The 72089-nt window shown below is 40.9% G+C and overlaps 1 protein-coding gene across 2 annotated transcripts; it reads left to right on the top strand.

Moving 5' to 3' along the window:
• Nucleotides 1-13660: 13660 nt before the first annotated feature.
• JMY (junction mediating and regulatory protein, p53 cofactor) lies at nucleotides 13661-68992 on the top strand. 2 transcript variants are annotated; one of them, XM_080925093.1, is made up of 11 exons: nucleotides 13661-15038; nucleotides 34086-34259; nucleotides 39551-39701; nucleotides 43223-43392; nucleotides 50224-50389; nucleotides 50759-50946; nucleotides 51444-51530; nucleotides 57868-57960; nucleotides 58812-59415; nucleotides 60482-60792; nucleotides 63755-68992. In XM_080925093.1, exons 1-10 carry the CDS (start codon nucleotides 14046-14048, stop codon nucleotides 60787-60789), a joined length of 2934 nt encoding a protein of 977 aa, XP_080781219.1. In that variant the 5' UTR covers nucleotides 13661-14045; the 3' UTR covers nucleotides 60790-60792; nucleotides 63755-68992. The 2 variants fall into 2 exon arrangements, with proteins under 2 accessions (XP_080781219.1, XP_080781218.1); XM_080925092.1 differs by having other exon boundaries at nucleotides 57865-57960.
• Nucleotides 68993-72089: the final 3097 nt, after the last annotated feature.

Genomic DNA, 72089 nt, shown 5'->3' with positions numbered 1-72089 from the left:
TGGGTTAGTAAAGTGCTTGATGTGTAAGCCTAAGGCTCCGGATTAGAATTCCAGATGCTGCAAGGTGTGCTAGCATCCCAGCACTGGGGAGGCAGGGACAGATCTCTGGGTCTTTCTGGCTGGCCAGCCTGCCTGAATCAATAATGTCCAGGTTCAGTTAGAGATCCTATGTCCTATATGTTGCAGAGAACAATCTATGATAGCAATATTTTTCATTTGGGCGAATGAATATATAACGAAACATTATCAAACCACAAGCTCAAAACTCCAGCAGAAACTGAGTGGGGAAACCCCATAGAGACACTCGGCTGGAATTCCCCAGCTAGTCCCAGGAGTGTACCTTGGGTGAGGCCCCCAAGTAAAAGAACAGATAGGAGAGGCAGAGATGATATCGTCAAATTGGACTCTCCTAACATCCAGCAGAAGCCAAGTGGGGAGACTGTCAGCTGGTATTCCTGATGAGCTTTCCTACCTCTCTTCCCACTGGAGACACATTTATATCATAGAATAAATAATAGTAACCTGTGCTGGAAATGTTCACTCTCCAGCTGTTCTTAAGAATACAATGTTGTCACTCTTGGTCAGAGAGTTAGGGGGAGCAGCCCATCTCCATATAAGGGGGGAAGCTTGACATGAACATAAACATGCTTGGAGTTGATGCCATACGGTGACTCTGTTCCCATATCCATCTTCTCAATGAATTCAAAGAGCAGGTGACAATTTGCTAATGTAATGATCATTACACTTTGTCACACACACACACACACACACACACACACACACACACACACAAACAGAGGTAAATAGCTAGGTATGGTGGCACACCCCTTTAATCCCAGTACACTGGAGACAGACACAGACAGAACTGTTAGTTCAAGGCCATCGTGGTCTGCATAGTGAGTTCTCAGCCAGTCAAGGTTATCATGGTGAGACCCTGCCGATGATGATGATGATGATGATGATATGTGACTGAGGCTTCCACACACACGTGTACACACATGAGCATGCACAATCATGCATAAGAACACATCAGGTCGGTCGTTAGCAAGCACAAGGTTGGGAAGTTTGTATTACTTTAGAAGATTCAGAGAAAAGAGCTGATAGGGGGCAGTGCAGTGGCTCGTAGAGAAAAGGAAATATGAACAAGGAAGCTGAGACAAGAGAGAGATGTAGTGGGCAGACTGCAGACCTGACCAGCTTCTGAAGACCTGCTGAATGTAACCCGCGCCATCCAGAATGAGGCTCCTGCATGCAAGAGAAGCCGGAGGAAGGGTTAGACCAAGCGCAGCAGACCATCTGTTCGGGAGGTTAGAGGGCACTTTCTCTTAACTTTTTTTTTCCTCACAGTGAGAATTCATCTTAACTAGACAAAAAGAGGTTTTTAAGGCAAAACCGGGAGATGGGAGCAGGGTGGGCAAAGGGGATTTCAAACGTAAATACAGAGAGTATTTAATGAAAAAAAAAAAAAAAGGCAAAACCAAAGCCAAGTGTAAGAGTACAGGCTTTTCATGCCAGCTCGTGGGAGGCAGAGGTAGGTGGATCTCTGAGTTCCAGACTGATCTGGTCTACATAGTGAGTGTCAAGGTAGCTCCAGGGATACATAATAGAGGCACCCTGTCTTTAAAAATTAAAAAGTAAAAGCAAATAATAACTGGGAGAATTTTGAATTGTGTAACATAAAAAAGGACAGTTGAACTTTGGCACCCAGGTGGACTCAGAACTCGCCATTGTCACTGCCCGAGTCTCACAAGTGACAGTACTATAAGCATGTGCCACTATTCTTGTCTTAGATAGAAAATCTGAGGCAGCCTAGGCTCCTTGAGATTCTACCTAAAAAAGTCAAATAAAATAAAACTAAATGAGTAAACGAGTGAAAAATGTTAAATTTTGAAATAATTTGCCATAGGAAACTAACACATAACTGTTCATGTTTCCCTGCATACCTTTAGTCCCAGTACTTTGCAGGTGGATCTCTGCATTTGAGGCCAACCTGGTCTACAGAATGAGGACAGACATGGTTACACAGAGAAACCCTGTCTTGAAGAAACAAAAGAAAGGAAGGAAAGAACATAGAAGGAAAGAAAGAATGAAAGAAAACAACAACATTGTGGTGGTTTGTATATGCTTGGCCAAGGGAGTGGCACTATTTGAAGGTGTGGCCCTGTTGGAACAGGTGTGGCCTTGTTGAAGTAGGTTTGGCCTTGTTGGAGTAGGTGTGTCACTGTGGTCGTGGGCTTTAAGACCTTCATCCTAGCTGCCTGGAAGCCAGTATTCTGCTAGCAGCCTTCAGATGAAGATGTAGAACTCTCAGCTCCTCTTGCGCCATGCCTGCCTGGATGCTGCCATGTTCCTGCCTTGATCACAATGGACTGAACCTCTGACCCTGTAAACCAGCCCCAATTAAATATCGTCCTTTATAAGAATTGCCTTGGTCATGATGTCTGTTCACAGCAGTAAAACTCTAACTAAGACAAACATATAAAACATATACATACACATATAAAAAATATATATGCATATACATATAAAATAAGAAGATTGGGCTGGAAAGATGCTCAATGCTTAAGAGCATTTCTTGCTTTTGAGGAGGACCCAGGTTCGGTTCTCAGTACTCACACAGTGACTCACAACTGTCCATAATGCTAGTTCTAGGAGACTCCTTCTGGCTCACAGGCAATCGGCACAAATGTGGTTCACATATGTACAGGCAAGCAAAATGCTAATACACACAAAATGAAGTAAATAATTAAGAACAATTTTTTGAGACTGAGGCATTGGGGGAAAAGTTAATGTCAACCCAGGCTGCATAATGAGATCTTTGTGAAAAATAATTAATCAATATATTATATTTTGATACAGTGTATCTTGTCACTCAGTCCTAACCTAGAAATTTCTGTGTTACCAAGTATTTGGTTTTGGACCCAGGGACCTGGGACTGAAGTGCATATTTTACATGTCAAAGCAGCAGACCTGGCCTCAGGGTTCTCCCAGAATCCTTCAGTCTCTACCTGGCAGACCCTGTCTCAAAGCCCGAACTTTCTGGCCCAAGAACTGGGCTGCCCTTCCCCCACTCTCTTCTCTCTCTGTGCACACCTTTCTCTTTCTCCCCCTTCCTTCCCCCCCTCCCCATGGCGACTTCCTGGCGTCCTTCTTTGGGGCAGGTGAACTTGCCCACCTGCTCAGTAAACCTGCCTTGAATATGTTATAATTTGGCTTGAATGAGATCATTTCACCTTAAATTCCTAACCCTTTTGTCTGTATCTCCCAAGTTTCCAGATTTCGAGCATGTACCACCATGCTGGGCTCAAAACATGCTTTTCAAATAAGGCTTATTATGACGGGAAAACAAAGAAAATTTGTACTTCGAGATGCATTTCCTTTCTCAAAGACATTTTGTAAAAAAAAAAAATGTAGCTATTGTGTTATAGTCCAACTTTTATTAATATTTGACTTTACTACACCACAAATTAGTATAGCAAATTCTATGCAATGAGAAACAAAAAAACCAAACCCATTTTGTAGTTTTCCTAGAATCTCCTCGCGACGCCCCCCCCCCATCCCGCCCTCAAATCGTTGCAAATGTTAACAAGGAACCTATATGTTGGCAATTGACTTTGGGATAGTCTGAAGTTGGGTCCATTTCTAATTTCTGAGAATTATGTCCCGGTAATCCATTAATGGCGTTGAGGACTAGGCTGTGAGCACCTCACGCCTGCTCACAGTGTGTCCCCGATGTGTCCCGAATCAATGAACGAGTCGTAGAACGCCTTTCCAAGCACAGATGGCGTTCATGGCAGCCATGAGAAAGGGCCTCGCATTGCGGAGCGTAAGCAACAGATGCCCAGGCAGCTGCTCTGGGATCTGCCACCCTTCCCCTAAGCTCCCAGCCAGTGGTGGAGTAAGGCAAGGGGACAGACCTGCTCCTGTGAGACATGGGGAGAGTTGGAAGGATCCCTACAGCACGTACTTAGCCACATTCTTCTCTGGGAAGCTTTCTACGCCTTCCTTTCCTCGCTTTCCTTCCCAGCCTTCGGGCAGACACCTCAGCCTTCCCATTCTCCCTCTCCGTCTGCACCCTTCTTTTCCCTCCTAGACGCTTCCCTTTCAAATCTCTTGCACCTCTGATCCCACCCGATGTTTAGTACTTAGAGGATTTTTAAGTACCTGGTTCAATGTCTGAGTTTCAGAGAAGGCCCTAGAAGAAGAAGAGGCACCGTTAAAGATGGACTCGAGGACGTAAGTGGTAGCAATTCAAATGTTGTCCTATCCTGGGTGTGGTCCGAACACACATACATTCACTGAAAGTCCTTACATAGCTACTATTATGTACATTTGTACATTGGAATTCTTCTTGGATTTTTGTTTCTTTTGCTTTTGGACTGGGATCACTAGCCTCTAAATTGCAGTCTCTCTGCTTCTGCCTCACCAGTCCTGAGATTACAGGTATATACTTTCACATATAGCTTGGAGTTCTTTTAAAAAATAATATGAAAGCCTTTTAAAGACATGTTAGGTGAGACAAGTCGCTTACAGTGGGATCTCATTTTTGTGTAAATAAATGGAGAGACATAACAAGATATACACCAAGAGCTTTTTTGTTTGTTTTGTTTTAATGGTGTTGAGGTTTTGTGCATCCTGGGCTAGCATTCTAACAGCAAAGGTATGTCCTCGCTTCTGCCGCAGACAGTTTAAAGCAGTTGTCTCTAAGTAGCATTTACATTTACTTTTTTTTTTTTTTAGTCCAGGTATCATGGGGCATGCCTTTAATCCCAGCATTCATTCAAGGCCGTCTTGGTCTACAGAGTGAGTGAGTCTCAGGACAGTCAGGGCTACACAGAGAAACCCTGTTATCTTAGTCAGGGTTTCTATTCCTGCACAAACATCATGACCAAGAAGCAAGTTGGGGAGGAAAGGGTTTATTCAGCTTACACTTCCACATTGCTGTTCATCACCAAAGGAAGTCAGGACTGGAACCCAAGCAGGTCAGGAAGCAGGAGCTGATGCAGAGGCCATGGAGGGATGTCACTTACTGGCTTGCTTCCCCTGGCTTGCTCAGCCTGCTTTCTTATAGAACCCAGGTCTACCAGCCCAGGGATGGCTCCACCCACAATGGGCTGGGCCAGGGATGGCTCCACCCACAATGGGCTGGGCCCTTCCCACTTAATCACTAGTTGAGAAAATGCCTTACAGCTGGGTCTCATGGAGGCATTTCCTCAACTGAGGCTCCTTTCTCTGTGATAACTCCAGACTGTGTCAAGATGACACAAAACCCAGCTAGTACTCCTGTTTTGAAAAAAAAAATCCCCCTTGCTTTGATGAGGCTAGAGAGATGCCTCAGCAGTTAAGAGCGTTGCTATTCTTGTAAAGAACCCACAAGTTTGAGTTATGTATATCCGAATGGTAAGCATATATAACATACATGCAGACAAAACACACAATAAATAAAAAATAAAATAAATAGAGCAAACTGTTTGGGAGCTGGAGACATGATCAGTGCTAAAATGATAGAGTGTGACCTTTTTTCTTTTCTCCTCCCCCTTTCTTTTTCTCCCTTCCCCCACCCCCAGACATAGTCTCACTGTATAGTCCTGGCTATCCTGCAACTTACTATGTAGACGAGGTTAGCCTTGAACTTAAAGCAATCACCTGCCTCTACCTCCCAAGTATTGGGATTAAATGCATGCACCACCATACTTGGTGTATACTGTCCTTTCAAGGAGGACCTGAGTTCAGTTCTTAGAACCTAATTCAGGTAGTTTTTCAACTTATAACTGCTGCTCCAGGAGATCCAATGCCCTTTCCTGGACTCATCCAGCACTGGTGCTCTCATGTGTAAATACCCACACATAGCATACACATACACACAATTTAAAATGGTACAAAATCTTGGTTGACTTGTGGGTGTGAGTGCTTTTAATCCCAGGACTTGGGAGGCAGAGGGAGGTTGCTCTCTGTGAGTTCAAGGCTAGCCTTGTCTACATAAGGAATTATAGGAGAGCCAGGACCATGTCGACTGGTGGGGGGGGGCAGGATATCTATATATTGAAATCCTTAAAAATAAATAAAACTGGGCTGGAGAGAGATGATTTAGAGGTTAAGAGCACTGGCTGCTCTTCCAGAAGTTCTGAGTTCAATTCCCAGCAACCACATGGTGGCTCACAACCATCTGTAATGTAATGTCCTCTTCTGGTGTGTCTGAAGACAGCTACAGTGCACTCATATATATAAAATAAAATAAATAAGTCTTTAAAAGAATTAAAAATAAATGAAATTTTGTTTTAATGTGTCTGTAGTTTTAAACATATATGCATGGAACACACATTGCTTTTTTCAATGATCAATTTTCTTAAGCTTTAAAGGAACTATAAAGTCTGTGATCATGCAAGGTGCTCATAGGTTCTAAGCGTCATTCCCCTGCCGTCTAACCTTCCATGCTCCAATCTTCCTAATGGCATTGCCAGTGTCATCCCAGACTGCCCCACTCTTCCTGCCTCTCTCTACACAGGTTAATGGCTGCAGGCTTGGCTCCTGGAACCTCTCCGACATGAGGTCCCCTCATTCCCAGGCTGAGATCCTTCAGGGCACCAGCTCTGTCTTCCTCAAGGGCTGAATGCTGTAGCCTGGAGACGGGAGCTCCTCACAGAGTGAAACTTGACTTTGGCGAAATGAGATGTAGGAAAGAACCTGACAGACACATTTTCCATTCCTGCTTAATTCCGGTCAATTCCCTGAGGGTGATTTTTCATCCTCACAGTCTCCTGTGTGGAGCGTGGAGGAAGTCCTGAGTGTGTTAAGTCCTGAGTGGGTGTGTGTTGTTGACATGTGAGCTGGCCACGCCAAAGACCAATGTCTCAGCCCTATGGGAGTGTCAAACCTCACAGGGATGGCAAAGCCTTCCTTAGATGTGTTTGTGCTGACAGGGTGTGCTGAAAATGCTCACCATAGCTTTCTCCCGTGATGCACAGATTTTCCCCCCACCCTGGGATCTATAGCTGCTCCCTGGGATATTCACTACCTGAAGACTTCTCCCCTACAGAGACCCCCTCCCCCCCTTTCCATCTGACCCCGCCTTTCCCATCTGACCCCGCCTTTTTCATGTGATCCCTCCTTTTCCGTCTGACCTGCCTTTTCTGTGTTGGTATACCTGTGTGTTTGCCATTCGACTGTCACACCAGTCAGGTCAATCACAGGAGTCATGTAGCATGTGGCATCCCGACCCATGCCAGGGCCTTTGGGCATCTTGGAAGTTGTAAAATCAGGATATGATATAGAGCACCGTGAAAGGTGATCAAGGCACACGCAGACAAGCACTGTCTAGACTTAAGAAAGCAGAAACTGGTCTGAGATGATGGCTCAGGGATAAGCGCACTGACTGCTTGTGGTGGTTGAAATATGCTTGGCCTAGGGAGTGGCACTATTAGGAGGTGTGGCCTTGTTCGAGGAAGTGCATCACTGTGGACATTGGGTTTAAGACCTTCATCCTAGCTTCCTGGAAGCCAGTCTTCTCCTGTTTGCCTTTGGAACAAAGATGTAGAGCTCTCAGCTCCTCCTGCACTATGTCTGCTTGGATGCTGCCATGCTCCTGCCTTGATGATAATGGACTGAACCCCTGAACCTTTAAGCCAGCCCCAATTAAATATTGTCCTTATAAGAGTTGCTTTGGTCATGGTGTCTGTTTACAAAAGTAAACCCCAATTAAGACGCTGCTCTACCATATGTCCTGAGTTCAGTTCACAGTGACCACATGGTGGCTCACAACCATTTGTAACAGGATCTGATGCCCTCTTCTGGTATGTCTGAAGAGAGCTAAAGTGTATTCGTGTGTGTGTGTGTGTGTGTGTGTGTGTGTGTGTGTGTGTGTGTGAATGTATATATACATATAATAACTAAATAATTCTTTAAAAAAGAAAGAAAAACTTGCATGAAATAAGCAGGCACTTCAGAATTCCAGACTCATCTTCCTCCCTTCCTTCCTTCCTTCCTTCCTTCCTTCTTTTGATATAGAATTTTGCTATTTTGCCCAGATAACCTCAAACCCGAGGTTCTCTAGCCTCAGGCTCCTGTATCATGGATGGCCACCACCACAAACCAGCTTGCCTCAGCTTTTAGAACTCATATCCTTCTTAAGTGACCTTGGTCCGTGATAAATTGTGACAAAGGTTGCCAAGGTCACATTCTTCTTGATGTGGTTCCACAAAATGACCGAGCAAGGCTGACCAGCAGCTAGCCATTTCTGTCCAGCCTGCCTGTCCTTTAACAATCACTGCTGCAGGAGGGCCCCTGGTTTGACTTCTTGCTTTGAGGTCTGAGGATAGGCTGTTCAACTCGGTCTCCTTTGTTCTTTTACAGACGTTCATCTTTAAATGCCTGCATTCTTGACTCATTTGTGGCTTGTTTCCCAGAAAGCCTGCTGGCATGGGTGATACTAAAAGTTGTCCCCAAGAACAGGGAGGAAGTTAAGTTTGGAGACTGATCACCCCCGCTTCTGGTTGATTGTCACAAATACCCATTCTTTTTGTTTTGTTTTGTTATCTGAGGCAGGGTTACACTACATAGACTTGCATGACATGGAACTCATTATGTAGACCAGGCTAGCCTCAAACTCACAGAGCTCTGTTTGCCTTTGCCGCCCCAGGGCTGGGACGAAAGGCGTGCACTATCACACCTGGCCAAGTACCAAACTCTTAATGATAAATGGAACAGCAGCATTCATTTGTGTGTGTGTAGAATAGAGTTTATTCAGGGCATGAGGAGTCAGGGCAATCAGGAGTCAGAGAAAAGCAGAGAGAGGGAGAGAGAAGAGTAGGCAATGGTATAGACCAGTAGTTCTCAGCTGTGACTCCTTTGGGGGGCTGAACAACTCTTTCACAAGGGTTGCCTAAGACAACCTTGGGAAAAACACAGACACTTACATTACGATTCATGGCAGTAGTAAAATTAGTTATGAAGCAGCAATGAAAATATGATTGACAGTCAACACAACTGTGTTAAAGGGTCACAGCTTTAGGAAGGTTGAGAACCACTAGTATGAAAACTGAATTATAGACATTTATAAAGCGTTATGTTCCCAGTAGGAAAAATACACGAGTCTTAGAAACAATGGAAGAATGACCTCATTCCATACAATCTTGGAGACTCGGAGGAGGTCACCACAATTCTGAATTCTTCAGGGTTAGCGGTCTTGGGATTTATTTTGGCCTGGGACATAGCAAGGGACCTTTGAACTATAAGGCAACATCTTCCATAGGACATTTTGAGTTCTCTCAGCTAGGACAAGATAAAGGATCAGTGTCTCCTAAGAAGATCTCCTTGTCCCCCCGAGCGAAATGCACGTGGACTGGAGTGATGGGCGAGGCTGTCTACCCCTGGACTAGAGCGATGGGCGGGGCTATCTGCCCCTGGATTGGGGTGATGGGCGGGGCCGTCTGCCCTAGACTGGAGTGATTCGTGGGGCCGTCTGCCCCTGATAGGCTTTTCTTTTTTTTGAGATTTTTGTGAGACAGGGTCTCATGTAGCCTAGACCAACCTCAAATGCACTATGTAGTGTAGAGCCTTTTTAATCCAGCACCATGGCTACTTTGGCTGAAATATAGACACATACTTAGGACACACCTTTAATCCCAAACAATGAAGGTTCAGTTAGTTTGTAGAAGGAAGCATTCTTGTTTGAAAGTGATGTCTTGTTGAGAGGCACACGAAGGGACGAATCAGAGAAAATTTGACAGAATAAGATATGCCCAACTCTCACAAAAACAGAGAGGAAATGGGCTACTTAAGAGAAGTGCGCAGAGAGAGAGGAGACAGGGCCGTTTTCCCAACATAGTTGTACAGAGACAGGTTGCAGGGAAAGAACCAGCTAGATACAGGTGAAGACAGAATGAGCCAGAGAATGTGAAGGAGCCAGAAGATTAGAGTATATTGTCAAAACTAGTATGAGACTAGGCAGAGCAATTCAGTCAGAAGCTGAAAGAAGCCAATTCGAATCAGTTAGTATAGAGAGTTTTGAGCCAGAACAGCTGAGTTGACTAGCCAGCCAGAATTCAGAAATAGTGTATTATTCAGCCATAACTCTCAAAGGCTGAAAACATTTTAGACCTAGATAAGATTGTATGAAGGCTAGAAGCTTCCAGGACTAGGTCTAAGTTAGCAGACAGAGGCAGTAAGCCTCCGCCATGACAAAATCATCAGATGAATAGAAGTTACATTTATAATGTAGTTGAGGCCAAGCCGAAACTCTTGATCCCCCGGCTAAGTGCTAAGATTACAGGCTTATGCCACCGAGCCTGCTTAATTATAACGTGTTTGGTGAGGTCATGACAGTAATGATATACAAGCAAAATTACCATGATTCAGACCTCTCAAGAATGAGGATTTTGGACCTTGTAACCAGATGAGCAACTGATGCTAGCAGGGAGAATAGGGGACTTTGGGATGCAGAGTGGAGAAGATGTAAGTTAGGTATGTCCATGGATCAACTGGAGTCATAGAGATTATAGTTTGTCCCAACCTTTATGGAATAGCCATGTGGCTCACAGATATGAGATGTATGAATCAAGTCCTCCTTCAAGAAAGGCACATGATTCTTAGCTCAGCACTTGGGAGGCAGAGGCAGAGGCAGAGGCAGAGGCAGGTAAAGCTCTGTGAGTTAGAGGCTAGCCTGGTCTACACAGCCAGGCCAGGCTGGCCAGGATGACATAGTGAGATCCTGTCTCAAAATAAATAAGAACATACACAAATAGATAAATGGAAGGCTCACTTCCTCACAGCTACGGGAGGAAGACATGGTGGTTCCCTTCCATGATTTCAGGAGGTAGGAGAGTTCGAGTCCGGTCTCAGCTAAGTAGTAAGACTCTTCGAGTAAGACTCAAAGTTAACTATGCAACAAAAACAAGGGTCGACTCCAGCTGTAGGAAGTGACCAACTGAGTCACAGTACTCAGCAGTTAGGGTCTTCTTGAGCCAATTTCAAGTTTCATGTCATTCTTTTCTCAGGGTGGGCCTCCAATGGCCAAGCAAGGCTTCACTATGTCCATGACGGACCCCTGAAAGTCACACTTTGTCCTGTAGCTCAACAAGCCTCACCACATAAGGCCCTACATCCTACTTAGCTCTCTTTTACAGATCACACTTACCCTCAGCTCTGCCAAACCTTTAAGTCCCCAGTTTCTTTTTGGGGTCTGTTTCTGGGAAGATCTAGTGTGGCTGTCAACCTGCTCCCTGAACTGTCATCAATCCCCACCCCTACCCCCCTCGAGACTAATCCTGAGCATCAGGATGTCCTGTTTCCTCTCAAAGTTAAAGTTACTCACTCCTTTCATGCCTGTCTTGCATGGCATTGTGAGGAGAAACTGTGTAGGGAAATGCTATGCTTCTTGAAAATCACAGACTCTTAAGAGTTTCCATTAAAAGGTCTAATGTGTTCATGTAGCTCCCAGATTACCAAACAATCCTCGATAGTTTTTCAGCCTTTTCAAAGTTGCCATGGCGTGTGTACTTTTTCTGTAGCTTTCCCTATTCCCAGGGAGTAATTTACACACTCAACAATCAGAATCCTAGAGCACTACAGTAGCGAGTCATGGGAATTCGGTTTGTTTCTTTTCATTCCGAGGACAACAATGACTTAGATAAGGGACACTTGAAACATAGAGACTTCCCATTCGGAGAAGCACAGCAGCTAGAATGTTAGCAGGAAATACTTAACACCTGAGTAAACACGGTCCCATCCTCCTCCGTGGTTTGTGATAAGATGCAATTTTATAGCTGTAGATAAATATTACAATTAACAGGTGTACATCAAATGTTGTTCTGTTTTGTCTGAGGCAGACTAACCTTGTAGCTCAGCCCGGCTAGTGGAAGCATTCCTGCCCAACTTCCAATTGGTAGGATTGTAGGTATATCCACCAAGCCGGGCATCGATTTCTTTCAGACATATTTAGCATGCATTCAGTGGATCTGGCATGTACTGAACAAAGAGAGCTGGTGATTTATAACTCAATCAGAAAAAAAATCAAGCTGTTATCTTTTTTTATCAAAAGGACAATTTGTCTATAACATTACTGTTTGTATTGCTGAAGACTGCAATTTGCAGTGGGTTTCTTTCCTTCAGCATTTTATTTATTTTGTGTTGCTGGAGATTGAACTCAAGACTTCATGTGTGCTCTGTAAGCATCTCTAGACCTCTCTGAGTTTTCTTTTTCCGATTTTGCTGCCCCCCCCATCTAGCCTGGAGCTCTCAGTGTAGACCAGGCTGGCTGTGAACTCCCAGAGATCTGCCTGCCTCTCTAGACTGAGTTCTGGAATTAAAAGCGTGGGCCACAACACCCAGCTCGTCTGTTTTTGATTTGCATGGGAGAGCTGACACACATGTACAATTGCTTTGAAAATAGTTTACTAAAAGAATTCCAAAAGGTCGAAGTCATTTTAAACTTTTTTTCTGAATCTTGCTGTGAGGTTTGTTTGTGGTTTGTTTTGTTTTTTTAAATCCAACAGTAGGCATGGCTTTCAAAGCAGATGTTTAAGATGTTAAACCAAGAGAGAGATGGGTCAAAACTTTTGACTATCAATTTAGATGTCAGGCTAATACAAAACTGTGTGTAGCTGACAATATGAGGGTAACCCAGATCATTTTACACACGTTTTAGAAATGTGGCTTAAAGTAAAAGAACTAATTCCTATTATACATTACTGTGGCACACCTGCTTGATCACTTGGACAGTGACAGGAAGGATAGCATCAGTAATATAAAGGATTATAAATCTCCTAGACAATGTTAGGAATGTTTCAACATAGTTTAGTATGAATAATTAGATTCTTATGGCTAGTTTTTGAAACAAGGTCTTTTGTAGCTCCGGCTGGCCTTGAGTTTCCATATCTTGTTGCCTTTACTCATCAAGAGTTAGGATTATAGTCATGAACTGCCTTCCAGGCTGATAACAACTTTTTGTTTGTGCTTTCTGGGAACTCTGATAATTGAATACAACTTCAAAACTTTAGCACAGTGACTGCCCAAAGAGATTCTCAGAACAGTACCCAATGAGGAAAGCCGAAGCAATAAAAGATGGAGAAATTGAGATGAATGTTTACGGTCTTTAGGACACGACTGAATTTTCCTGCTGTCTCCGTATTCTACTGAGTTGTCTTCGGATACTTGTCTATCTTAAATTGTGTCTGAAGGATGTCAGGGGAGACTGGAACCCTTGGGCTTAGCCTTGTAAAGTGTAGCAGAGTTCTTGGGCTGTCTAGGGTACGTTCTGAGCACAGTTGTTCATCCAGAGTGAAGGAGAGCTACATAAGGGTCCCTGAACAAAGTCTCAGGTTCAAGGCCACTTGTGCAGCCAGGCATAGCCGCCTCTTCTCACGGAGAACAGCATCATCTCTCATCCGCAAACTCCGAGCCTGGGGGGGGGGGGGGGGGGGGGAGTAGGGGTGTGTGTGGGCGGGGCTAGGGCCAGGAGCGCGGTGGCGCGCAGGCGCTGCTGGGGGACGCGGAGAGGGGCGGGGCACCGCCGCGCGGGCGGGCGGGACGCGCGCCGCCGCCGCCGCCGCTGCCGCCGCGTCAGCAGCGTGCCGCACGTGCCCGTGTTTACGTCCCTCGTGGAGCCGCCGACGTCACACCCGAATGGCAACATTGTGGCGATGCTGAGACTGGAGGTTTAGGAGTCGGCTTTCTGGTTCCGGCTGGCTCGGCGCGGTCGGCGGGAGGCACAGAGGGAGAGGCGGCAGGGAGGTCGGCCCCGGCGAGCGGCGGACGCGCGCCTCAGCGCTTCAGCAGGCAGCCCGGCGGCCTCGCGCAGGCCGGCCCGGCGGCCCAGGGCCCGGCGCTGCCGCAGCGAGCGGCTTGTAAACAGATCCGGCCGCACGTGACCATGTGAACTACCTGCTCCGAGCCGCGTATTGTCTCTTCGGAGAGTCGAGCCACAAAGGAGCGGGTGGGTGAGCGGCCGGTGCGCTAAGATGGCTGAAAGCGCCTGGCAAGGGTGAGCTGGGGGCGCGGCCACCGCGGAGACTCGGCCGGGCGGCCCCCCTCGGCCGGACACCGGAGCTACCATGTCGTTCGCGCTGGAGGAGACGCTCGAGTCCGACTGGGTGGCGGTGCGGCCCCACGTATTCGACGAGCGCGAGAAGCACAAGTTTGTGTTCATTGTGGCCTGGAACGAGATCGAAGGCAAGTTTGCTATAACCTGTCACAACCGGACGGCCCAGAGACAGAGGAGCGGTTCCCGGGAACAGGCGGGCACGCCGGCGTCTGATGGGAGCCGCGGGCCCGGTAGCCCTGCGGCCAGGGGTCGGCCTGAGGCCGCCGCCTCTTCTACAGCGCTCCGGAGCCCGGGGCCACGAAAGAGCCAGGCCTGGACTGAGGGCGGCTCTCCGCGCAGCGCGCGCAGCCTCAGGGGGGATCCCCTTCGGGGTCCGGCCGGCAAAGGACCGGAGAGTCCTCTCCGTAGCCCCGCGCGGGCCAAGGCCAGCCCGCTCCGCAGAGGCGCCGAATCCCGAGACGCGACCGCCGGTGCCACGCCAGCCCCGCCGGCGCCCCCGGTGTCGTCGGTGCGGGTGGTGAGTGCCTCCGGGGCGGTCTCCGAGGAGATCGAGGTCCTGGAAATCGTGAAGGAGGACGAGACGCCACAGCCGCTCCCCGACTCGGAGCAGCCGCCGTCCGCCGGGGAGCTGGAGTCTCCGGCCGAAGAATGCAGCTGGGCCGGGCTTTTCTCCTTCCAGGATCTGCGGGCAGTGCATCAGCAGCTGTGCTCAGTAAACTCGCAGCTGGAGCCGTGTCTGCCGGTGTTCCCCGAAGAGCCGTCCGGCATGTGGACCGTGCTGTTTGGGGGCGCCCCCGAGATGACCGAGCAGGAGATCGACGCTCTGTGTTACCAACTCCAGGTCTACCTGGGCCACGGCCTGGACACGTGTGGCTGGAAGATCCTTTCCCAGGTGCTCTTCACCGAGACGGATGATCCGGAGGAGTATTACGAAAGCCTCAGCGAGCTGCGGCAGAAGGGCTACGAAGAAGTGCTTCAGCGGGCCAGGAGGCGCATCCAGCAGGTGAGTCCAGAGTTGCGGTCCTGGCTGGCTTTGATGTCTCACTGCCAAGGACTGGAACCTGGGTGTGGGGTCTGCGAAGTGTCTTGTATCCGCGGGAAAAGGAAGAAGGGGGGTGTGTGTGATCGGTTTTCTTTACTTATCTCAGCGAAGGATCTTTGGGAAGTCTTTTGGGTTTTCCCCACCCCCTCCAGTTTACTAAAAAGTACCCAGTTTACTTAAAAAAAAAATACAGGTAGAAATGAAAGCATTTAGAGAAACAGGTATTCTGTAAACTTAAACCAAATGAATGTTACTCTGCCCCTAAGGTAACTTACCCAGACTCTTGTTTCAGGGTGTCATGTTTATGTACTGAAAATAGTTGTCTTATGGAACAAAGTTGATCTGCTTTTGTTTGCCTTGTGTGCTCTGGTAACATAGGAAGGTACGAAATTTTACTTTTCAGAGTTTGGTGGTGTTGTAAGTGTACCACTGAACTACACCCCAACCCTAAATTCATTTTTTAAAAAGTTGTTGACTTGCCCAAATGAAAATTGACATAAATAAAATTTTAGACCATGAAGTCTTTACAGATGGCTTAAGTTTCACTCCTGTTTTAGGGAGAAGGAAGGTCAAGGGCATGAATGCTTTATGCTTTTATTTGCAATGTGAAAACTTTAACATATTCTTGGATTCTTTAAATAACAGGAAATTACGGCTATACAGATGGAGCGCTGCAGTGTGTTTATAAAGTCATGCCTCCTAACCAGCTTCTTTAGAAACGTACTGAAAAGTATAATCTAACAAGGCTACTTCTAATGGACAGTATCTAGCTTTTCAAAGCAGTTTACTGCCTTAATGTCACTATTCCATGCTTGCAGTTGGGCTGAAGAAAAGCTCCTTTTCATGGGGATTTTTATTCCTGACGGTGTTGTTTGTTTAACTGGTGTTAGGCAGGTACCTGGAATGTTCTTAGTCTTTTCTTAGACTATTTGGTGTTTGTCTTTGCTAGATTATTTCTCTCATATGCCATACTAGAGCACATTTGCAACTTCCTGTATCAAGACTCTTCACTTGGGACATGTGGATCTGAGTTCAAGGCCAGCCTGGTCTGAATAGGGAGTCCCAGGTCAGCCAGAATGGAGTGGTGACAGACTGTCTTGAAGGAAAGATTCTTCAGATTCTGCATTCCTTCCTGTATGTAAACATCACCTGCAGTGCTTCCTAGAGTCAAGGGATCTGTCTACATTTCCCCTTTACTAGCTCACTTTCTGGGGACAGCTACCTTGATATCTTTTTTGGAAAGAGGTGACAGATATGTTCTTTCTAGTGTTCGTATTAACCTGTATTTCTTTTTCACTTTTAAAGGAGTGTTTTATTATTCAGTGGTATGTATGTATATATATATATGTGCTCATTTCTCAAACTAGAAATCATAGCTAGTGTTTTCCAAACTAGAGGCTTGTTATCTCTAATTTAGAAATGTTTGGTTTCAACCTTATTGATACTTAATAAAAAATAGTTATCTTTCTTTTAAAATGAGCTTCCAAAAACTTAGTTTTCTAGAACTCAATTTTGAGCGTTAGTTTTTTTCTAAAACACATTTTCTTAGTTAAAATTGTATTAACTAGATGTTTTATTCTCTTTAAGGTGTTTTATTTTTTGGTTGTGAGCCTAGCCTTTAACGGCTGAGCCATCTCTCCAGCCTGTGTTTTATTTTTTAAATAAAAGAAGTTAAAAATTAAACTAAGGTCTCATTCTGTAGCCTGAGTAGCTTGGAAAATAATAGGTATCCAAGTTGGCCCCAAACTCTTGGTTCTACTGCTTCAGTCTCTTGAGTGCTAGAATTACAGGTGGGAGCCACTACTCCCGGACTGTTTTATTCTCTTTAGCAGAGGAAAAAAACTAAAACAAAGTAAATTTTAAAGAATCCTCTGTCTTAGAAACAAAAGTTTACTATAAATTCATTAACAATTAATACATAATCTTTTAGTTCTTTATGAAGTTGAGTAGTATTTTGAGACTAGCTCTCAATGATAACAAGTTTGTAATACCTACCCTGAATTACACTGGAAGATTAAGTTCAGTGTGGAGATTAATTAGTGATCTCTTCCATGTGCATAGTGATGGCAGTGTATCAAGAACCTTTCAAAGGAACTTTAGGTTTATGTGCTCTTCTACTGCTTACATTCTTCTCTATATTAGTGGTTTGCTTTTTGTGTCAGGATGTATGGGGTGGCTTGCAGTATGCTAAGTGATCTGCCCATGAGCTACAAGTACCCCATCCCTTGGCAGTAGCATTGGTTGGTGAAACAGGACTCTGTAAGACTTGAACAGCCCAGGTTTCCCTTGAGAACAACATGTCACATCAGCCTCTCTAGAACTGAAATGATAGGCCTGCACCATAGCTACTTTTTTTTTAGGGTAAAATCTATTTTATAGCAATTTTATGTCACTTGTATTAGTTCTGCTGAGTTTTTTTTCTACTTGGCTTAGTGTTTTAGTTGATATCTCAACATACCTTGTGGAATTGGACAAAATTATTAGATGTGTTTGGTAAATCACAGATTTAATAGTTAATGATACTTTTAGAATGAAGTTCTTGTTTATATTTTTCCTTCTTCAATTTTCTTGAATTTGCTACCTACCCTCATAGAATGACTTTTTTGTCTATAAATTCCATATTTGTTTCTGTTCAAGATCAGTGAATTGCTTAAGGGAGGTTGTATCTCCAGTTAGGGTATTCAAACAAAAGTTCTTGTACATAGCAGGCAGGCAGATCCTTCTACCACTGAGCTACAGTTCCAACCCTCCCATTTAAAAGAAGTGTAGATCAACCCTTGACAGGGTAGATTGAATTCCCAGCTTTGCCACCACTAATTCAGAGCATTCAACATTAGTGGCTAAGGCATGTCTTTTTAATGCAAAGTTGTAGGTAAATAAAGTTTTCATAAATTGATAAATGTATATTCTTCAAGGAAGATGCTTTTAAAAACTAGATTAAAATTTTCTTAAAATTGTTACTTTTTAGATTTTGAGACAGAATTCCCTTATGTAGCCCAGACTGGCCTCTCGGATTTATGATCCTCTTCCCTTAGCCTTCTGACTGGGATAATGTGGGTGTCCCAACTCTTAGCTTGTTACACTTTTACACAGCAACAGGTGGGGAGGGGCTGGAAGACTGGTTTATGAGTGTTTGCTGTACATTGAAGCCCTGGTTTCAATTTACAGCACTGTGTAAGCCTCCTGCAGTATCCCACACTGTAGTTTCAGCACTTGGGTGTGAGAGGTTGGTTGGGGTAGGGGGAGGATTAGAACTTGTGTTGCAAGTTGAAGCCAACCTGGGATAAGATATATGAGAACATGTCTCAAAAACAAAAAATCAACAACATTCAGAACAAAAACTGCTGTTGTAAATTATCTGTTCTCCTATGAAAGGCTGTGAAGCTTGAATTTGGAGTTAAATATTTGGAATAACCTTAAGGTTACCAGATCTGTAGTCTCAGCCACTCAGGTGGGACAATCACAGGTTTAAGACCTGGGGAGATAGGTCAGTGGTAGAACACTTCCCTATAGTGTATGAAACCCTAGGTTCAAAATTGGTATGGAAGAGCTTAAAAAGCCCTCCTGTGTCTGTTTCTTATTGAAAATTTTTATATGTACACCTTGTGACAAAATGACTGGAGATTATGGTTTATGAGGATTTACAAGTTATATAGTAATACAGTATTAATTATTTTTAGATGACAGACACATTCTAAGTTCATATACTAAAAGCCTGTCTAAATAAAAAGTACTATTTGTTATTTGTAGTTTTGTCTTGGACTTTTTAATGGATTTATTTTAGGGTCTTCTGTTATACAGCAGGAAGGCATTTTTTTTTCTGACTACAGTGCCATCAGAGCTGCTTTGGTCAGTATATTGGACAGTATAGCAATAGATCTTTGCTGCTGGTTCAAGCTAAGAGTTGTGTTACTGTGTGCATAGGTGGTTTAAAGCTTAACTTAGACCTAGACTTTGCAAGTAATTGTTTCTTGTCTAATCACAGTACTCTTTAAATGATTGATTGTGGTGTTTCAGCTCATAAGCCACAATTATGATAGAGGCTTTAAGATCTAAGATGTTTTACTTCGGAATTTATTATTTATATAAATATTTTGAGTTCCAAAATCTTTCCAGTTAAAACCAGTGAGAGTAGAAAATGCTGTCAGAAGAGGCACGGTGTACAATTTAATGGGGTTTGGACTCAGAACAGTCTGGATTTCGATTAGGACTCATTACACCTGATAGCATGCTTAGCTATTAAGTCAGAGAAATGACTTAATAGCATTAAGTCATTAATGACTTAATTAATTAATGAGAGGCAGAGAAATGACCAAAGGATGGATGTGTTACAAATTAGGACTGTATGAAATTGGTAACTACTTAGCATTTATAAAGGTAGCTTCCAATAAGTATGGGTTATTTTCTTCTTTATGTAATCAGAATGTTGTAGTTTTTCATTCCATCTTTTGAGGACTGTGACTTTTGCTTATTAGCACCAGTTAGATATTGAGCCCTAAATATTCCTGGTGGAACCCAGCTTGAATGCTAGACAGTACTCTACCATTGAGTTAAATTTCCAGTCTAAGTGAATGTCTAAAGTTGAGGCTAAAAGGGGGCATAGCTTTGGCTAGAGTTAAATTGTTAAGGAGTGACAAATTTAGTTGCAGACCTAGCCTTGTCCTGCTAACCTTGTGTTTTTTTCTGCCATAACTTGCTACCTGTTTTGTTTCTTTTTTCTTGTTTGCTTTCTTTTTCTTCTTGATAAAAAAATAAAATCACTAGGAAAAGGGTCTCAAGTAGCGCAGCCTGTCCTTGAATTCCTGATGCTCCTGCCTCTTGAATTCCTGATGCTCCTGCCTCTATTTTCCTGTGCTGTAATTACAGGGGTAGGCTGTCACTCCTGGTTCTTTTGGACTTCTTGATCTAAATCATTGTGGTTCTCACTCTACCTAATGCTGTGATTCTTTAATACAGTTCCTCATGTTGTGGTGACCCCCCCCCCCCAACCATAAGATTAATTTTATTGATACTTTATATGTAGCTTTAATTTTACTACAGTTGAATGGTAATGTAAGTAATCTGTTTTCTGATGGCCTTTAGGGGACAGCTGTGAAAGAGGGCCTTGACCCACAGGTTGAGAACTGCTGATCTAAATGCTTACACTCTTTCTTTGAAGCCTTTAGATAAGGGTTCAAGGTTGCATAGTGCCAGTCAAATTATTTCACAGATCAAATCTGTGATTCCTTCTTGCTAAAGTAGGACTAACTTGTACAGACTCCTTAGTAATAATGATGGTGTGTGTATTTGGAAGGTGTGGTTATAGTTTTCTTCATTTCTTAAATCTTCATTTATAACTTAATTAGTATTACTGTTCTTCATTATTACTTATTTGGCCTTTTGCTGGCTATAAAGTACTTTTGGTAGTGTGACTAGAAAAAAAATGTGGGCCGAGTGTTGTTCAAATATCTGTGTGCTTTTCTTGTAATGAGAAATTTCTTGTGGCTCTTTACTCTGTATAAGGCTAAGATATGGTTCCTCTGAATCTGCCTAGTTCTGTTATTGATAGCAGGGTTGATTTTTCAAGGTTAAGACTCAGTTTTTACTGTATTGCCATGAAGGATGCTTATTATAAACAACTTAAAAGGACATGTATTTGTCGGCTCATGGTTTCTGGTCATGGTTAAGAACTCTTGCTTTGAAACTGAGATAGGATCATCATGGAAGAGAGGGAGTGGCGGGGCTGACAGCCAGAGCTACACAGACAAACCCTGCCTTGGACGTGGTGGGGAGAAAAAAGAAAAAAACAAAAACCAGGTGTAGCCCCTAAGTTTTACTACATTATACTCTGTGTTAGGGTTTTACTGCTGTGAACAGGCACCATGACCAAGGCAATTCTTATAAGAACAACATTTTATCAGGTTCAGAGGTTCAGTCCAGTATCATCAAGGTGGGAGCATGGGAGCGTCCAGGCAGGCATGGTGCAGGAAGAGCTGAGAGTTCTACAGCTTCATCTGGAGACTGCTATCGGATTACTGGTTTCCAGACAGCTAGGATGAGGGTATTAAAGCCCATGCCCACAGTGACACACCTCCTCCAACAAGGCACACTTCCTAATAGTACCAGTCCCTGGGCCAAGAATGTACAAACTATCACACTTTTGGTTGTTTGTAGGATATTTACATCACATTTCGTAACAGCACCACATTTACAGTTATGAAGTAGCAACAAAAATAATTTTATGGTTGGAGCCACCACAGCATGAGGAACTGTTAAAGGGGCACAGTGCTAGGAAGGTGAGAAGCTTATACTCATCTGTTCATTAGTTATAATTTTTCTCCTTTCTACTAACAGTGCTGGCTGTTTTGATCAGTATTTTAGTACCTGCTCTTTCAAAATGTTGGGATTTTTTTTTTTTTTTTTTTTTCTTTTTAAATTGTACTTCCATATCTTTACCTCAGTCTTGGGTAGTCATTGATTGTTGAGTCAAGAGTTCAACTGCCACTGAAAATATTATCTTTGTGGAAGAATTCTTATGTGCCTTCAGAGTATGACATGTCTGATAGTTGAGAACTGCCTGTTGTAAAAGTTAGGTCATTTTCCCTCTCTCTATGCTCCCAGAAATAAGACTCAGATTCAAAATATATTTATAAACACCTTAGCCATATAGCTAGGCTCTTTTCTGACTAGAACTTAAAATAACCTATTTATTCTAATCTACATTGTACCATTTGGATGGTTACCTGCCTTCAGGTACCATGCCTCTGTTCTCATCCCATCTTCCCGGTTCTTTTGCTGGAAATCTCCCAGAATCCTTTCTGTCTCCTGGATGTCCCACCTCCTATTTCCTGCATTAGGCCATTAGATTTATTCTTGATGGGTGCCACATTCATACAGACACAATATTCTCTCTATAGCCTGTAATTGACTTCCTTCTATCTTTACTTTATTAATATGCTTTTCAAAAGAGTTGAGTTTTACTTTGTATAGATGCAGGATCTCATGTAGTTAGGAGGTAGCTTGACTTTGTAGCCAATGATGACCTTGAACTTCCGTCCTCTTGGCTCTATAGTACTGATAGTGTAGACCTGCTCCACCATGCACAGCCTAGTTTTATTACTTATTTAGTTAGTTTTCATTATATTTGTATGGGCTCGTGTGTATGTGTGTGCTTGCTTGTGGAGGTCAGAGGTCAGAGTTGGACGTCTTCCTCAGTTGATTTCCACCTTATTTTGACATTGGATCTGACTGTTCAGTTGTGGTTTACCCATTGAGCTTCAGGAATTTGTGTTTGCCTCTCCAGCATTGGGATCATAGGTGCATGCCACTGTGTACAAGCTTTTTATCTGGCTTTTTATAAGGGTGCTGGGTATCTGAACTCAAAGAGCATTTGCTGACTGAGCCATTTTCCTAGCATGCCAGGGTTTTGTTCTTAAGAAATATTCTACATGTCAATTTCTTTTAAAGGACTTATTCCTATTTGGGAAGGAGTGGAGTATTTATGTGGTATAAGTCAGTTTCATACAATATCCTTATATAAATATTATATATATAAGGATAATATAAAATTCTGGCACTGTATAGCTGAGCTGTAGGCTGCTGATTCTGAGTTATATGCCTGCATCACACATTACTGCATGGAGTGCAGTGGCAGTTGTAAGACAATGGGCATTTGTGTATCTGAACAGACGAGGCACTGTGAAAGCCTGTGTCCCTGTGAGTCAGTGATGAGTAGGAAGGCTTTGAGCATGATGGCCCTGGGACTGTGGCAGGCTATACATGGGACACTGTGGGGTTGTAGGGTTGTTACTGTCTGTGCCAGCTTGCTATCATAGTGACAAGGGTATCTCGTGTAGTTAGCTGATTCTAGCACCCATTTCAGAAGGAAAGTGGCACTTTTTTTCTTTTGCTATAGTTTTTAGGGGTCCTTGAAAACTTTTTTTCACGATAATTATGTTGTAGGACACTGAGTTTAGTGCATTTATATATTATGTATTTATTTAATCATGTTATCATGTCATACATTTAGTTCTTTCAAATTTTTGTTATTCTGGACTATATGAACAGTAATAACTATAATGACCTATGTAACAGAACCCCTAATTATTCTTCCATGACTTTGTACCCATTTAACAGTTTTTCCCTGTCCTCATTCTCCCCTTTACCCCTCCATTTAGTAACACATCCACTGTTCTGTTCACTAGGTCCGTGAGCTCAGCTGAAAAAGTAATTTGGTACTTATTAAGAAACTTTAAGAAGACTGTGTCCTTGTGTTAGAGGAGACATTTCATTAAGCAGATTTTTGTTTTAGATTTAAGGTAGTTAAGAACTCACTCTTACCAGTATTACCCTGAGATGGAAGCAGATAAAAAGGATGTGTAGCAGAGTCTGGTGCCAGCCTCTAATCCCACATACTTAGGAGGCTGAAATAGAGTGGCCAAGTTCAACCCCTGCTTGAGCTATGGGAGTTCAAGTAACTTAAAGACTTTGTGGCAGAACAAAAAGTGTGTGTGTGTGTGTGTGTGTGTGTGTGTGTGTGTGTGTATGTATGTACACATGTGGGGCTTGGGAAACAGACATGATGGTTCCCTGTTAATCCCAGCACTCTTGAGGAAGAGGCAGGAGGATCTGTCTAGTTAGCAAGTAACTCCAGGTTAGTCAGAGCTATAGTGAGACTCTGTCTAATAGTGGGAAAAGGAGCTAGCTAGGTGTCTCATTTGGCAGAATACCTACCTGTCTCCTATGCACAAAGCCCTGGGTTCAGAAGCCTAGCATTTGTAGAGACAGAAGGATGGGAAGAAGTTCAAAGTACTTAGTTCAAGGTGAGCCTGAGCTGTATGAGACTGTCTCAAGGAAAAAGAAAAAAGGGGTTAGAAATACATGTACAGGAGTATTTGCCTAGGTTGTATAAATAAGACCCTACATTGGGTCATCGGTCTCTTTCTCACACACATCTTTGTTTTACTTTATTAGGCTTAGGTAGTTATATGTAATGCTTAGTAAATCTTTACTTCATGTTTCTGTGTTTGCAAAATAATTCCCTAAAAGTGCAGAAGAGCTTTGTCAGAGTTTAATAAAACACACACACACACACACACACACACACACACACACACACACACACACCCTTTATTATATGTGTAGGTATTCAGCCTGTGTGTATGTCTGTATTCCATGTGTGTGCAGTGCCTGTGGAGGCCAGAAGAGAGTAAATCCTCTAGGACTGGAGTTATAGACATAGATAGTTTTGAACTGTGGCTGGTGCTGGGGGTCCTGGGAGAGTTGGCAGTGCTCTCCAGCAGTCTGTGTCAGATCTTGAAGCAGAAATAATACAGAGCCTTACTCCCACGTCTCTGCTTCTCCATGTATCCTTTTGTCACTGCTTATGCTGTGCTGATTGGTCTTGGGCCCTTGGCAGATACTTTGCAAGGTTGTTTTATATCCAGGTACATCTACGTCCTTGTGTCTCGGGGACTGCTCTCAGATTTGTCAAGCCTGCATCATTCTCATTTAGAGTCTTCTCACATTTTAAATGTGCTGTTCCTCTCAACAGCCTCATCCTAAACAATGTCATCCTTCCTTCCTACTCTTGTATTATTCATGGTACCCTGGACATTTCAGTTTATAACCGGTGAACGTCCAAAGCACAGTTTGTTTATTCTCTGAACTTTTTCAGAATAATGATTGTCTCTCTTCCCCTTTCTTTGGTCACCCTTCTCCATGCTAGGTAGATGGTGGCACACCCCTGTGCCAGTCCATATTGAATTTTGTTATCATGAATTACATACAGGAGACAATTTAAAGTTTGTTGAATAAATTGTAATTCAAGCATTTTTATTTTAAGATTATTTTCAGATTACTTGAATTGAAATAGAAGTATAATTGATGTTAAAAGTTATCATTGCTTTTAAAGTAATCTAGTGTTGGAAAACACGAAACTTTATAGCAAAGACAGATTAATAAATTAGTATTGTTAGGTGAGATGCCCTGCAATTCACTCTGCAAGAGTATTAAGTTCAGTTGCTGCATAGTTGAATACTGCTCTGTTAGAGAGTAAAAGGCATGTCGGAGATATTGGATAAGTATTTTACTATTTGAAAAACGTTTCTACCCTAGTACTTGCACATACCTGTGAAGCTTAGTATAAGTTAACCATGTAGTCACTTGATGTTTTTATTTCAGCAGAAAGTAGTATCTATAACTATTTGCACTGAGTTATCTTTAGTGTTCTTATCTTTCTGACTTTGAATTGCTGTACACCATTTGTGACTTCCCTTTGTTATGTAGAGATGTTGCTGTCATTCTTTTTTCACTAATTATTTTGCTGTTTTTGAAACTTTCAAGTAGAATTAAAGATAAGGTTCATATATATACTTTTTCTTGCAAGGATTTATTGCCTTTAAAAGGTATAAATGAAAAGCTTGTGATTAAAAATTTAGAACCCCCTGTCTGATTCTCCCTGTTTTAATTGTTTTTGATCTGTGTAGCGTACAGCATGCTTTAGGGTGGTAGGCCATATGGGGGGCGTCTTGCCTCCAGTTAGAACTCTGATGGCATCTGAGGGGGCTCAATGATGAGAAACTAATCAATCATTTCCATGGTAGGAGGTACTTCTTTCCAGTCTATACCTGATTTTGCCACTTTGGAACAGTCAGGACACCGGAAGAGAGGCATGTATCATTTTTAGACTATCATGGCCTCACCCCATGGGAAAAGTGTACATAGTTTGGGTTATTGTGAAGAGATCATTTAGTTACCGCTCCCCTCTTTTGGTAAATTAGAATTCCTTTGGGAAGTGGGGAAGGAATGTCTATAAGACCTTATTAAAAATCTATACAGTAGATATAGTAGTTTATACTTGTAATTCCAGAACCTGAGAAATCGAAACAGGAGGAGTTGAGTTCAAGCTTAGTCTAGGCTGCATAGTAGAACCCTGACTTAACAGGAAGCCACTCCCTGCCCCCACCCTCCCACATAAGTATTTGTTTAATGTCTGAATTTTAAAAAATATGAATAAAACAGCCATCCTCATTTCCCATCTCCCATTCTTTTTTTTAATTGAACAACTTTATTTTAAAAAACAAAGATAAATGTACAGATTTTAAGCATTTTTGCATAAAAGTATGAGAATATATTTTTGTCAGTACTTGTTTTTTTTTTTTTAAGGTTTGATAGTGTGCATTAAGATCTTACTAGTTACAATGAGCATAAAGTACATGTAAAACAAGATGTAACCTGGAATTAGTCAAGGTTTTCTTGGTGTGTAAAGATTAAGCATAATGGTTTTTCATTTTCTTTTTTTCTTTTTTTGGCTTTTGTTTTTTCTTGAACTTCATATAGTCTGTGAGTTGTTTCTGGGGTGTTCAGAGCTTTCTGTGGTTAGTATCCAATTATCAGTGACTGCATATTATGTCTGTTCTTTTGTGACTGACCTCCCATTCTTCTGTCTGTTCAGTTTCTTCTCTTGGAGGCAACCTCACAAGAGTCTCTTCAAATAGTGGCCAAGATCTTAGAGCCTCATTTATTCTATTCCATATATTTCTCCTATAACAAGCTATAGTTCTTTTAATAGCTATATAAGACTCCATTGAGTGGATTTGTTTTGATTTATCTATTAAAACAGTTTTGAGACAGGGTCTCATAGCTTAGCTTGACCTCCAACTCCATATGTAAGATGACATTGGACTGATTTCTTGACTCTACCTCCTGATTGTTAAAGGTTCTTGGCATGTGCAGCTATGCCTACTTTATGTGGTGCTGGGGACTCCTGCATGTTAAGCAAGTGCTCATCTTTTTTGTGTCTCTGTGTTAACATTTACAAGTAGAGTGTATCTGTAAGGTACAATATTGTACTTAAAATTGCTGGATCAAGGGAATATGCATTAAGTTGTTTTTACACTGCCCCAGGTCCTTTTTGTTTGTGTTGCACAAAGGAGCACAGAGCAAAGCCAGCAAAAGAAGGAACACACTCAGTGATTTATTTTTGTTAACGAGGATGTTTATGTATGTGCCAGCCCAAACTGGAGTAGCTAACTGATGTGGTTCTGATGGCTTCCCATCTTTTATCACTGACCTAGGTGTGATGACTGTCTCATCCCATTGCTGAGAGTTGGACTTCACAGTCTGATGTGGTTGGCCAACTGCCAAGGGGAAGAAGGGAGGTTCAGGAATTATGGGCCCTTGTCATGCTAACTACCTGCATCCTCTTTAACATTCATATTTTCAAAAGAACCTTCTGAACTTATCAGTAAAACATTTTTTTTAATGGTCATGCTTCTTACAGGTATTTTCTAAATTCTCACATTTTTTAAACAGGATCTCTAGTAGCCTTGGCTGTCCTAGAACTCACTATTAGATCAGGCTGACCTTGAACTCACAGATCTGCCTACTGCCAAGTGCTGGGTGGGATTAAGGGAGTGCACCAACACACCAAGCCCATGTTCCATTATTCTTTAGTTACTTATTTTTGTGGTGCTGGTTGTCAACTTTATGCTTTTGTGCAGGTATTTTAACAGGTTGTAGATGTCTGTGTACAGCTTATGTGCCTGGTGCTTGTAGAGGCCAGAAGGTGTTCCTAGTTTCCTGGAACTGGAATTAGAGAAGTCAGTGACCATGTAGTGCTGGGACCTGAAGCTCTGCAAGTGCTCTTAGTTACTGAGCAGCTTGCCAGCTCCTTAGGGACATGGAAGACTGGCTGCATTTCATTCTGTCATTCTTTATTTTGAGTCCTGTGTTTCCCCCCCCCCCACCCCCCTTTTTTTATTGTTCTTTTCTTCTTTGGCTTTGCTGGGTATCACATGTGCTAGTGAGCTACGTACCTCCAGGCCAGCACCCAGGTTTCTGATGGTTGTATTTTATACTATTGAGTTAAAATTCACTAGTGATCCCCCCCCCCCCCCCCCGTGTGGGACATAGCAAGACAGTTTCTGGATTTTTGAGTCAGGTTTAGTTCCCCCCCCCCCATGATATCATTTAAAACAAATGCAGACAAAAACAGAGGGGACCTTAGATGAAATGCCCAACAATAGGGAGAAGGAACTCCATCTCCAGTAGAAAGACAGGGAATCAAGTAGAGGGATGGGGTTGCCATTCCATAGTTAAAAACTGACCCAGAATTGCTCCTGTCTAAAAAAACTTCAGGGGCAAAAATGGTTTTCTTGTTTTTCTTCCTTTTTGATTTTATTAATACCCACTGACACAGCTAAACTCCTGTCTTCACTACCATTGATCTCTACCTAGAATTTGGGGGGTGGTGATATATCAATTACCACATTATTTTAGTGTCCATATATATGTTGTTTTCATAAATCTGAATTCATTGTTATACTCAGTGCCTAAAATAAAGTATGATAGCTGGTGTTTGCCCCAAGTAAACTTTAATTATTATTATTATTATTATTATTATTATTATTATTATTACAGTTAAGTCGATATCCCCATCCCTACCTCCTAATTCCCCCCTCCCCCGTTTCCAAGAGGATATTCCCATCCACCCCACCAGCCCTCCCGAGTTCCTGGAGCCTCAAGTCTCTTACCTAACAAGGGTTAGGTGCCTCTTCTCTCACTGAGGCCAGACTTGGGAGTCGTCTGCCTGATATATGTCAGGGCCTCAATTTAGTTAGTGTATGCTGCCTGGTTGGTGGCTCAGTGTCTGTGAGATCTCGGGGGCCCAGGTTAGTTGAAAATGAAGGTTTTCCTATGGGGTTTGCCTTTCTCCTTAGTTTAGCCTTTCCCTAATTCAACCACAGGGGCTCCCAGCTTCTGTCCACTGGTTGGGTTTTAAGTATCTGCATCTGACTCTTTCAGCAGCTTGTTGGGCCTTTCATAGGGCGACCGTGCTAGGCTCCTGTCTGGCAGCACACCATAGCATCAGTAATTGTATCAGGCCTTGGAGCCTCCCCTTGAGCTGGATCCCAAGTTGGGACAGTCACTAAATTTTCTTTCCCTCAGTCTCTTCCCCATTTTTGCCCCTGAAGTTCTTTTAGACAGGAGCAATTCTGGGTCAGTTTTTAACTATGGAATGGCAACCCCATCCCTCTACTTGATTCCCTGTCTTTCTACTGGAGATGGAGTTCCTTCTCCCTATTGTTGGGCATTTCATCTAAGGTCCCCTCCCTTTGAGTCTTGAGTGTCATTCATCTCCTAGGTCTCTGGAACATTTTAGAGGGTTCCCCACCTCTTACCTTCCAAGGTTACCTGTTTCCATTCTTTCTACTGGACCTCAGGGTTTCACTCCTGTCCCCCCAATACTTGGTCATGTTCCCCCATTTCCCTCCCTGTCCCCTCTCCCACCCAAATCCCTCCCTCCCTCTGCCCCCACCCCTATTGGGTTCTTCTCCCTCCCAAATGGGATTAAGGTATCCTTACTAGGGCTCTTAACCTTAACTGGCTTGTTAGCCTTCTTGATTGTAACCTGGGTACTCTGTTCTTTTGGCTAATATCCAGTTATAAGTGAGTACACACCATACATGTTCTTTTGGGTCTGAATTACCTCATTCAGGATGATATTTTTTAGTTCCATCCATTTGCTCTAAAAACTCACGATGTCCTAGTTCTTATTGGCTGAGTAGTAAGTATTCCATTTTGTAAATAAACCACATTTTCTGCATTCATTCTTCTGTCGTGGGACAACTGGGTTGTTTTCAGCTTCTGGCTATTATAAATAAGTCCACAATGAACATAGTGGAGCACGTGCCCGTGTGGCATGCCTGTCGGGGAGTCAGCCTGTCTCTGCTCTCACAAGGCCTACCCAAGGAACTGGATTAAAAGAGTTGCAGTATTTGGTTGAGAACTAATGCTCTAAAACATTACTGTCAGCATTTTTCATACAACTCTGTTAGATTGTTTCAGTTAGTCTTTCTGAGGGCACGAGGACTACCTTGAATATTTGTAACCCCTATAAGACTTACCTGTAATACAAGCAATTTAAGCTTATTCCCCCACTAGCTTACAAATAAATGAGACACAGACTATGGTTATTTTACTTGGTTTTGACAATTACTGGGGTGGGGAGTTGGAGGGTGGGGGAGTAACTCCTAATCTATTCTAACTGCTGGCCCGGCTACCTCCCCAGAAGTGTACCCCAATACTTGCTGTTTCTTCTGGCCACATGCTCATGATCCATCTCCCTTCATGGTTGCTTCTTCCTCTCTTCCCATTCTTCCTCCTTCTCCACCTGATTCTTTTTCACTCCTTTCTCTTCTCCATCCCTACCCAGGTAACTTAAAACCTACTTACCTCTAATTCCTCTCCAGTAATTAATTGGCTGTAGTCAATTTTATTTAGTCAGAGCTTTAAATCGAGGAGCAAGGTTTGTACAACAAAAGCTTATAAATGAGAATTTACTCATAGGCCTAGACATCCATTCCTTTAGGGTACAGAATTCAGCATTACAATATGTAGCAACAGACCAAACCTCAACATTTATCCTGCCATTTTGAAGCTTTGCCTTTGATCTGTGATTTACTCCTAAAAAAGCATTGCCATTTGTTCCAGGCTCAGTACACTTGAGAAACCTAGTAGTCAGAAACCTAGTAGTCATCCTGAATTCTCCTCATCCTCTTCTCTCCTCATTTTTGCTTGATAGAGGGTTTCTCTGTGTAGTCCTGGCTGTCCTGGAATTCACTGTGTAAATCAGGCTTGCTTCAAGCATAGACATCTCTGCCTTCCTTTGCCTGGTGAGTGCTGGGATTAAAAGGTGTGCACCACTACCACCTGGCTAAAAGTGATGCTACCTGTTCCTTCAGAAATCTAGTAGTTTTCCTTAATGCTAATAAATTAAATTTTATTGCTTTTTAAAAATGTATATGTGTGTTTTTTTTTTTTTTTTTATGCATGTTTGTGCACCACTTTTGTGTTTGATGCCCTGGATACCAGAAGAGGGTACCAGATCTTTTGGAACTGGTTACAGATGGTTCTGAGCTGCCATGGGGTAGTGGGAATTGAACTTTTCTTCTTTGGAAGAAGGAAGCCAGTGCTATTAATTGTTGAGTTATCTCTCCAGTTCCAAATTTATATCTAAAAATTTCTGACAGTTACTGACAACTTCATTGACAGATACATAGAGCCTGTGAACTCATCTGTCTCTTGCTATCTGATAAGATTGTTTTTAGGTCTTTGGTTGCTTTTGTTGTTGGTTTTTTTTTTTTTTTGTTTGTTTGTTTTTCTCTTTGCTTTTTTGATCTTAGTTTTTGTTTTGTTTTTTTGTATATTTGGCTGGGTAGCCCAGGCTAGCTTGGAACTCACTCTGTAGCCGGGATGCCCTTGAAGTACATCTGCCTTCCAAGTGCTGGGATTGTGGGTGTGATATACACCAAAGCTAAGGTGTGTGTGTGTGTGTGTGTATGTGTGTGTGTGTGTAAAAATCCTTGTTGATTCTTTGAAACCTGAGTATTTGAACTTACTTCCCTTTGTGCATAGAATTCCTGTGGCCTTCCTGGTGCATGAATCTACAAGTTTATTTGCAAGTGGTGAGCCTCTTTGACAGGGTGTTCACATTGCAATTGTAAGTTTTATCTGAGTTTGATTAGTGTATTTCTCCAGTAGACTTTAAGCAGGTTCATTGACAGAAGAAACTACATCCATATTGTGTCCCTTATAATCTAAGAAGTCTGTTGCAATGTAGTGTGGATGAAATATTTGTTGGAAAAGTAAGAAGGTATTCTCTGGTCAATTCTGAAAATGCTATAAATAGTAAACACTGTAGTCTTTTGTTGGAGACTTGAGTCTTAATTTTTATTCTATTGTATTCACACCTTCAAATTGTAGTATGTAACAATTCTGAGTCCTTCTCCTGGAGCAAGAAGAATACCAGAACTGTTCTTTAGTTGTTTGTGTAGCTGAAGCACTTAAGAATAACTTCATACTACCCATATAGATATTTACCCCCCAAATCTTCTCTTTTAATGTATTTCTGCTGTTCAGGATCAGGACCAATAAGGGATAAATCCTCTTTAATTTTTGATGTTAGTATTGTCTTTGTTAACCTTTTATTAACTCTTGTTAACAGTTTTATTTTCACAGAATCAACCCTTTGATTTTATTACCTTTTATTTAGTGATTTCTTTTTTTATTGATAACAGTTTTAAAATCACCTTTTAAATTTTAGACAAGGGTTTTTTATGTAGTTTTAGCTGGCCTGAACTCTGAAGAGTAGGTTGTCAACAGATTCTGCCTCTGTTACTGTGCCTGGCAGTTTTACTTTTAAATGTTTAGTGTGTGTGTGTGTGTGTGTGTGTTGGGGGTGGTGTTCTCTCCTTTCAGCAATTCCCTGGGGTTGCATGCCTACTCACTGAGCAGTTCATGAGCCCTCCTCTTTTTTCTCTTTGTTTCTATTTCTTCTGTTTACTGTAGGTTTAATTTGACCCTTTTCTGTTTTTAAAGTGGAAATTTATTGATTTTTATGTATTTTAAAATATTTATTTTCAGTGTTATACATTTCCCCTGTAAGTATTGCTTTTCTGTATGTCCAAAATTTTGATGTTATATTTTCATTTAATGTTTTTTTAAGGTTTTATTTCAATTATGAGAATTCATTTATGTCAGTGTATAAGTATGTAAATGTGAGAACGTGTGCAAAGGAGGTCAGAAGTTGGTTACCCTTTTATTCTGGGCAATTGTGAGGTATCCAACATGGGTACTGGGAAATGAATTTGGGTTCTTCTCACACTGCTTCTTCTTTTCTTGGTTTCTCCTTCAGAAAGCTCTCTGTACTGCCTGTCAGACAAAATGTTAGGGATAGTAGCCTGTGCTCTGATGAGCCTGAGAAGACTATTTTCAGCTTGTTGAATACTGAAAAGAACATAGTATATATTTTATATATAGTGAGAAATACAACGTATCAAAATGTTTCAATTTAGCATTAGAGTTTGAACCATTCTCATGAATACAATAAATAAAATAATCAGTTTAAAATATTTTCTACATTTCTGTGGTTATTTTGATATATCTCTAATTATGTCCTTTATTTTTTAGATTTTATAAAAGTTACTTTTAAAAATCTTGTATGTGTGGGTGTTTTCCTGAATGTATGATTGTGTACCATGTGTGAATACCTGGAGACCCTGGAGGCCAGAAGAGGCGTAGACGCTGGAGTTTAGCAGTTTTTGAACCACCATGTGGTTGCTGTGAATCAAAAGTGGGTCCTTTGAAAGTACAAATGTGCTGAGCCATTTCTTCAGAATCTTAGTTTTTTGAGAATTTTCTAGTTATAAATTTATTGTGGTAAAACAAAAAAGCATATGAAATATACTAGTTCTGTTCAGTTTTTAAGAGTTTGGTTTTTGTTTTTGTTTTTTTGTTTTTTGTTTTCTTCATTTTAAATGGCCTAGGATAGGTCTGTCTTGATGCTTGGGTGGTAGTGGGTTTTCCTCCCTCTCTCTCTGTCTCTCTCTCTCTCTCTCTCTCTCTCTCTCTCTCTCTCTCTCTCTCTCTGTGTGTGTGTGTGTGTGTGTGTCTGTCTGTCTGTCTGTCTGTCTGTCTGTCTCATGCTGGTGGTGTTAGGTAGCTTTTGAGATAGGATCTTGTATTGCTGAGGTTGCTTTCATATTTACTATATAGATGAGGATGTTACTAAACTTTTTTATAGCTTCTACTCAGCTACCTTATATAATCCAGGCTCATCTGTTCAGGAATGATAGCACCCCCAGTGGGCTGGGCCCTCCTGCATCAATTAGTAATCAAGAAAATGCCCCATAGAAATGCTCATAGGTTAGCCCGTGGAGGAGGCAGTCCTCAGTTGAGATTCCTTCTTCCCAGATGTATATAGATTTGTGTCAACAACTAACCAGCATAGTAATAGAGTATTCTTTGGCTTTGTTTCATCATGTGATTGGAGAACATTTACTAGACAACAGTTCAAAGGCAGGCAGGTAGTTTACTGTCTCTCTCTAATGAATCAGGTTGTGGTCTTGTACAGTGAGATACTTGAATGAGGATGATGTACAAACTGCTTACTTCATGATTCTGCAGGTACAGTATTATCAGCCACTGTATTTAGTTTTCTTAGTATTGAAACTTTCTTGTTCACAGCTCTTGGACAAGCACAAGACTATAGAAAGCATGGTGGAGCTTTTGGACCTGTATCAGATGGAGGATGAAGCCTACAGCAGCCTCGCAGAGGCTACAACTGAACTGTACCAGTATTTACTTCAGCCATTCCGAGACATGCGAGAGCTTGCCATGCTTCGAAGACAGCAGATCAAGGTATTTCTTTTTTCTGAGCCTAAACTGTAGCTACTCTGCTTAGTAGTTCTGAGCTTGCTAGTCACGTGTTTAAATTACAAAAGAAGGGTTTTTAAATATGCAAACAGATTCCTTGCCTTTCTTCTCCAAATTGATTGTTGGGGCACTCAATTGCCATAATCTTAACCTTTTGAAAAATACTGAATTGTCAGCTATTTAAAAATAAATTAAAAGGGTGTCAGAAACCTAAGACTGGATATTAGAATATGCTTGACTTCTAGAAAGCAACTGTAGACATTTTTTGAGAATGTAGCCTGAAAGGCAGAAAGGAACGAGATGACATGGTTGTCCCAGCAGTTCTGGACTGGACTGGAGCAGTCTTGCACCTTTGCAAATCAGGATTGACTACTTAAGATTCTATTAATTAACCTCTGTGTTTTGAATATCCACTTGAGAAAAATCTGTAGACTGTATGACTGAGCTACTGTCACTAGTTACTCCATTTTTCTTGGGAAGCAGTGTGAGGAGAAACAGTTTTGCATTAATAACTTTCTTTAAGGTAAAAATGATATTTTAGTGTATTTGTTCTAAACTGTTATGTTTTACATTATCAACCCCCTATTTTATTCTTTGTGCTTCTTAAGAATGCTTATTGCATACAGGCATATTTCCTAGTAATTCACTACATCCCGTTATTGAGTTCATAGTGTGTCACATAAATATGGTAAATGGTACACAAGGACTATGGTAGTCAGGTCTTACTTAATTGGTATATTGAATAAATTCATTTTTAGGAGTACCTTTTAACTTATTTTTATTTAAAGTCAATATTTAATAAAACTATTTGTCATGTATTTTATATTTTACACACTGTAGAAAGGGCAAAATTGAAATAGTTAACTTATGTAATTTGCCAAATTTTGGTGAGAACACTTAAGATCTGTTATGTTTTTAGAGAGTATTATATATTGTTAAGTATATTTTATACTATGTTGTATAGGGCTCTTGAACTTTGTCTTCCTACAAGAAATTCTGTGTCTTTTAACCAAAATCTTCTCTATGCCCCAAGTTCCATCCTGTCTGCATGAATTGGTGCCATTCTACTCCTTAGTACAGGCTGAATGGCATTTTTATGTGTCTGTGTGCATGTCCCTGCTGTCTCTGTTCATTCGTCTTGTCGATGAACATGTGCATTCATCCCATCTCTTCACTATTCTGAATAATGCTGAGTTAACATTGAACACACTTATCTCAGCATACCACAGCAAATCCTTTGCACATACACCTAGATGTAGGACTGGAAGACGATGTGGTCTGTTTCTACTTGTCTGAGGAGCTATCATAATAATTAACACTAATGTGTTCCCGTAGTAGTGTACAAAACCTCCTCTTTCTCCACTTCCTTTTTCAGTATTTGTGACTTTTTGTTTTTGTGATTATCCAATTAAATAGGAGTAAGATGATAACCTCATTGTGGGTTTGATTTGCTTTCCCTGATGATTAGTGATATAGAACAATGTTCATATGCCAAATAGCCATATGTCCTGTTTCCTTAGGTCCTCTGACAGTTTTTTAAAAAATTGTCACCATCTATTTGGATACTACTAGTCTTTTATGAGATGTGTGATGGGATCAAATCCAGGGTCTTTTGATGCCACTCAAATACTTTCCTTCTCACTGTGCAATCTGGCCTTGAACTTTGGATCTGCCTTGTTGGCATCCTGAGTAGGATTACAGTGCATGCTGCTATACCCATTTCAGTCTTGGCTGGTGTATTAAGAAGCTCTGATGGGGCTGAAGAGATGAGTCAAGATTAAGAATGCTTTCTGCTTTTCCAGAGGATCTTAATTTGGTTCCCAGCATCCATAGTGGGTGGCTTATAACCAACCATTGTTACCCCAAACTCCAAAGGCTCTAATGCCTTCTTCTAGCCTCCACTGTCACTTTAGCCCACACACAGAAAAAACACATGTATAAATAAACACATGAAAGTAAGGCTTTTTAAAAAAAAGTTCCTGATAATTGCTTATCCTTGAACAAACATTTCCATTGTTTAAAAAAGTTACATTGTACTTATAGTATCAATAACTATATTCACAAATCCGTGTTAGCATTTGCTTCACTGAAGAATCTGAAGTTAGGTTCTCCCAATGTCTTAACAATGCACAGAAATACCATAGTGACTTTTTAAAAAAATGCAGTGATGTACTTAAGGAGTTCCATGCCAGAGAATTTGTATTTATAAATTAGTTTTACCTTCTGGCTACCAAAACTGACACACACCTTTTTCCATGTTAAAACAGGCTCTGTTTTCTCTCTAGCCTTGAAATTCCAAGTAGAACTGTCATTGTTCTAGTACATAATCCAGCTGAACAGGGCTGCTGCACGTATTCAAGTTTTCCAAGTTAGGAAAAGATGCTGAGAGGGGGTTGTTTAGTGCCTTGAGTACAATAAAATGATCAGGCGGGTTTCTAGCAATTGGTTGCAGCATTTGTAGCTGCTAAGTTCAAAAGTTCTCTATAGAGCAGCAGAGGAATCGTGGTGCATAAAGCATGTTTATATTGTTTGTGAAGGCAGAGACAGACATATAACTAATTCAACAGCGCTCTTCAGATGATGGTGGCATTGTTTTGCTTTTAACCTCCTCCCACAAAAGCCATAGTACAAAATTTTAGTTTTTAAAATGTTTATCCCCTCCTTTTGTCTCAGAGGTACAATGTTTATTTATGCAGGTGGAAAAATTTCTGTCTTAATGTTCTGAGCTAGGAGCTTTGAGTTTGTGCATTCTGTGTTATTTATTACATTTTTATTTCCTAGATAAATTTGTTGGGGTTTGATCAGAAAATTAAGCTAGAAAATCAACAGTGAGCATTCTAAGATAAAGTAGAGCAGGTACTTAGGCAAGAAAGTATACTTCATTTTTTATTGTATTTTACATGTATGAGTGTTTGCTTACATGTGTGTGCCTGGTGCCATGGAAATCAGAAGAAGGCATTGGATTTCCTGGACTGTAGTTGTGGATGGTTGTCATCCACAATGTAGATGCTGGGAACAGAAGGAGCCCAGCGCTTCTGGAAGGCCATAGTAAGTTCTACATGCTGAGCCACCTCTACCATCTCTATGCTGGCCTCTTTATTTAAACTATATACTTAATGTTTTCAAAATTGAGCCATAATAGAATCCAAGAAGAGAATTACTATCAAGAATGAGAGGTGCCAAGCCAGAAAGTCTAGCATACACTGGCACCCTAGTAGGTCAGGAGGTTGGGTCCCATATTATAATTTAAAATATTATTTGCTTGATACCAGTATTATAATCCCAGAAAGCAGACTTGGTGTGCTTTATAAAGACCAGGGCGTGTATTATAGGAGCATGGTGCAGTGGGAGGGGAAGGGGGTACCTCAGTGGGCTCATGCTGAGGTGGCCCCCATGCCCCCCCCCAGTTTTCTTTTGAAAAGGTTTCACTTGGTAGCTTAGGCTGACCTAAAATTTCTAACCTGCTTTTTGAGTGCTAAAATAACAGGTGTGGTTTGAACCACCATGCCTGGTAGAAACTGAAGCCAGGGTCTTGCAGATACAGGCAGGAGCTCTACCACTGACTGATATCCCTAGCCCTTGGAAAATGCAGTTATTGAACAAGAAGAAAATGCCTGGTAGATGTTTGCCACCCAAAGATGACATCAGTAGTATATTTTATATGCTTTTATTTCTTTGGTAATCTCTTATGTAATTGAAATTTATTTTATCTATGATTTTGAACTGTATCTACCTATTGTTATAGCATATTTTTATATTAAGAGAAACTCCATAAACATTCATATTGCAAAGAATTGAATTTCATGACTGTGTCATACACAGCTTTCTCATTATGTATCTATATTCATTTCCCCCTTTAGTGTAAACAGCTCTAGCTGTCACTCCTTAAAGATGTTTTTTTGTGTGTGCACGGCCCTCTTGCATGTATTCCTGTTCTTTCAATAATCTTCTTTACCCTTATGGTTTTATAAATGCTTTCTTTGTGTTACTGATGCCCAGATTTGTATCTCTGGCCCTGACCGTTACAAAATTAATTCCAACACATATAAAACTAAATCCTTAAAAATTTTAAAGTTCCATTCCTCCTCAAAGTAAGGGTGCTAAATTTCAGTTGGTTAAATTTTATTTTAATTTTAGATTATTATGGTAATTCTGTATCTTTTATTGTTTGGAGAATATGACTTGTTTTATTTTTACTTTTGAAATTCATTATTAATTTTCAATGATTTGATACCTGATGTTTGTTTTTTGTAATTTTAAAATGTGCCATAGGTGAGTTACATTTATCTGTTTTTCATCATTTTCTAATTTTTGTTTATTGCTTATATATTTAAATGTGCATGGATGTTTTGCCTGCATGTTTATGTGTATTCCATGTGTGTGCTTGGCACCCACAGAACCCAGAAGAGGGTGTCAGATCCCTTGGGACTGGAATTACAGGTAGTTGTGAATTACATGGTGTTGGGAATTAAATCTGGGTCTTCTAGAAGAGCAACCAGTCTTATCTGCCGAGCCATTTCTCTAGCCCCAGACCCCCTTTTTTTAGACAGGGTTGCTCTATGAAGCTGTAGCTATCCTGAAACTTACCCTATAGACCAGACTTGATTCTGCCTCCTTACTGCTGGGATTAAAGGCATATACCAACTTCTGGATTTTAATCCTTAACAGTGTTATTAACATTCTTTCCCCTGATGCTTCATTCTTCCAAAGACTGGAGATTTCAGACATGGGCCGCTATAGCCTGTCTAAATGCATCTTATTTAAATTAAACTTTTGCATATGATAAAGCAGGATTATATATATGGATATATGGTCCATATCTGCTCATTTTGTTTTCACCTTTTTTGTTGTGACTTTTGTAATACACAACTAGTTTATTTTTATCTAAAAGGGTAGAGTGCTTGCTTGGGATATGCCAGACCTTAGTTTCCTAAACAAACAAACAAACACCAGTAACTTAAAGGAAAAATACAACTGTTGTAAATGAGAAGATAAATTGCTCATTGCCTTAACATTCAGAAATAACCAAATGCTTTGCTGTGTGTATTGGGGTGGGGGATGGGAGGATGGACGAAGGCAGAAAGGGAAGAACGGAAGGACAGATCAGCACCATTGTCGAATCACACAGTGTAAGATCACTGGCTTCTTTCTCTTCTAGAGCAGAATGAAGTAGTAGTCTTTATTTTAGCACTGAGCCTGACTAGTCCCTGGCACATTACGAGTATCAAGTGTTTGAGGAATGAGTAAAAGATTTTCCCTTTTCTCTCTCTCGGAAGATTTCCATGGAGAATGATTATCTGGGCCCTCGAAGAATTGAGAGTCTGCAGAAAGAAGATGCTGACTGGCAGCGGAAAGCTCACATGGCTGTTTTGTCTATTCAGGATCTCACTGTCAAATATTTTGAGATAACAGCCAAAGCTCAGAAAGGTAAGTTTTTGGTAAGATTGCTTAGGCATTTTTGAAGATTAGTTACATTTTTTGTGTTTAGAATAATTGTATAGTAGAGATTGGAAACTGTACTTCACCCCATTGGACACAGAGTAGCCATGGTTAGCAATAAGGTACCCTTTCAGTGCCAAGGCGTACCATACCCGATCTTTAAGTCAATAGAAAAAGAAGTTAGAGTTATTGTGGGGTTGCCACCAAAGAAGACTGCTTGGACATAAGTTTAAGTGTTTAATAGCCAGCTGGTGACTTTTTCTGGGTGTTTGAAATCTGAGCCTTTCTCAGGATGAGCTTTAAAGCACTATATTCTAGATTCACATATTTCAGTTAGCAATTTTAGATAGCCAGAAGTGGAACTACAGAAGCCAAAAAGCAAGGTTAGCACATTTAGAGATTTTCCCAGAACTATGGATTTTGATGGGTTAGGCTTTTGTTTTCATTTGACTGTGGGGCTGTCTGTGTGCTGAGTTTTAGTCTGAATAGCACTTCCATCATGGAGTCAGTTGTGCTAAGATCTGAGGCCCTGTTAAAAAATACAGACACAGTAAGGTCATTTCATCTTGGATAAAGCCAACAAATGTGGAAACACGGTAGAAACGATTGTCTGTGCGTATGCACACGAGTGAATTTTTTCACAGAACTAAACCTCACAGACTTGACTTTAAAACATATCTTAGAATAGAACGTTCCCCCTGTGTACATTCTACTTTGTTGATCTTACAGCTGCTTTACTGCTTCAATACAATTTTAAAGATGCCTAGAAAATTTAACATTTTTGATATAAAACAGACAATGGGGATATTGAGTTTGAGACCTTAAGATTAAGGATCAAGGAGATGCTGAGTTGAAAGCATCAGCTTTTTAGTGTATTTGTTGTTGCCACGTTATATGTTTAGGAAAATCCTCTTATGGTAGTTTAGCCTAAGAGTGAATCCAAACTTGAAATTTGTCTCCCTGTGTCTCTTCATTTGCAGTCTGTTGTCTTTACCTAACAAAGAGTTTTGCTTTGTATTTATTGAAGAGCACAGAAAACATGATATGAGAAAGAAAGAAAGGATTCTATTCTATAAAACTTACAGAGTGTTACAAGAGGTATTTTACTGACCCAAGCTGACCCAAGATAGTACTCAAAACTGCAAACATATTATTGACCTATATCCACATGTTGTCCAACATTTATGGTGAACCTTTGGTTTCTTTAATATTACTTTCAACCTGTTGCCTGCTTTCAGCCAACGATTACCACAGCACATACATGCACTATTCTGGATCAGGGGTATGGCAATGTATATAGTTTAAGATCAAAGCTATGCATTTAGCTTCTTTTACAGCATGATTACTTGGAAAGGGTAAGGGCAGGTTGGAGAAGCTGACACACAATGCGGAAATAGGTTGAACACAGTCTAAAATGAGCTTAAGGCATGTTATTGGCATGATTTCAGGGTCTGTCAAAAATTGAGTTTTTGAAAGCAAGAGTTATTTTCAGAAAAAGATATTCCCTCAGAGATACTAAGGACAGCAGTGACTATAGCAGCAAAGCTCAGAAACCAAGAAAAGGGAGCAGAACTTTTAAGGAAGCAAATTCCTTATCTGTCAGAACGGGAACATGTGATTTTTGAAGATTGTAAGTCAAGAAATAGCAATATTTGTAAAGTAAGCAGCAAAGGTGGTTTTATAGCTGGGTGGTGTTTGAGTGTCAGTGGAGGAGTGGAGGTGAGCATAAGGAATTAACTTAGTTACTTTGTAACATGTGTGTCAATTATTAATGAATTTATTATCCTTTTTTAAGAAGGAAGTGTTGGGGTTGGAGGGGTGGCACAGCAATTAAGAACACTGGCTGCTCTTCGAAAGAACGCACATCATCGATTCCCAGCACTTACCTCATGGCTCACAAATGTCTGTTAACAGTTCCAGGGAATTTGATGCTCTTTTTTGGCCTCCATGGGCACCAAGCACACATGGTGTGTACATACACACATTTAGTCAACACCTGCACATATAAATAAAACTAAAATAAAGGATTTCTGAAAAATTTAGGCAAAGCTTACTAAATTCCATATTTTAAAAGATAGACAAATACTACAAAATTAATCACTTTTGACAAAAGTGATTTCAGGGTCTGTCAAAAATTGAGTTTTTGAAAGCTAGTCTAGTCACCAGCCTTTGTCGTCTGTTAAAGTGTGATTGGCATAAAGATTTGGAGTTCTTTTAAGGTTTCAGGAGGCACCACTGCCAGTGCCGTGCATATGTCTGGTGTTATGGATGTCACTGCAGATGCCCATGGGGGCCCAAGGCATTGCTTTCCTGGAGCTGGCATTTTTTGTCTCTATGAGCTGTCCAATGTGGGTGCTGCTAATTGACCTTGGGTTCTCTGGAAGAGTTTCAGAGTTCATAATTGCTGAGCCGTTTCTCCATTACTGCTTTTAAAAATTGGAACATTTTAGCTGTCTATCAACAAGGAACTATCCAGCACTATTATTACAGACTAAGAAGTTCTTCCTTTCTGGGAAAGAAGAGGGCTGTGCTGCCTTTGGGGGGCTGTTGGTTCCATCTGCACTTGCATATGGCATTAGTTCCTCCTGCATCTGGTCATCACACAGTTTCCTAAATGTTATTTGGGAATAAATCAAGCTGGCCTCAAATTCACCTACTTCTGCCTCCTGAGTGCCTGGGATTAAAGCCACATACCACTATTCACGATAACAGAGAATGCAATGTGTGTGAAGTTTTATTTATTGTGTGTGGGGGAGTGAGTGAATATTTTGAATATTTTGGGATTAGATTTCAACTAATATATAGTATACATATATGCTATATACATATATGATGAACTCTGTGTTCTCAAGTTCATTATGTTCACCCTCTTCCCATTCCTAAATGTTTTTTTATTGATTAATTTATTTCTTTGTTTTTGTCCTTTAAGACAGGGTCTCTCTATGTAGCCTTGGCTGTTCTGTAACTCACTAAGTAACTCACCATGGCCAGCCCTAATTTTTTTTTATTTTATAATTTATTCATATTTAAAATTTTTGTGTATGTATGTGAATCTGTGAGTTTATGTGCACCGTGTGGTGTACAGAATCCTGAGGAAGCCAGAAAAGGTTATCTAATTCTTGAACTGGTTATAACAGGTGCTTGTGAACTACTGTGTGGATGTTAGGAACCAAACCCAGTTCCTTTGCAGGAGCAGTAGACATGCTTATATTTCCTCAGCCATCTCCCCATCCATGGTGAAGGCTTTCTTTGTTTTGTTCGAGGCAGTGTCTCACTGTGCAGGTTTGGCTGTTGAGGAATTCACAATGTAGACCAAGTTGGCCTCAAACGTGAAGATTTACTCGCCTCTTGAGCGTACCACTCATAACAGAGAATGCATGGTATAATTGGACTATGTGAAGAGATATTAAGTGTAATTTATTGTGGGGGTCAGTGAGATATAGGGCCTTATAGTTCTTCAGCATGTAGTAGTTTTGTGCCTTAATATTTCTACAAATTACTGTTAACAGCTGTGTATGATCGGATGCGAGCGGATCAGAAGAAATTTGGTAAAGCATCATGGGCAGCAGCTGCTGAGCGAATGGAAAAACTCCAGTATGCAGTTTCTAAAGAGACTTTGCAGATGATGAGAGCTAAAGAGATTTGTCTGGAACAGAAGAAACATGCACTGAAAGAAGAGGTAACAAAACCCTCATTAAAATTTTAGAAATTGTAAAACATTAAGATATGCATAAATTAGACTCTTGATTTTGATAAACATCTTGTTTAGTATTATTTTTATATAACACTGTTTTGATTATCCTGTTATTTAATTTTATGTGCTTTGTGTGTGTGTGTACCAATGTGCATGTTTGTATTGGTATACATGTGTGTGCAGATTAGATGCATGTGTTTGTATATGTATGTATGAGGCCTTGGGTGTCATTCCTCAGTTGATGACCAGTTTGGTTTTTGAGAAAAGGTCTTTTACTGCCTTAGGATTTGTCAGTTAAGCTGGGGTACCAACACAGGCATACAGTTTCCTTGTCTTTCTAGCACCTATCACACCATACTTAGGATGTTTTAGTTACCAACAGTTAAGGGGAAGAAAGGATTTATTTGATTTACTTCCAGGTCATAGTTCATCATTGAGGAACATGAAAGAAAGCAGGAGTTTCAAGCAGAAAGCTGCTTGCTGGCTTGTTCTCTCAAGTGGCTTAGGCTCATGTTCAGCTAGTTTGTTTTAAACTACCCAGGACCACCTCTCCAACATCTATTAACAGTCATTACAGTCCTTGATGTATGTGCACAGACCAATCTGATGAAGATAGTTACTAAACTGAGATTCTTTACAAGTTGTTCTAGGCTGTGACAGGTTGACAGTTGATAATTAGGACACATGGCTATCTTCTTGTGTTAGTTACTTTTTATAGCTATGAAAGACACCAAGACCAAGCCATGGTTCTTGAGGGGTAGGGTTCATGACCTTTGCAGCAGGGAGCATAGTTGTAGGCAGGCAGGATGCTGAAGCCACTGGACATATAGCTAATGGCTTCTATTTCAATCTGCAAAGGAGCATAAGACGGAGAGCCAACTGGGAATGGTGGTAGTCTTGAAACTTCACAATTCCTTCCAAAACATTAACCAACTGGGACCAAGCTTTCAAACTTGAGCCCGGGGGCCATTCATCATCAGGAGCCCATTATTATCTAAACCACCACACTTGTAGCCCATTTTAATACTGTCTTTATGAGATAATGTTTGTGACCGCACCCACCTAAAGATTGCCACCTGTGAAGATCTGGATACAAGATACTTCATAGTAGCTTTGTTTAACAGTGAACAGCATATATATACCAAGGAACAAAAAGGGCCAACAGAGCTTAATTGCAAAAAGTTTTTTTTTTTTTTTTTTTTTTTACTTTTCTTTTCTTTCTTTCTTTCTTTCTTTCTTTCTTTCTTTCTTTCTTTCTCTTTCTTTCTTTCTCTCTCTCTCTCTCTCTCTCTCTCTCTCTCTCTCTCTCTTTCTTTCTTTCTTTTTTTTGAGACATGACTTCTCTGTTCACCCCTGACTGTTTTGGAGCATGCTCTGTAGACCCACTGGCCTCGAACTCAAGATCCATCTGCCTCTGCCTCCTGAGTGCTGGGCTTAAAGGCATGGGTCACCACTGCCCAGCTGAAAAAAGTTTCTTTACCAGAATTTTAGAGTCTTGAGGCAGTAGAACGGTAATGGGAATGGCCCTGTCAAGGCCACATACTATTATGTCAGGAATAGAACAGGGTTGGGCTTAGTTCCCTTGACTCTCAGCCCCTGGTAGTTTGGACCTTTCATGCAGTTACAGATGAGGATGGGATTAAAAGCCATGTGGAGTTAGGAAAAGATAGAAACTACACTTAATGTGTCTGGTAAAGGTTAGATCCAGGTTTGCAACACATTAATTTCAAATAGGCCGTTAAGAATAGTAGAATGTATGTTTTTCTTGGTCTGAGGAGAGGGAGCTGGCAAAGGTGACTGGATTTATATTATTTTAAAGAAGCAGTTATACTTCAAGAATTAGATAAAATAGAATTATTTGATTCATTAGATTATGTTTTCTAAAAAAACTATTTAATGCATAGCAATACAGTTTATATTAACATTTGGAGTAAAATTATTTAAACAATAAAAGGGGTAAATTTCAGGCTACAAAACTGCCTGTCCCACAGGTTTTTCTTTGTAAGTGTATCAGCATGACAAGTATGTTGAGTGTCACGTCCAGATCTTGCTGCTCTAGTGGTCAGTGGAATTAGACAGCAAGCCTAACTTTGTCATTGCCTCAGAGGACTCACACATGTTGGCTTTTTCTGGAATGCAAAAAAATGGTTCTTGTTACTTTAGTACCAGACAATTAAAATCACATCTATCATGAAACAAAAGCTATGAAGGAGCCAAAACTGGGGGGGAGGGCAGGGGGGACCAAAAAGATGGAACTTGCTTTGTAGACCAGGCTGACATCAAACTCAGAGACCTGCCTGCCTCTGAAAAATATTTTCTCACAGTTTAATTATACCTTGTCTTCATCTTTTTTACCTGCTGTACATACTTAAACTAGTGTATATAGATACATGATCTGATCAAGCTCACAGATCATGTTGACATACTTGTCAAATTTCACTATAGTCTATGACCATATCTTATTCATGTTTTTCAAAAATAGTTTTTTTTCTTTTAAAGCTATGTGTGGGATCAATGAGAAGGTTCAGTGGGCTAAAGACACTTTATTAAAGCTGTTTTATTAGGGAGTGTAAATGCATTGTGGAACTTTTGCATAGAATGCGCATGATATCATAGTAACATAAAATAATAACAAAGTTAAATAGAATAAAGCCACTTAGTCACATAACATAAAATAGCCTAGCCATCACCAGCCACAGTGTTTACGGAGAACTGCATAATCAAGTTTTAGTCATTCAGTTCCAGTCAGTTTTTAATCCCCACTGGCAGTGTAAGAATGATTGTTAGAATTTGGAAAACAATTTCCAAATTTCTAGCTGTTTTTTTTTTTTTTTTTTTTTTTTTTCCTCTCTGACAATTTTTTTCTTTTAAAGAATTTTGTTTGTGTTTTAGATTCAGGTCTGTTACCCTGTATAGATCTGCTTTTATACTATTCTCTTGGTTCCTCATTTTGATTTTAAAATACTAATGTGGAGCCATGTGTATAGGAGCATGCTCCTACCTTCAAGGTAGAGACTGAAGATTAGGAGTTCATCCCCTGCTGTGTGAGAAACCCCATCAGCAGTGCCCCGCCCCCTCCAGCTCGCAAGTGGATTTGTTAAGCTCTTACTCTAATGTGAGCCTTGAGTAGTACAGGCTACATTTTGAATTTATGTATGAATGTTTTGCCTGTATGCATCTATACACACCATGGCCAGGTGCCCGTGGCGGGGAGACGCCTGATCACGTGGAACTGCTGTTCTGGATGGTTGTCTTCCATGTGAGTGCTATGAACCCTATCCGCAAGAGCAACAAGTTCTCTTACCTGTTCCTCTTCCCAACCCCCATTTTGTGCAGGATATATCGCTTTATTAGGACTAGAGAGATAGATGGATAGTGGTGAAGAAGCTGACTGGATGCTTTTTTAGACAAGCTGTAATAGGTTCTTAGCAGCCTCAAAGGCAGCTGATGGTCTACTGTGACTTCATTTCTACAGGAGTTCAGCACTCTTCAGCTCTGCCTGCTTGTGGCACTTAGATGTACATGCAGGTGAACACTTTTACACAAAAATATTCACGAATCTGTTTTTCCTTAGATGTACTAAGATGTTCTACAATGGCAGTTATTAATTTAAAAAACATTAACATCCGGTCTCACTGTGTAGCCCAGGCTGCCCTTGCACTTGGGATTGCACAGGGGCACCAGCACTCCAGTTTCACTGGCACTGAAGTTAGGCTCTGCTTGTTTGAAAAGAAGGGCTCACAACTGTACTCTAGAGAGCAGTCTTCTTGTTAGTAGATGAAATCATGATTTTTTTCCCCTCTTATGTTTTCTTATTTGGGTTGTTAGGTAAAATTGGACCTTGTCTGGGGCAATTTACACTTTGTATTCAATCTCTGAAGGACTTCAGCCCCATCCCATATTTCCCTGGGGCATTGTTACCGCAGTCTCCTTATATTGAGCTTGTTCCTTTTTGGTTTTTGGCTATCTGGATTTTCTTTTAAGTTATCCTGTTTATGGCTTGTGAAGTAGACTTTACCTTCGTCTCATTATTTAATTTTGGCATTATCTGTCTGATCCTGAGCTGTTCTGGCAGTACAGGGTGCCAAAGGCAAAGACATCCAACCCCTAACATTAGAAAGTACAGCTTTTTATAAACAGACCTCCAGCATAGAGAAGGGAGAGGCTGATCTAGAGGTCTAGCGTTTGTGTTTCATCATTTTCTCTAAGCCACACCCATGAGTGTAATAGTCTACTTTTATGTGTCTGCATTATGTGTCTGAATTCTTCAGAGCATTTAAAAAAATTGCCAGTTAGTCATTCTTGCCAAGCTTGTTTGTTGGATCTATAATATAGGTATTGTGCTTTCTATGTATTTAACTGTGAGAGACTGTCAGGTTTAATAGCTGTAATTTAAGGTGTCTGCATTACTCATAAAAAAAAGAACACATGTAAAATATTAGACCCAACCCAACCAAAAGCTTTGCCCCTGAAGTCTTTTGTTTGTAACAGAGCCCTACCCAGCTCTTTTAGATTGAGGGGCTTGTTTTTGTTTGTTTGAGACAAGGTCTTGGTAATCCTGGCCAGCTTGAGATTTACCTTGTACAAGAGGCAGCCTCCTGAGTGCTGGAGATTTGTTCTTAAAAAGTCAGGACTGCAGTGGGAAGAGACAGGAAGAGAGAGGACCAAGTAATTCAGCTCTAAACTTTTTGTGTTGTCTGAGGAAGATACTAAAGTAGTAGGAAATTACCTGTTGGAAAGTAAAATCATTTTGTTTGTAACTCACAAACAAGTTATGCTTATTTACTTAGGTTATTTTAAAAACAAATTTATTGATAATAAAATTAAAAGATTAAAATTATGAATTAATATAATTAGAAGTACTTTTCATGAGGATGATGAACTTGAAATACATTTCCAAATTAACACTTAGATATTGATAATCTCTTGAGCAATGCTCTGTTTGGCATTTGGATTTTATTTACATTTAAGATTGTGGTGTCTTGAGTAAGACTGGTCTCCATAGGCTCACATTTGGATGCTTAGTCATCAAAAAGCAACACTAATTGAGAAGGATTAGGACTTAACTCTGATCCTGATGGAATGCCTTCTTTTGTAAGAAATGCCTTGGTCATAATGTCTCTTCAACAGAACAAGACAAGATTAAGCACACTGTTTCTTTTTTATTTCAATTTAAGGTCAGGTTATTTTCTTTATAGTTATTAATTGAAATAGAAGATACTAATGTGAAGATGGCATTAAGAAACCAGTTATAGAAAGCACAGTAACAGCTCAGTTATCAGAGAGTGTCTGTCTTCCGTTAGTAGAAGGTGCATAAGAAGATTGCAGAAAGGAGCCCACCTTCATGTAAAATGCCTTAGCAGCATTTTCTCTTTCACAACAGAAAATTTAAGCTAATGGTCTTTGATTTCTGAGTATATGTATTCTGTCTCTCTCTCCCTTCCTCCCCCCCATGTGTTTGTGTGTGTGTGTGTGTGTGTGTGTGTGTGTGTGTGTGTGTGTGTGTGTGTGTTGAAGCAGTCATTTATGTCTTTCAGATTTTTCCTAAAAACATGTAGGCAAGTTAAAATTATGTATCTATCTCCCTATTTTTGTTTTACTTTAGTGCATGGAATATTGAACATTATTGTATGAGCATTTAAGATCTTGATGGTATTGTCCATCAGATCATCTCACAAGGAAGTAATCACATTTTTATTTTAATAAAAATACTAGTTGCAGCCAGTAGCTGACCAGAACAGCTGTGTGGGTCTCAGTTCTGTAAGCTTACTCCTTACTTCTTGAGAAAATGTTTAGTTTTTAGGTGTCATGTTCCCATGAGTTGGCATGTATGGAACATTTAACATAATGCCTGGCATAGAGAGAGATTACACAATGTTAACTAATATTACTCTAAATCTGATAGGTATCTTGTGAACGTATTATGGAGGGAACTACAAAGAGGAGAAAGATGCATAATTCCTATGTCTTAGCTGTTTACCCAAAGTGGGTAAACATTTAATGGTCATCAAAGGAAGCTATGCAGGTCGCTAACGAATAATGCAACTTTTTGTGGCTTTGTCAGGGAGCTTTAATCCCAAGGAGCTTATATGTGGTGGACACAGCCCAAGAAATGGATAGGAAATTGAGGTCCTTCTCAGGCAAGGAATTGGGTTTGTAATATTTTTTCCTCTTTTATTCCTGGGGTTTAAACCTAGGGTCTCATATATGCTAAGCAAGTATTCTACCATTGAGCCTTTAAAAAAACACCTATACTTTTAGAAAATATGTATAAAATTAAAGGAGAAGGGCACCTCATACACATATGGAAAAAATAAAAACGAGGACGATGCAGTAAGCCTTAAAACAGTGATAAAAAACTTTAATATAACTTACCACAAACTGGTAAAAGCAAACTTTCAGTGTTTATATCATAGCTCATTCACATTTAGGGGAACATGTATTAGCTCCTTAACATAAAAATGTCAGTGGTTTCTCTTCTCAATTCAAAAGCAGATGCTAGGTTACAGAGTTCCCTTTCCACAGAAGTGTTCTTTAGGCGAGCCTCAGACTCCCTAAGTGTCTTCTGAGTTATCAGTTCCAAACCCAGTCCAGAAGTCTGATTTTCTTTTTTATTTATTTCATTCACTCGTTTGTTTTGTTTTTTTCTGTAGCCCTGCCTATCAAAGTGAAACTTACTTTGTAGACCAGGCTGACTTTGAACTCAGAGAGATTCCCCTGCCTCTGCCTCCTGGGTGCTGGGATTAAGGGAGTGTGCTACCTTTACCTGGCACTCATTTCTTTTCTAAAGCGTTAATAGTGTTATTTTCATTGCAGATGCAAAGTTTACAGGGCGGTACAGAAGCTATAGCTCAGTTGGATCAGCTAGAATCTGACTACTATGATCTGCAACTTCAGTTGTATGAAGTACAGTTTGAAATCTTGAAGTGTGAAGAGTTATTATTAACTGCACAGCTGGAGAGCATCAAAAGACTTATATCAGGTATGGCATGCATTTAACCACACGAGTCTACAGAAGATAGAGGGTGTGGAGAACGTGTACATGGATCCCAGCTGTGCTACTCCTAAGATTAAAAAAATGTTTCGGGGGAGCCCTTGAGCTCAAATGGCTGTGTAAACTGAACATTTTGGGCTGTACATTGCTTTTGAGTATTTTGTAGCATACCTACTTTGTTAAAGGATGTTTCATTTAGAACTAGCTTTTTTGCAGTTTTGCATGTGTGGTATGTGGGAGAGTGAGGACTGTATTTACTGAACACTTTCTGCATAGTAGACACTGCTAAACATTTTGCATAATTTAGTCTGAGGTTTATTTCCTTACCTTTTAATCATGACTTAACTTGTATCACAGAAAAGAGAGATGAAGTGGTGTACTATGACACTTACGAAAGCATGGAGGCCATGCTGGAGAAGGAAGAGATGGCTGCATCTGTGCATGCACAGAGGGAAGAGCTGCAGAAGCTGCAGCAGAAGGCACGCCAGCTGGAAGCAAGAAGAGGCCGTGTCTCAGCCAAGAAAGCCTACCTCAGAAATAAAAAGGTAGTGAAATCTCTTCTGTTCATTATCCTTGATCCATGTCTGATAATTCAAATTGTAATATCATTTGCTATTATTACTTCCATTTTTAAAGCTAAATATCCATCATCTATTGTCAGCTCCTTACATTAAACGTACTTCCCTTAGAGGTGCCCCTACGTGTCTGAGTGGCTGCACTCTAGTGTTCTGAGGGTGGTACATCAGACCCTGCTTCTGGGCCCTGCAGGAGGAGTCTGATGGAGACATGTCAGCATCATAGCCTTGCGCAGTGAGGTTGGGGTGTTAAGGAGAACAGCTGCACAGCTGCTTGGGGTTACACAGATTTCAGGTGGTCAGTTCTGACCTTCAGAGGGATAGAAAGAATAGGTTTTAGTGCTCTGGTAAAGGAAAGAGGAGCTAGTCCCCATTAGCTCTTGTACTTCTAATTAAAACAAGTCACAAACTTTGCTGTGGTTCTTCTAAGTTTCACTTTAGTTAAAACACATTTTATATTTTTCTAGGAAATTTGTATTGCAAAACATCATGAGAAGTTCCAGCAGCGTTTTCAGAGTGAGGATGAATATAGAGCTCATCATACAATACAGCTCGTAAGTAGGGACTCTTGGGCCTGGGGACAAAACCTTACTTGTGCGTACTTAACGCCATCTGTCTGCTTTGTTCCTAGAAATAATGACTCTGAATAAATGAGACTTATATATGAATAAATGCCGAGGCCAGTTGCCTTGGCTCTGTTCTATGACTAGCTCGTAACTTACTTGTCCTGTTGATTCTTATTCTGTGTGCACCACGTGATGGTTGCCTTATCAGCTTTAGCTGACCCTCTCCTCAGAGTTCCTCCTTAGCACCTGACTCTATTCCCAGAAATCCTCTCTCTCTAATGGAACTTCCCCTTTCCTATTTCCTGCCTAAAGTAATAGACCAAAGACATTTTATTGACATGTGAATCTTCTATATAGTATAAGAGATTCTCTCTATGCTTATGCCTGAAGAGATAAATATCAAGAGTATGAGAATTATGTCACTAGGTGTTAGCAACTGTGAATGTTTATGTTTGAATGCATGAATGGATGAATGAGAGATCAGTTTTAGGCAAAGATAATTGTACTGAGAGTGTGCCCTCCAGCTGCAACTCCAGCTTTCTATCACAACCATGGCTGTGTCAGGGTTAGTAGCAGTCAGGCACATTGTTGCTGTTCAAAGTCTGTTGATTACATTGAAGTTCTTTCCTGGTATTGTAAGGTCAGATGCAAACTGACATGAATCTGTGACTACTGCCCTGTGTATGTTTGGAATATAGATATGTAGCATATTTAGGTTGACTCAATAGTGCAGATTTAAAGTTTTGATTGTTGGACACTAGGATAAGATTATATTGTTGTACAAAGTAAATGTTGTAGTGTGTGAAGTGAATGAGAGCTCTCCGTTGTCACACCCTGTCCAGTGTTCTGTTTCTCAGAATGACAGCTGTAGATATGAAAGTATCTCAGTAGTTCTAGTTCACATTCCAAGTGACGTGGGGTTGAACGTGGTTTTCATGGGATCATCAGATTCCTTGCTCAGGTTTTTTGTTATCTTTTCAACAGGATGTCATGTAGAGCATGACCTCATAGTTTCTATGTAGATGAACCTCCTCCTCCCCTTCCCAGATGTACAACCACTCTGACTTTTGTTGTTCACCTTTGACAGGGGTTTTCTTTTCTTATTGTTGAGGTTTCTAAAAAAAAAATTATTTACTTATTTTGTATATGAATACACTGTTGCTGTCTTCAGATTTATCAGAAGAGGGCATCAGATCCCATTACAGATTGTTGTGAGCCACCATGTGGTTGCTGGGAATTGAACTCAGGACCCCTGGAAGAGTGGGCAGTACCCTTAACCACTGAGCCATCTCTCCAGCCCCTCATTGATGATTTTTAAAAGAGTCCTTTATTAGGTGTCTTTTGTAGTGTTTTCCTTAGTATTTGGTTATCCCTCAGTTTCCAACCGTGTCCTCTGCAGAATTGTACTTTGAGCAATCCTGAGTTGCTAGTTGCTATGTTTCATGCCAGGGCTCCCGTGCTTTACATTCACACTCGGGTCTACAACCTGTTTAAAGCTGTATGGAAAGCCTAAGGAGTCCACGTCCACTTTTGGCATGTTCCTGTCTGTCTGCCTCGGCACTGCTTGTTGGACAAATTGCTTGTGTTCCACTGCATTGCTTTTACCTTTTAGTCAAAGGTCAGGTCCTCTTGTCTCCATTGGTCTATTTGGAGGCTGTTTTATTAACCTTAGTCTTTTCCTTGCAGTCTGCCTAAATTTTAGAATACCACAGGCAATTACACAGTTTGGATTGGGACTGTTTTGAACCTCTTGGTAAAATTCAGAAGACACAATTTATTTTTATTGAATATTACTGTTTACAAACAAGGACTAATTTTTATTTATCAGAATTTTATATTTTCTCTGTTTAAATCTTTCATTAATATAGTGGTAGATTTTGTTTTTGTGGGGATTAGTAGTATTTTGTATTTGATTTCAAATTCTGGTTGGGTGCACTAGGAATTGTTTATGCACAGCATCTGTGCTGTAATGAGTTATCCACTATTATGTTGATTTTCTTTTTGCTTCTAAATAGATTTCTACATAATTTTGCTCCTTGCCAATGTGTGTAACTTTATTTCATATTCATAGCATTAGCTAGGATTTGTATTATGATATAAGAAATTGTGGATGGGATGGGGGCACCTTGGCCTTTTCCAGTTAGCAGAAAGCTCTATCTTATTACCATTAGGTGTGAAGTCACGTTTGTCACATTGAGGAATTATTGCTGCCCTGCATTCGCACTATGTGTGACTAGTTTACCTTATGTGAGGTCCGTTAGGAATTTCCTTCCTTCCATTATTGTAGTGTATCATATTTACATACAGTGAGTTCTGATAGCACTGGGTTTTGATATATCTAAATATAGTCAACACAAGTAGCTTATAAATAATTGAGTACCAAAAAAAAAAAAAAAAAAAAAATGCTAGGATGGCTATTTCTCCGTACTTGCTTATTTTTAAGCTTCTTTTTTTCCTTTGGCATCATAGTGACAGTCAGTAAACTTTAGTTCATCTCTAGTTCTTTAAGCTAATTTGGCACACTTTAGCTAAAGCTGTTTCTTATTATAATTAAACAGGAAATTAGTCACTCATCCTTAAATTATATGACTGTCTTTCTCTTAGCTAGAAATAGCAAATTAATTAATGCCCTTTTGTTTTCATTTCTGTCTGTGGGTCAGAAAGTGCTGTGTATAGTTAGACAAGGGGTCAGATGGGAAATGAGGGTACCCTACTCTCATTTATACCTGGGTTATTAGTTTAGTTACTGACATTCTATTCTTAAATTTGTCCTTTTTTAAATGACCGTTCCCCAAGGGAATTTCTAAAGACAGAGAGAAATAAAAATCTACAGGAATCTCAGAGAGATGTGTTTGGCCACACACCAGCATTAGATAGAGCACTTGATGTGACAAAAGAAAGTTAAGTCATTGTAAAGCATATATGGTTAGCTTCAGGCATGCCCATTGTGAGTTACCTCTAAAAATGTCACACTCAGAAACATGCAGTCTCCCCAGTCTCAATGCTGTAAGTCTGCATTTCGCATTGGACTTTATTCAGAGCTGCCTTTGCCTGCGTGCAGCTGCATGCTCATATGCATGGCTCGTAAGCCACAGGTTGTGTATGCCCACAACTTTCTCTTATAGTTGATTATTGCCTCTCAAAGTGTCCTTTGAAACTTAAGTTATCTTTGTTGGAATTTCTTGGGTGATATATTGTTTAAAATATAACTAACTCCTAATAGATTAACCATATTGTTTTAACAGTTTTTCATAGAAACCACACAACTTGAAAAGTTCTAAGGGAGTTTAACATCTAATATTAATGCTGAAAATGACCTTAAGAAAGTGTGTGGTAGTACTGCTGACTAGTATTACCCCTGAACAAATCGGTAAATAAGAAAAATGTGGTCAAAAAACAAGTTTTATTTTCCCATTAAAACTATCCTTCACAGACATGGTGGTGCACAGCTATAATCCTAGCATTTAGCAAATAAAGGCAGGAAGATCACTGGAAAGTTGGGACCAGAGTGGGCTACATAGAAAGATTCTGTCTTAAAAGCAAAGCAACACAAACATACTTAAGTTGGGCATGTTGCATATGCCTGTAATCTGAGCAGCTCTCTGGAAGCTGAGACAGAAGGATTCCAAGTTTAAGGACAGATTTGGCTTCAGCCATGGCAATCTAGTAAAACTGTCCCAAAAATATCAAAAGATCACACCAGGTTGGGGTATAAGTCAGTGCCTTGATTAACTCTTATCAGAGAAGCTTTTTCTTATGGTAAATTATATTAACACAGACACACAGACAGTGTGCAGGGACTTTGGACCACCCTGTCCTTGCTGTCTTCATCACATGCCTTCAAGGCTCATGGATTTATCTGTATGGAAGAGAAGATGGAAAAATCCTCAGAATCATATAGGTGGTAGATTTCTCCAAGGAAATCGTCTTCCAGATACAACAGGACTGATGAACAGGACTAATTCACAAACTGTGATAGCGTGTATAATAAAGTGTACACAGGTTCAAGCCAGATGGGATCACAGCACTGACCAGGAGGCTGTCTGCAATTAATTCCCACTGGCAAAGGAAAATTCAGTTTTATCCAGTGGAGTCCTACTGGGTATATCAAACACACTACCATGTTCTGACTGTGCCATATCCAGTCTCTGTCCTCAGGGTTGGCAAGGGCTCAGTGGATAAAAGTGCTTGCCATATATATCTATAACCTTAGTTGGTGCCTAAGATCCTACAGTGGAAGAAAAGAACTGGGTCTAAAAGTTGCCCTCTGGGGGCTAGAGAGATGGCTCAGTGGTTAAGAACAATGGCTGCTCATTCAGAGGACCCAAGTTAATTCACAGCACCCGTATGGCAGTTCACAGGTGTCTGTAACTCCTGTTCCAGGTGATCATAGACATATATGTAGTCAGAATACCAATGTACAGAAAATAAAAATAGATGAACTAAAAAGTTGTTCCTCCCTTTGAGTTCCGAGAGTCTCTCACCTCCCAGGTCTCTGGTACATTCTTGTGGGTCCCCTACCTCCTACCTCCTGAGGTTGCCTGTTTCATTCTTACTGTTGGCCCTCAGGGCTCCAGTCCTGTTACCCCCAACCAATACCTGATCATGTTCCCCTCTTTCTCTGTCCCCTTTCCCACCCAGGGTCCCCTCTCCCAGTCTTCTTCTATGATTGGTTTCTTCTCCCCACCAAGTAAGATTGAGGCATCCCCACTTGGGCCCTTCTTCACTTATTAGTGAGTACATACCATGCATATATATCAGTGGGGCTGAGTTACCTCACTCAGGATAATACTTTCTAGTTCCATCCATTTGCTGGAAAAACTCACAATGTCCTCATTGCTAATAGCTGAGCAGTATTCCATTGTGTAAAAGAACCACCTTTTCTTTATCCATTCTTCTGTTGTAGGACAATTGGTTGTTTTCAGTTTCTGGCCTTATCACAGATAAGGCCACGGTGGACATAGTGGACTATGTGCCCATGTGGGATGGTAGGGTATAGGTAGGTCTTCAGGTAGATCTAGTTCAAATTTTCTGAGGAACCTCCAGATTGATTTCCAGAGTGGTTGTACCAGTTTGCAAACCCACCAATAATGGAGGAGTGTTCTTTCTCCACATCTTCACCAACCTTAGGTTTTGATCTTAGCCATTCTGACTGGTGTGAGGTGGAATCTCAGGGTTGTTTTTATTTGCATTTCCCTGACCACTAAAGACTTCGAACATTTTTTTAAGTGCTTTTCAGCTATTTGTGAATTCTCTGCTTAGTTCTGTACCACATTTGTTTGGTTTCTTGATGGTTAGCTTGAGTTCTTTATATATTTACATATTAGCCCTGGATGTGGGGTTAGTGGAGATTCTTTTCAATCTGTAGGTTGCCGATTTGACCTATTGGCTATGTCATTTGCCTTACAGAAGCTTTCCAGTTTCATGAGGTCCCATTCATCTATTGATTCTTGATCTCAGAGCCTGAGCCATTGGAGTTCTACTTAGGAAATTTACTCCTGTGCCACGGCTCTTTCCCACTTTCTCTTCTATTTGATTCATCTGACTTTATGTTGAGGTCCCTGATCCACTATGAAATGCTCTACAGTGGGAGGAGGGAGCTTGTAGAGCCCACCTTCAGTAGAAGACAGGCATCAAGTGGAGGGATGGGGTGGCCATCCCATAGTCAAAAACTCTGACCCAGAATTGTTCTTGTCTGTAAGAACTGCGGGGACAAAAACTGAGAAGAACCTGAGGAAAAGGAGGTCCTACAAGGTGTGGTATAACCCACATGACGCATGAACGATATTGGAAGCATATTTTTCTAGCTGCTGGTTGAAATTATTAAATTATTAACATGGTTCTCCTACCTTCCAAAAAGATTTAAGGCAGAGACAGGCAGATCTCTGAGTTTGGGGTCAGCCACGTCCTATAGAGTGAGTTGCAGGTCAGCCCAGAGCAACACAGAGAAACCATATATTGAAAGCAATAACAAACAAAATTATTGATGTGATAGTTGCTGATTTTATTTAAAAAGTCACTTACATTTGAGTTGGCTGAATGTGAAGCCAGAAGTAATTCTGACTAAATTTGTTTTACTGTAAATCCCCTAGACAAAGAAAGCAGTGTTTAGTTTAGTTAGAGAAATGCCCTCTTCCTTTATCTGAGCAGCTTGAACTTACTGGGAGTATAGTGTTTTACATTGTCAAAAAGTTTTTTCAAAGAATCATCTTGACTCATTTGCTTGACATATTGAAGAAAATATACTCCTTTCCTTTTTCGCTTGTTAATAATTAAAATAAATTGTGCACAGTATAATACAATTGCTTTCTTTTTTTACCAGAAGAGAGACAAATTACATGATGAAGAGGAGAGAAAAAGTGCCTGGGTTAGCCAAGAGAGACAGAGGACACTGGATAGACTTCGAACATTTAAGCAGGTAATGAAAATGTGGTCTATTAATTGATTTACATTGCTTTTCATGGGGCGCCATCGGACTGATTGTAGGATTGCTGTTTAGAATATATTCCCAGCTGTAGCAGTTTAATTGGCTTCCTTATCCATGGCCAAGTCGGACATTTATATTCTTTTGACCCCCAGTACATCACCTCCTGAGCATATAAAGAATAGAGTGTCAAGAAAGCCTGGATTCTTTTAAATTAAAAAAGTTAATGTAAATAGTTTCACCCCTTTTCGATCAGAAAATTATCAGGCTTTTTAAAAAAGTGCCTTTTAAGCTACCCCCCACCCACCCCATCTAAAGTTTCAACTTTTTTATTTACGCATTTGAAAATAATTTTCTAGCTTATACATTAAATAGTAATATATACATTTGATAGAGTTTATCTTGAGTTTTATGTATTGTTTCTTCCATTAAAGATTAACGTCACATTGCTAGTTTTCTTTTCAGGATGAGGTTTTGCTATGTAGCCTTGTCTAGTCTGAAATGTATCTAGACTAGGCTGGTCACAGACTCATAGCCAGCCACCTGCCTCTGTCTCTTGGATTAAATACAAGTGCACCACCCAACCTTGCATGTGGCAGTTGGCTTAGTTAGGTAAGAGGGAACAAGGCTTAGCATATTTGATAGTAGATAATAAAGAAGTTGGAGATAATTGTTTGAAAGTTAGGCACAGGTATTCTAGTTTGTCCCCACCCCCAACCCTGTCTCTTGGATAAAATCAGAAAAGAACCAAATAATTAACATTCTGTTAAAGGAAGAAATAACTAAGCATTTGTTGGCAAATTAGTTTAACACAATATACTCATTTAATGACTTCGATATTTTAGAGGTACCCCGGACAAGTCATCCTTAAGTCAACCAGGTTACGAGTGGCTCATTCAAGAAGAAAAAGCACAGCGAGCCCTGTGCCCTGTGAGGAGCAGTGTGACTCTCTTCCAGCAGTGCTACAGGGGGAGGAGAAAACAAAGGTGGGAGAAGGAAGAAGCCAGCTTGGGTCTTCACAGACAGCAGAACCCCGGAGCCTTGTTCAACTTGAAGACACTTCATCAGTACAACTTGAATCCACCTCATTACCTCCTCATGCTGTCACCTCTGAACGGCCTCCTCCTGAGTCAGCTCCACTGTTGACCAGTATTGACCCCAAACCATGTTCTGTTACTATAGATCCTCTCCCACCCCCACTTCCTCCTACACCTCCTCCTCCCCCTCCACCACCTCCCCCACCTCCACCACCTCTGCCTGTTGCAAAGGACAGTGGAGCCACCACCACTTCAGAGACACTGGAGAGGGATGTACTTAGGATGGAGGGTGGTGAGAAGAGCATCCCAAAGTCAGCCAGTGCACCCTCGGCACACCTCTTTGATAGCAGCCAGCTGGTCAGCGCCCGGAAAAGGCTCAGAAAGCCTGCTGAAGGCTCGCAGAGGAGAAGAGGTGAGTGAACAGGACCTGTCTGACTCTGGTGTAGAGTGACACAGGGAAGAAGCCTTGCATTGCATTCTGTGCTGCAAAGCTTAAACTATGACTTTTGCACATTATCTGACAGCAAAGAAACATTCAGGGTCACAACAGAGGAGAATTCATATCAGCTCACAGCAACAAGTGTTTACAAATATGTACCTTGTCTTGAGACATTGGTCGTATTTCTAAAGTAGCCTCTGAAATGACATCTGATTAAGCAGCACGTTCTGTGTTAGGTAAGAAAAGCTGTGAAGCCATTGGCAAGGCCATCTGTTTGGTCGCAGTGTAGGATTGAAGACTTAAGAGTGATCTTCATTTAAAAGGACAAAGAACAGGAAGTTGTATGTGCAACTCATCACATGACTAATGTGCATCAATAAAGCTATTTCTAAACATATTTCCCGTGCCTTTAAGGGACTTTTATTTGCACAGGGGCAAATAATACAGAGCAACTTGCAAATTACATATTGATCTGAGAATATTGTGTAAAATCTTTTATAACACAGTCTGAATAGATGAAAAAGTGGACTGACAGTGAACCAACATTAAATTGTGTGTGGGAGTGTGTTGAGGTCAAAACCAACTTTTAATATTGTTCTCAATTGTTTTCTGCCTTACTTATTGAGACAGTTTCCCACTGAACCTGGAGTTACCATTTCAGATTGACTACCTAGCCAATAACCCTGCCCCGACCCCATCAGGCTCCATCTGTGTCCCTGCCTCTCCCAAGTGCTGGGGTTATAGTGTTCACAACTCCAGCCAGCTTTTATATGGATGTTGGGTTTCTAAACTTAGAGCCTCATCTTGGGCACAGCAAGGACTTTACCTATTGAGGCATCTTCCAGCCCCAATATTAAATTTAAAGAAAGAAAGAAAGGAATATGTAACCTATCACTGTTTACTTTGGATTGGTTGTGGGTACAATGTCCGGGGGGCTCACCTGTCATGCTAAGACTTGTCCTGTTCAGCATGTATTGGAGGTCACAAAGTTTGACTTTTAAGTGCAATAATCCTCATTGTTTTATTTTGTTTTCCAAAGTGAGTTCACCAATGGATGAAGTGTTAGCATCCTTGAAGCGTGGTAGTTTTCATCTGAAAAAGGTCGAACATCGGACTTTGCCGCCTTTTCCTGATGAAGATGATAGTAATAATATTTTGGCGCAGATAAGGAAAGGGGTGAAGTTGAAGAAGGTTCAGAAGGAAGTTTTGAGAGAATCCTTCACACTTCTGCCTGATACAGACCCTTTGACACGGAGCATCCATGAGGCTCTAAGAAGAATTAAAGAAGCATCTCCAGAGTCGGAGGATGAGGAAGAGGCTTTGCCTTGCACAGACTGGGAGAACTAGCAGGTACTCGAGCTGGCGTCTGAGGAGCCATCTGGATGGCTCTTGCTTGGCTGCTGAGCGCTGGCCTCCTTGTTGAGTGAGTGTGTGGTGAGAGACATGTCGAGTCCAGGGTTAACTCAGGAGTGACCTCTTACTCAGCTCAGTGTCTCTTCTTTAGACCCTTCCCTTTAGACAACCTTCATCCTGTTCATCAGGTGTGAACGTCTCTAGCTGTTTTCTTTCCTCTGTGCCTTTTAAGTGAGGGCCTCTGTATGCAGGCTGGTCTACAACGCCATGTGATTTTCTTGCCATCATGCTATGGATTACATGGTATGGCCAGCCAAGTGTTTTGGTATTTATTTCTGTTTTTAATTGTGTGTGTGCATGTATGCAGTACCCACAGAGACCAGAAAAGACCATTGTGTCCTTAGAGATGGAGTCACAGGCAGTTGTGAGCTCTCTGACATGTGGTCTAGTAAGCTCTTTCAGGTCCTCTTGCAGGTTTTCAAGAGTGCTTCATCATTAAGCCATTTCTCCAGCTCCAGAAAGACTTATGACTATGTGTTTTCTATCTTGCTCATTAAAAATATTCCCAGTGTAGTTAAATTTCAAGTAAAGAAGACAATCTTATTTTTTTTATCTTGACCAGTAGAGCCTTTTTAACCGAACTACTTAAGTTAGGCTTACTAAATTTTGATTCTTTCTTAGCTGCCTATAAGGGAGTTTTCTCAGACTAGAAAATTACTAAGTTCTCTGGTTATATAGCTTTCTAAGTCTTTAAAACTATGCAGTCTTACTGTTCCTCATTGTCTATCATGAATGTTACAGCAACATTAATAAGTTATAAACAGCTCTAGTCCTGTGTACACCATAGTTGGTTAGACACATGCATTTCGATACTTGCAGTCTGCTGCTTGCTCCCCTCCCCCCCTTTGAGATGGGATCTCACCTTGTAGCTCTAGCTGGTCTGGCACTAGATATATAGATCTACTAGATAGTTCTAGATATACTAGATATATATAGTCTTTGCCTCCCTTCTCATCTGCCTGTCTTCATGAATTCTGGGATTAAAGGTGTGGGTCACCAAACCCCACTGCTGTTTTTTAATAGTTAATTAAAAGAATAGTGTTAAAGGTCTTGAGTTCAATTTCCAGCAACCACATGGTGGCTCAAAACCATCTGTAATGGGATCCGATGCCCTCTTTTGATGAATCTGAAGACAGCAACAGTGTACTCACATACATAATAAAATAAATAAATCTTAAAAAAAAACAAAAACAAAAAAACCACAGTTAAATGATTGACAATTGTGTCGGCTGAAATAACTTATGCAAAATGTACAGAGTATGTAACCTTCCGCCTGTCCTCCATGGTATTTACTTAAGCAGACTTGGTTTTACTGCTCTGCAGTACCCAGCAATGCTCAAGAAGACTGTGACTTTGAGGCCAGCCTTTATCAGAACTCCATCTCACAACAGACAGACAAGTAAACCCCAAAGAGGGAGCACCCCTTCTAGAGGACATATATACAAAACAGTAAAGCTCTCTGAGTTCAGTCCTGCCAGGTCTATGTAGTAATCTCCAGGACAGCAAAGACTACAGATCCTGTCTCAAGGGGGTCGGGGGAAGCTTATTTTTAAAGTAATTTTTAGCAGGGATGTATACAGGATAACTGTTTGGATGGGAGGGTGTGTACAGAGATCCTTGATTATGTATTATTCTATGAACTAGCCCTAGGGACTTTGTGAGAGAGTGTAAGGGACTTGTAGTTCTTAATGTGTTGAAAAAACCCATGGAAACACTCAGCAGATGTATGATCTTCATACCTTTAGAGTTCTTTTGAAAGATGAATGTGTGCGCTACCTCACCCTACTGTGAGGCTTCCCAGAGATAGCCATGGCTGACAGTGGCCTGCAGTAGCTTTCTAAACATTAGACAGAATTACAGACCTTATGACAAGGTTCTAATTTGTCTCCTGTAGGGTCTTTCTCAAACTTGTCTGTATAACAGTACAAAGAGAAAAGTACCAGTTGTCCTTTGTAAAGGAAAAAGGAGTACATGAAATTGATCTTAATTTTTATCTGACGGAGGCTACAACAATGCCTTTCAGTATGCAGGTGACATAAAACTGTGAAATGGTTTACCCCTGTGCATGTACTTTACGTACTAAGGCCTCAAAACTCAGGTGTTGATTCAGATGCTGATTTTATGTTGTATTTCCTGCTAGCACATCTCAGTGAAGTATCCTATCAAAACAAAAATATACTTATTGGAAAAATATTTTGTTTGAGCCTTTTAGTCTACAAACTAGTTATCTTCTGAGTCACATTAGTTATGTTTCAGATACTCAGTGCCCATGTATAACTTGATTAGTAGAAAATACAGAACTGTAATACAGAAACATGTTGTTTGTTCATGTCTATTTAAAGAGTGGTTTTTATCCTTCCCCTAACTAGTCTAGTTGATAAAACCTGTCTGCCTCTATTAAGCTTAAAGACACCATTAGTAGGTCCTATTTTCCTAAGAGAAACAGACACAAAAGTGAATCTAACATCTTCAATAGTGGTCAAAATTTTTATCAAATGACTTTTATTCTTACTGCTTTAAGAATACAAACATCATGGGTCTGGAAGGGTGGCTCAATTGTTAGGTCATTGGCTGCTTTTCCAGACGTCCTGTATATAATTCCCAGTACCCATGTGGCAGCTCAGCGGGTAACTTCAGTCACAGGGGATCACCTTCTTCTGGCCTCTACAGGCACTGTGTGCATATGGTGCACATGCATACTCAGGCAAACACTCACACACACAAACTAATTTAATCTTAAAACTAGGAACATTTTTCTTAAAAGGAAATCCTATACCATTACTGTATAGGTAACTTTTCAAAAAAGTATTTATTGAAGACATTTCCAAGAGTATAAGACTTATGCTCTGCATTTAAGAGGCATTTTGTTCTAATATTGTATTATTTTGTTTACAAACAGGTGACTTAACAGAGAGAAGAAAAATTCCCATGGATGAAGACTGGCTCTGATTCTTTTGGGGAAAAGTTTAAGCTCTTGGTCCCACGGTTGGCTTGCAATAGATCCTGAGTATATTGGCAAAGTGGTGTGAAAAAAGGAAGCACAGACGGAGGTTTGCTATTCAGTCACTCTCTCTGACAGTGCTGACGTCAGTTTTGTGTGCAATGTTGCTGACTGCAGTGAGAACAAGCCCCCAGGAGATGGCTGTTTCTCACACGTCCTTTCTCCCCATCTGCCCACTCTTAATCTCATAGTGGCCAGTTATGTCACTATGAATTCGAAGAATACTGGGTTGGCAGAGTTGTGTGTGAGCTGCTTTGAGATTCATCTTTCAGTGAACTGAGAAGACATTTGCTGAAGCATTGCTGCTTCCACACCAGCTTCTAGAAGCAGAGTGACATGCTAAAGACACTTATCCAAGGTAGTATGGTCAGGAATTAAAAGAAAACATGAAATGCACTTAAACTTTCCACATTATTCATCTCCAGAGGAGATGTTAAGTATCTGAGAAGCCAATGGAGATATACCTATTAATGTGTGCACCAAAACATTACACATTTAAACAAGGCATATTTTTAAGAGGCCACAGTCTTACATTTTGTAAGAGTTTGAAGTTAAAATTTCCATGCTTTTAAAATAGCATTTCATAATTCTGTATCTAGAATGGTTTGAATTTTATGTGCATCCTGTTTATGAGAAGCAATGCTTTGTAATTTGATAGTTATTTTTAGTCTTTCTGTTTGAACTACTGCTTGATTACTATAACTCAAGGCTTTCCTATTGAGAATCAGAAGTCAGGATTCAACAGTAGATAGAAATGAGAGCACTTGGATCATGACCAGTTTAGGTTCTTATTGCTGTGCTCCATGGTCAGGAGCATGTGCTCAGTAAAGGCCCAGAAGGAAGCTGGTCCCGGGAGCCTCCAGCTGGCGCTTCACCGTTTTTATTCTGTGGATCGAACTTTAGGAGAGCACTTGTTGCTGTCACTAAATCTCTAAACTTACATGTGTAGATCCAGTGCCGACTTGGCTGTATCTTAAAGGGTCCATTCATGAATGGAGTTGGCACAGATTGTCAGTGGGATTATGTGGACATGCATGAAGGCAGATATGCTGGACCCAGTTTACAGTACATTGTAGTGTGTGCTGATGATGAAGACAGGCCTTGGCTTTATATGGAGGAACTGAAATACCAAAAAGAACTTCATTCCTAGAAAGTTCCCCAGCTTTGCCCAGAAACTTCCCCGAAGCAAAAGCCTCTCAGCGTCTGCCATTGTTTTCCTCCAGCCACGTGGCTCCCTTCTTGTCACTTTTAAGAGATGTTTTTCTTCAAATTATGAAAAATTACTCTTGTAACGGGTTATAGAAAACCAAATCTTTGCACTTAAAATATTCATGTTTATTGATGAGACTGGGAGTTCACGTAGCATTTACTTAATATATTGGTTTTAGTCCTAGCATAATTCCCACGTCTTGTTTGCAGCAATTAAAGCAGCTCAGATATACAAACCTCATTCAAGAATGATCTGTGTGCTTTATATATACCCCAGTGAACAACAAATGTGTTTAGCCCAAAAAGTCATTGGCTAGATAGAAATATTTGAAAAGCTTCAAAACTTAAAAACGTTCTAAAAATCGCCTGTCATGCTCACACTGTAATAGTCACAGGTCTGTTTGGCCCCCATGCATTATGTATCCAGGCTCTCTATTTACTGGCCAGGTTCTTTGAGACCAGGCCCTGCTGTGCAGCCCTGGCTGGCCTGGGCTCTGCTGTGCAGCTCAGGCCGAGCTCAGGTGGCCAGCAGTCTCTGTTTCTCTTACAGACATGCGCCAGGATGCCTGCATCTTTTTTTTTTAAAGATTCATTTTAAAAATTATTTTAAATTATGTATAACTTGGTTATGGGGAAGCAAACTTGGGCCATCTGAAGTAACATTCATGCTCTTAATCCCTGAGCCATTTCTCCAGTCCCATTTTTTTTATCTTTAGGAAAATATGGAATATGATTTAACAAAAGCCATTGTGTTGTAATCAGTTTTAGCACCAAATGCCTAGGCTTTGTAGGTGGTGATGAATTAGGACAATGAGCAGCCCTCAGCCCATCCTGACAATCAAAGATTACAGCCTGGAGCCTTCAGCCTGTTTTCAAGTAAAAACTTTCCCAGCATGCCAGTTCCTCTGCCTCAGGATTCTTGTTCTTGTACTGGAGTGTAGCTCAGTAGTAGAGTGCAAGACTGTATGTTCCATCTCTAGCATTGCTTCTTAATCCTCAAGAAAGGGTTTTACTTCACAAAATCACACACACTGGAGTTATTCATAATAATTCAATTTAAAATAATTAGTATACATGTGTTCATCAGATCACCAGATGAGCCTTCATTAATTTAAAGTGGTTTTAGGGCCCCAGGAAAATGACAATAAGCACAATGTGTTTTTAATCCCAGCTTAGTTTCCTAGACACCTAATAAAACACAGACCTTTTGCTTAATTTTAGATGTAATCAGCAGACCAGAAGTGATGAGCTTTGGCCTTCACAGTTTAATCATGTGTTCAGCTGTCAGGGCATTCAGCTAGTGTTTCCAGTTCCTAGTGGACTTCCACTCACCTTCCACGGCGTCCTTATCCACAGACACTGCCTGTCTGTGCTGTTCCCACGTGTTAGACTCAAGCCAGGAAAGCAGGAGACATGGGATGATTCACCTAGTGTTAGTCTTCATACTTGAATGTCAATTTCAGATGTTTCCCTTATCCACCAAAACTATGTATAGTAGCCAGTGTCCTATGTACAGAAAAGGACTCTCAATTATCAAAGTCCTGGTTGTTTTTTTGCAGTAAGAAATGCTAGAGAATGGGCACTTTTAGGGCTAAGCAATGACCTTACGTAAAGAGTGCTTTACACAGGTGTGGCGTTTATGAGACAGCATAAGACAGTCATTCCTTAGTTGTTCATTGTGCACTTAAAACTTTTTTGCAAAATTCTTTTTTTTTTTTTTTTTCCTTCCTGAGACAGGGTTTCTACACAGCCCTGGCTGTCCTGGAACTCACTCTGTAGGCTGGCCTCAAACTCAGGGATTTGCCTGCCTCTGCCTCCTGAGGCCTGGGACTAAAGGCGTGTGTCACCACACCTGTCGCAGATCCATTTTAGAAAGATGCTAGTGTGGTGTGGTGTGGACTTTCCTATGAACACTGTTGACTCTACGGGGTGTGTTCAGGGGTTCTCTTTCCTGTAAACAGGAATGTAGAACAGTTCTTGGTGCACAGTATGTCGTAGACTGTGGTTAAGTCACAGTGCACTGCACATGCCACACACTAAGAATTGAAGTCCAGTGGGGCAGACATGGCATGGGACACGCACATGGACGCAGCTGCATGCTCTAGACTCCGCGAGAAATCTTTTCGGAATTCATTCACAGAACATGTTTGTATTTACTTAAACCAATGCTTTTAGCCCACCCGTGCAATACACCATCACACAAACCAACCTGCATGGTGGCTTTGGGTCTTCAGTAGGCCTGTCCGGGAATTGTGAATTCTCTTACATTTTACCAGGTAAAATGACTGAAAGATCCTGAACAGCTGTAGGGCATTTCAAACAGTTGCACAGCTTCAGAGTCAGCCGTTTGACGGGGGAAGCAGAGACCTTTAATTTTTCCTCATTTTTGCACTGACTATAAATCATTATATAAAGCTAAATGTGCATATTGAACATTTTCTTTGTGCTTGGTGTTGCCAGTGACATCAAGCCTTTAGATGGAAGAGGGGCGGGCAGAAGCACCTTCCTGCTGAGCATACTGCGTCCGTGTCTGACTACTGAAGTAGTTAGGCCTGAACTCTTTTTGTTAAAGCACATTAAAATCCTGCCTAATTGCTTTGAAATATGAGGCAATGGTATCTTTTATTCTACAAGTACAATGTAATTTAAAAGGTTCGCCTAGAAAATGAGTTTATATCGTTATCTAAACTATTCTGTGTGTAAACAGAAGCTTTTAAAAGTAGCAGGCAGGGGAGAGAGAGAGAGAGAGAGAGAGAGAGAGAGAGAGAGAGAGAGAGAGAGAGAGAGAGAGAGTTCACTAAATGTTCCCTGAGTTATGTTAGAGATGTTAATTTTTTTGTTTTACCCACAGTAAATGTACAGTTTGGCATTTGTGTGATTAAATGGATTGAGTTCCAAGTTTATAAGTGTAGCCTTTCTTAAGAGCACATTTATTGGCTACTGTAAGGAGCATGCACAGGAAGTACAGTGGTAACATCGGCTCTCAAACAAGCATTTGTTTTGAGAGGAAGGGGAGTTTCATTTCTTTTGTGTTTGTTTTTGTAGATTCACTTCCAGTTAACAGTGGCTCACTTGGGCATTGGAAGTATGTAGGAAAGACCTTGATATGTTTAAAAACAAAAGGTGTGGGTATTAGAGTTGAGTTTCAACAGGAGAAAACATTTTTACTTGCATGTTGTATAGTTAACTATCGAGGGTGCGATGCGGCATTTTAGGTTTCTCCATGCAGAGTCCATTGTCTTTCCTATGAAGCCTTTGCAATTACTGGTGGCATTTCCCTGTTGTGTGGTTTCCCCTTCATTTGTGTGATACAACAAGGGTTGCATCCTATAGCAGTGTCTTACAATGTCTGACACAACCCCACTGCCTTGTTGAATCTCTCTCTGTACTGTATGCACTGCCAAGTGTGAATCCATAATCTGTAGTTTATTGAGACAGAAGGCTGCAGATCATTTTGCATGAGTAAAACCCACTGGGGCTAAAGAAACTGACTTGTTCTTTTTACCGGATTTGGGTAAATGAGAATTACAGTGGCAGACTGACTCACCATTACTGGCTTTGTGTAATGTTATAAAGGCAAAACACTATGCACTGTGCTTGGCTTTACAGACAGCTTTCCCACCACGACGTTAAGTGGATTGTCCACAGCATACTATACATGCCATCTCTTGCAAATTTATATACCTAAATATGCTCAGTTAACACTAAGTATTAAAAGTATAAGGAAACTACTAAGCAGGCATTTATAGCAATACTTTGAAATCTCCATTCAGTGCTGACTGTCGCCTTCTCCTTAGCGCAGCCTTTCTGCATCGTAGTTGCTGCTTTTTTTACATTTCACACTCCTGACTTCACACGTAAGCACTTGCTCACCCAGTGTTGCGCTCACTTTTCTTATTGTACATGCAATGTAACAACACAGTTTTGGTGCTTAACAATATTCCTTTTTTTCTTTAATAAAGGATATTTATTTGAATTAACTTGATTTTGTTTATTTAAGTACTATCACCAGTAAGTCTTTTTATTTCAAAATGGAGAATAGCAATATTGTACAATATTAATGTGTTTTATTAGTCCCTTCCTGCTGTACTAATACCTTGACAAGATCAGGGAGAGAGCCTTTTGGCTTAGAGCTGAGGGGAGTAGGTCCGTGTGGCGTGGTCAGGAGAGAGACTCCTTGTGCTCAGCTTCCTTTCCCAGCATGCAGTCCAGGTAACCACTCTCACGGGTGCTCCCAGTGCCGCGTTTCCGCGGTGATTCTAAGTACAGTACAGTTGACTCAAGACTAACCGTTACAGCTGTGTAGAGCCTGGTTCATGGACTGCCCACCTCTGGACCGCCTCCTCCCTGGACGCTGCTGTGCACTAGTCATGGCAGCTTTACCTGTTCTGTTGTCACACATGCACGACGCTTGAGCATACGCTCCCAGACACAGAGGTCTTCACATGTCATTTCAGGAGTTAACTCACTATCTAAACTGCTTGGAAATAGCTAACTGGAGGCCAGCCGATGCCGGCCAGCTTCTGTCGTGATAGTGCACAGGGCACTATGGTTCTGACCAGATTTGTCCAGTTGGCAGCAATGAAGACCCAAACTTCTGATAGACCAGGTTTTTCAGTCATTCACATTCTTCTCTTTACTATTTGGTCTCTCACAGGCGGTGGTGACCCTCCTTTCAGACACAGACTATTGTGTCTGTGTGATATTGGGGTCTGCTCTATTATCTTTGAGCCGGGATACATTTAGGGAATTCTACAACTCCCCTAAACTGTCAGAAGAGGTGGCCAGTGTTCTGTATCCTGATACCTGCCTGGAAGGTTTTCTTACCTGCTTTAACTTGCTTTCTTGTTACCTAAGGTGTGGATACAGGACCTCCCCCTCCCCAGGTCATGCCAGCCTTGTGGGCATTAAACTTGGGCTTTCATAATGGCTGAGCCAAAAGTCTAACTCCCATCTTCCCATTCTTTCCCATGATTCAGTAACTCTGGATAGATGGTTTTCTTCTGGCCTATGATTCTTTCAGCTCACTAGTGCTCCACATCCAACGGTTTAAAGAGTTCTACATTTGGATCTCTGATCCAAAAATGTTGTCCTTGACTATCCCTGTCGGGATAAACTCGCACTTGTCCATCTTCTCCCACCTTGCACAGTTGGTGAACTGTTGCCCTTAGACCTTTCAATCTCTACTCACATCTGACTCTCAAGAGTCTTTCCAAAGTTGACTCTGGCGTCCCGATTGGCAGCAAGCTATTTCTGGTCTCCATCTTCATCTTCCAGCTGTTCTGTGGCACTGGCTTCCACATGATCTCTCCCCTGTCTTGCCTCTGCATACCTCTAGAGTGGAGAGACTGACTTAGCCTCTGCCATCTGCCCCTCTGCGTCTTGAGCTCTCTGTAGACTTACTGCTAGAGCTCTAAGCAAAGCCTCTCTTCCTAGCATTGTCTTTGAGCCTCCCCTCCCCCTCCTCACAGTGTGAGCAACGCTGCATGTCTCATTCATATATCCGTGTCTTAAACCTTGTATCTGAGCACATGTTCTCACCTGGAGGTTTTATTTAAAGGGACGGTGTCACTAGCAATAGTTGGAGTTCAAAGAATTTGCTTAGCCTTTTTCTGTTTTTGCCTTGTGAGTGTTGAGGGAGATCCGTGCTCCCATGCCTGGCTTTAATGTGCAGTGCACATAGGTCTTAGGCAAATTGAGCTTATTAGGCTGGGCCCTCACCTAGTATTATCAGTGCTTGGTCACTGGGATGCTGTTTACAGAGAGCCTCAGCATAAGTCCTCCCATTGCTGCCTTCACAAGGAGCTAGCCCTGCAGATGCCCTGATTTTGCACTTCCAGAACTGACATGTGAAGCCATCAGCCTGTGACAGCTGGATCCAGCGTGCGTGCTGTCATCTAAGGACCTTGGCCTTTTCTCAAGTCAGACCGTTGTTGGATGCCTCAGTGAGTGCCCCTGCGTTTTGCTGGCACTGTTGCTTTCAGATGCACCAGGTCTCCTGCCTAGGGCATAGCCCTCTGCTGTCAAGTAGTAGAACTTACTCTGAGGTGACAAAGACTAGGACACCATGGCTGCTTCTGAGTTGCTTCAGGTAGACAAAGTGAGGGAAGATAGGAAGCAAGTCACGTGACTGGGAGTAGCTGTGTGCAGAATTCAAAAGTATCACAATTAACAGTTCTGCTGAACTTTATAAATACTTCAATACAATTAAGTTTAGGAGATAGAGTTAAAAAAATTAAGTACTTAAAAATGTCAATAGAGGAATGGGAGGAAACCAGTACAGCATCTACCAAAGCAGTTAGCCTCCTTAGGAACGAAAGTTCATACCACCAAGACACGCACCGTAGACCAGCACAAGTGTAGACATGGACTTGGAATACAGTTACACTACTGAGTGGAAAGTTACAGGACACCCACAGGACTGGACATGACGCATCCACATCGGGAGACAAGTGCGCCAGTGGTAGCAGTCTGTAATAGCCAACAACTAAAGAGGAAACCCAGTGTCCTATCAGCAGGTAAGTGAACAAAATATTCATAAGACATGAGTGTATTCAGTGGGGGACAGAAAGAGAAAGGTGTCTAGTTTAAGATAGCAATTTGAGTGAATCCCACAAGAAGCAAAACAAAGCCAAATGTATATTTGATATACAATGGTGTACATGATTCCAGTGAAGTTAAAAATGAGCAAAACTAAACTAGTGTTCAAGGAATTATTCAGATAGTAAGATTTTAAAAAATGGTCATCATAGAAATCACAGTTGTCACTGTTAAAGCAAAATACTAGGAAGCTGACTGACTTGGGTTCTCTAGGGTGTCAGATCACTAATGTCTCAGGTGGTTGTTTGAGAAGGGTTTAGTAGCCTGTTTGGTTAGGTCTACGCATTTTAAAAGAAGTATTGTACAACATGTCTTAAAAAATGGTTTTAGGGTTCTAGAAATAGCTTCTAGAATTCAGTCACTTAAATTTTATTTTTGCAAAATAATTTGCATTGCTTATTAAAAGCACTGGGGACCATATCTA

Source organism: Micromys minutus (assembly GCF_963924665.1).
Source record: "Micromys minutus genome assembly, chromosome: 11".
Lineage (NCBI taxonomy): Eukaryota > Metazoa > Chordata > Mammalia > Rodentia > Muridae > Micromys > Micromys minutus.
This window is presented reverse-complemented; position numbering and strand designations above follow the sequence as displayed.

Bases quoted from the DNA above. Each gene is read 5' to 3' on its own strand.
- JMY (XM_080925092.1), top strand. From the start codon at position 14,046: ATGTCGTTCGCGCTGGAGGAGACGCTCGAGTCCGACTGGGTGGCGGTG. The intron at 51,531-57,864 runs GTAAGTAGGGAC...TTTTTTTACCAG, and splicing joins CTCATCATACAATACAGCTC to AAGAGAGACAAATTACATGA. The intron at 57,961-58,811 runs GTAATGAAAATG...TCGATATTTTAG, and splicing joins GACTTCGAACATTTAAGCAG to AGGTACCCCGGACAAGTCAT.